Here is a 71,873-nt window from a genome sequence, read left to right as displayed (position 1 = left end):
GTTGGTGATCTTGGGGAAGATATTTAAGTTGCAATTGAGTATTATATCTACCTTGTAGTGTTGGTATATGATATAGTGCCGGGGTCCAGCCCCGGCTGATCCAGGGTATTCGAAGGAGAGACAGCGTAGGCTAGGATCAGGATACAATAGCTTCAATTAGATATTAATTAGAGATATAATGAGTAATAGAATGAGGATAGCTCAGTAGGAAAATTCAGTGAAGAAAAGAGGCTGAAATAAGGATAGCTCAGTGAGGAAATTCAGTGGAGAAAAGAGGCTGAATAATTCAGCCAGAAGGTGAGAGAAAGAACGACATGGGGAGACCAAGTTTTGGTGAACAAGGCCCACACTTTATTTTCCAAAGGAGTTTTTATACCTTAAGTTATGCATAGAGGATAATGGGGGAAGGGGTAGAGTCATGCAGTAAGCCAGGCTTTCTTCCTGCAAACTTATCATATGCAAAAGTTTAGGTGATTTGCATCATCTTCTGGCCCAGAGGCCTGTTAACATTTTAAGATCCTTTCTTCAGAAAACTTATTTTTCTCTAAAGGTGATTAGGCAGGCGCCACCCTCCAAAAGCATTAAAGTTGCATTCCTATAGGGCAAAGGTGTGGTGGACTACAACAAAAAAAGAATTAACTCAAGGGTCCAAGGTTACAAACATTAAAGCTACTACTTACACCAATTATATTAATCAATACACTGCCAGGGACACAGCAGGTAAGGGATATGGAGACTTAGCAGCAAACATTGGCCCAACAAGTGAAAAACCCTTCACCAATACAATTTCTAATCAATCTTTTAACTACTCAAAGGAATCTGTATTTAGACAGTTTAGAACATCTCATGCCTCTCACAGTTGGGAGGCTCTGAGCAATCACATGTGGCCGGAAAAACCTATTCAGGCAGGCTAGAGGACTTCCAAAGGAGTTTGTAGGTTGAAACACGGTCACACCCAGGAATTATTAACTGGAGCTGTAAGTTAACTCTTTTTTCAGAGAGAGGTAGTGGGGGACAGCCCCCCCAACCCCCCGTAAAGTCAGAGGTGTAGGTGAAAGCACAAAGCAGAAAGTAGGCAGACTCTGGTTTTGGGGGTAGATGCTTGAGAATTTCCAGGGGGATTCCTGAGGCTCGATCCTGCCTTTGCGTATGCCGAGCCTCCTTCCTTCTGACCTTTGCCATGGGCGGAGTTCCTCACCCTGGCTCCTGGCAGTGATAGACTTCCAGTTGAGCTATTCCAGATCCTGAAAGATTATGCTGTGAAAGTGCTGCACTCAATATGCAATATGCCAGGAGATGGCTCCCGGCAATATAGCACTTAGGTTTCTCGGTATTTAATAGGCACTCCATAAAAGACAGTTAACGTTGTTATACTTGATTACTAGTTAGTTAGTTTGAGCGGAGAAGGCGATGGCACCCCACTCCAGTATTCTTGCCTGGGAAATCCCATGGACGGAGGAGTCTGGTAGGCTGCAGTCCATGGGGTCATGAAGAGTCAGACAGGACTGAGCGACTTCACTTTCACTTTTCACTTTCATGAATTGGAGAAGGAAATGGCAACCCACTCCAGTGGTCTTGCCTGGAGAATCCCAAGGACGGGGGAGTCTGGTGGGCTGCTGTCTATGGGGTCGCACAGAGTCAGACACGACTGAAGCGACGCAGCAGCAGCAGCAGCAGCAGCAACAGCATACCTCAATAGCACACCAAGTCATCATTTTTTGTTGCAGCATTAGGTAAGTGTAAGCTTCCTAATGGGAGGGACTGGCAATGGGAAAAACTGGGTCTTGCCCTGATGAGCAGGGCCTTACTCAATAAAACTTTAATCCAGTTATTTGCTGATGAGTGGCACTGCATTCCCTCCCTGGTAGTTATTAGGCCTAGGGCCAACTTCAAGGCCAGATTCCCTGGAGATTCCTGAGATGGGAACCTGAGTTCTTATTTCTGGAGCTGAACTTCACGAACAGAACATGCAAACACTCTCAGTTGCATGCAAGTGAATAGGATTTATTTTAAAAGAGAAAAAAGTACAAAGCTCTCAGCACAGACACTCAGTCAGTTCAGTTCAGTTGCTCAGTCATGTCCAAGTCTTTGCAACCCCATAGAATGCAGCATGTTGGGCTTCCCTGTCCATCACCAACTCTTGGAGCTTGTTCAAACTCATGTCCTTTGAGTCAGTGATGCCATCCAACCATCTCATTCTCTGCCATCCCCTTCTCCTCCTGCCCTCAATCTTTCCCAGCATCACGTTCTTTTCCAAGGAATCAGTTCTTTACATCAGGTGGTCAAAGTGTTGGCGTTTCATCTTCAGCGTCAGTCCTTCCAATGAATATTCATGAGTGATTTGCTTTAGGATTGACTGTGGCTTGATCTCCTTGCATAGACAGCATAAACACTGAGAGGGGGTAAATAGTCCCCCAGAAAGACAGGACTTACTGGCACTGATCTGTGCATTTTTGGTTGGCTCCTGTCCTTAAAATCTGTCATTTTTAACCAATCAGTTTAAAGATCACACTTTAACTTAACATCTTTATGGCCCTTGGATAGCAAGAAGATCAAACCAATCTATCTTAAAGGAAATCAGTCCTGAATATTCGTTGGAACGATGGATGCTGAAACTGAAGCTCCAATACTTTGGCCACCTGATGTGAAGAACTGACTCATTAGAAAATACTCTGATGCTAGGAAAGATTGAAAGCAGTAGGAGAAGGGGATGACAGAGAATGAGATGGTTGGATGGCATCACCAACTCAATGGAGTTTGAGCAAGCTCCAGGAGTTGGTGATGGACAGGGAAGCCTGGCATACTGCAGTCCATGGTGTGGCAAAGAGTCACTACTGAGCAACTGAACTGAATGGTTTATATTGATCCTTAGATTACATTGCCACCCTTTATCGTGCCCCCTAGCCATTTAAAAGTAGACCAGATGTAAGGGCTAAAGATGAATGGATCACCAGTTGTTTTTCCCTCAAGCTTATGGAACAGATGTTAATTACTGACCTTTCCTGGATCTGAGTGCTGATAATTTATCAAACAAAGGACACATTTTAGGAATTCGGGACAAAATGTATAGTTTTAGGTTAATGGGGCGAGATGTTTATTGAAAACAGGACCGAGGTCTCAGAGTCCTACCCTGACTACCTAGCAATTTCTACCTCATTCCCAGTCCCTTTGTTGGATCCTCAGGAGGGGAAGCCTGACGTGGGTTTCAGAACTTTCACAACAGTGGGAGAACTTATTGGGTATTTTTGTTCTCCAGTTTGTGGGGCACCCACCTGGCAGTATGGGATTTGATTTTATCACGCTGCTACTATCTCGCTGCAGCTTTGTCTTTGTGCAGCTTCTTCTTGTCTTTGGATATGGTGTATCTTTTTTGGTGGGTTCCAGAGTCCTCCTCTGATGGTTATTGAACAACTAGTTTAATTTTGGTGTTCTCTCAGGTGGAGATAAGTACATGTCCTTCTATTCTGCCATCTTAAACCAGAAGTCTCAATTTATTTTCATTTTGTTCTTTACATCTCTGTGTGTGTATTGCCTAATACTTTCTTTCCTTGCCTAACTTTCTCTTCCTTCTTTTCTTTCTTTAATTTTTTTAAATTTTTATTTTACACTATGTCTCAGCTTTAGAAATTTATATTATGTTTATTCAAAAAGTCAGCATTTATATAAGCTAAATATATAAAGTGAATGCCTATAAAATCTATAGTTTCCAAAAAAAATCTATAAAGAAATTGTGTACTGTAAATAACCATTTATACTACAAAAATGGTTTAAATGTATTAGTGTGTTAATATGAGTATATGTGTAAGAAGAGCCAGGGGAGAGATAGACAGAGATACAGAGAAACAGAAAGACAGAGAGAGAATTTAACTGAGGAAACTTTGATAACATTGTACAAGACTCCTCCTGATTCTGTGTGAAGCAGAGTAATAGGCTTCCTATAATTAGGTCTTCAGGGCTTTATTTCTAGAGTCTCATAAGTTTTTACATATTTCATCTATGAAGCAATTTAAAATTTTGCACATAGGTTTAGAAACATCCTTTAGAACATTTAAATTGTGCCCCAAAGCCTGAAGCATGTTCTTCAGGTATTTGTGGATCTCCAAAATGGGGTCGTATTTCAGCCTGGGCTTCAGGGGCAAGTTGTCCTATTCCTAAAATTTATTACTAAATATTAATTTTCTTTCTATTTTGAAACTAGAGGAATCTAACAATTCTTTATTTGAACTAGAGGAATTTATCCTAGTTATCATACCTGCAACCTGCATATTTCTATAGATGTCGACAAATCAGTGAATTTCCATGGCAAAATGATTACTCATCAGTAGCTGCCTCTTTAGAGGTTCATGAAATGAGGAGTCATGAAAATTGGCTACATGTAAAAAATAAAGATAAAAATATTTATTGTTGCTCCAAACTAGAAAGAGAGTCAGAACCTGGTTTGAAGGTAAGTTATTGTAAAGACAAGAACCCAATCTTATCAACTACAAGCAAGAGTTAGACTGATGGGTTAAATGTGTCAAGTTTGAAATTAAGATGTTTTTCTCACTGAAGAGAGACTAAATATTGGAAATGGAATTTAAAGGTCTAGTCACTGAGAAGTAGTAGGGAAAAATAAAGACTTTTGAGATCACAAGAGCAGTTTAATATGCAAAGGCATTGAGCAAGGAACAGAATGGAATTTGCCCAGTAGTTATGAATTCCTTTGTGTCAGTGTGTAGCTTTTTAGAGTAGCACACAGTATTTGAATACTCTGTTATCATTTTTAGCTCATTAAGGCTCACTGCACAGTAGAGATGGAGAAGGAAATGGCAACTCACTCCAGTATTCTTGCCTGGAGCATCCCATGGACAGAGGAGCCTGGTGGGCTACAGTCCATGGGGTCACAGAGTCGGACATGACTGAGCAACTTCACTCACTCACTCACACAGTAGAGAGGGAACTCTGTGTTTTGTAGCATGAAATTTATAACAAAGAAGTCTTTCCTGGTCCCCTAGCAGCAACTCTGATACCTTTGGCTCAATCAACTGAGAACAAGATGAACTACATGCCAGATACTGTGCTAGGGACTCTTTGTGCAGAGAAAACATGTGAGGAGGAAAACTATGACCAATTTGCTTAAGGAAACCTCATATGTGATGATTTACCAAAGCAGTGAATAGCCAGAAAGAGACCTGACTGAGCATTATCCTGGTGTGTTTGCATGCACTCTTGGTGACTATTTTTAATATTTGGTTTTCTCTTATTAGGTTATAATTGTAAAAATGAGTGAATTTTCTATTTATTTTTTATGTTATAGGCTTGCTAAAAATTTTAACACAGTCTCAGTTAAAAAAAAAAAAATCAGCCATCTTTTTAAGAGAAGGAAGATACTAATGCCTTCCTAAAATCCTATTTTTTTATGGAGTGAATTGAACCTTATGAATGATTTTTCCTATTTGCCACTCAATTTGCTGACATCCAAAGGTTCAGAGTGTGATAAAGGACTGGAGTGTTATATACTGTGATGAAGTGTATTAGAATTTTATGGTAAGATGAACATAATACCCTTTGCCAGAACACTGTGTGTGACGTGATTAAACTTTTCAGCTGTATATACCTGGCCATGGAAAAGACGATGACTGGTTCCAAGATATAAAAAGACTCTAACAAAAGGACGAACCATGAAAGAGTGGCATAAAGGAAACTACTAACAGTGGAAACCATTATTGTGGTAATTGTATAATATATACTATCTCATTTAATCTTATCAACAAATATATGGTTCAGGTGCTATCTTTATTTTCATGCTATAGCTGGGGAAGGTGATGATCAGAAATATGCCCAGGCCACCCTGCTTAGTAAGGGGCAGAGATACCATTTAAACTAAGCCTACCTGCAAGGCCTGTGCTCCTAAGAATATCATGGAATATGTTTGGTAGAATATCATGTAGCATGGAGGCAGCTCATGGAACAAGGGTTTTTGTAGAGATGATTTTTACAGGTGTAGGTATAACCTCCATTATTCAATGAACTTCACGTGTATCTAATGCTCTTTGGGGTCTCAAGTAGTTTACACAGTAACCCAGAAAATCTGAAAAATTCTAACAAAATGTAAATTTTATAAAAAGCTACAAAATGTTAAGAGCTGGGGATAGGAGATGAGTTTATAATGGAGAAATGAAGTTGAGTTTGGAGTGATTCTGAGGTGATTAATTATGTCCAGAAATTGGGAAGGTAGACCTGAGATTCAGAGCAAAGTACCTTTTAAAGATAGATGGACAAAGAATTCTGAAGAGGGACAGCTCTTTGGACTTGTGAATGAAACAAGAATAATAGCTAACATTTATTGAGCTGTAATTTTGTTCCAGGAGTCTTACTAGCTCCTAAAGGTAGTAGCCCATTTAATGGAAAGGAAATGACTGGGGTAGAAGTATAGATTCTAAACCAGATCAGAGGATAGCTTGCAGTTTGATGGAGGGACAGGAGATCCATATGGGCCTGAAAATCCTAATGATACTACTGAAAGTATCTTGAATATTAAATTATGACCATATTTAAAGGACTTGTTAGTCTTTATTAATTCCCATTTAAGGTGTGATACTGAATAAGAAGAGTTTTTAACTGTATGTAGTTGTATCCCATGGCAGTGGATGGTTTGATGTAGTGTGCCATCAGAAAAGTGAAAGGAGAAAGGTTATACATCTCAAAGACAAGAACTCTTTAGTTTAAATGTAATTTATTTTATGGTAGGTATTATAGTCACAAGATTCAAAATGTTTAAAAGGTACTGAATAGCATACAGTAAACAGCCTCCCTTCCATTTCTGTTAATGAACTATTCATTTCCTTTCCTAGGGATAACAAGCTATTCCTGTTTATTTTTCTATAGATATTCTACATAGGGGCAAAAAAATGTTGGTATGTGTGTGTGTGCACGTGTGTGTGTGTGTACAGACACATATAGTGACTCAGACGGTAAAGAGTCTGCCTGCAGTGCAAGGAGACCCAGGTTCAATCTCTGGGTCAAGAAGGTCCCCTGGAGAAGGGAATGGCAACCCACTCCAATATTCTTGTCTGGAAAACCCCATGGACAGAGGAGTCTGGCAGGCTTCAATCCATGGGGTCGCAAAGAGTCAGACACATGAGCTACTAACACACATATATTTAAAATATTTATACACAAATGTTACTGTGCCTTATATACTGTTCTGAACATTTGTATGGCTGTCTAGTAATTAAACCATGTCCTGCTGCTGCTGCTGCTTCTGCTGCTGCTAGTCGCTTCAGTCGTGTCCGACTCTGTGCGACCCCATAGAAGGCAGCCCACCAGGCTCCCCCATCCCTGGGATTCTCCAGGCAAGAACACTGGAGTGGGTTGCCATTTCCTTCTCCAATGCATGAAAGTGAAAAGTGAAAGTGAAGTCGCTGAGTCTTGTCCGACTCTGCGACCCCGTGGACCGCAGCCTACCAGACTCCTTCGTCCATGGGATTTTCCAGGCAAGAGTACTGGAGTGGGTTACCATTGCCTCCTCCGAACCATGTTCTGCTGCTATTGTTGCTAAGTCGCTTCGGTCGTGTCCGACTCTGTGCGACCCCATAGACGGCAGCCCACCAGGCTCCCCCGTCTCTGGGATTCTCCAGGCAATAATACGTGACTCTTCGGCAACTCCGTGGACCATAGCCCAGCAGGCTCCTCTGTCCTTGGGATTTCCCAGGGAAGAATATTGAAGTGGGTTGCCATTTATTTCTCCAGGGGTTCTTGTCGACGACCACTGAGCCACCAGGGAAGTCAGTTCTGAATATTACTTTTCCACTTAATAGTTCCTGACAATCTTTCCATATCAATGCACAAAAAGTCTCTTAAACTTTTTAACAGCAGACCGGTATTTCATTATTTCTATGTCCCCTTCTCATAGCAATTTAATTTGCTTCCACATCTGCTATTACAAATGGTACTTTAATGAATCAGTTTTTAAATAAATTACTTTACATATGCACAGGCATAATTGTGTGGTAATTACCTAGCGGTAAATTCTGTAGTCAAAGGTTATATGCATGCCTTTATGATTCTGTTTAACACTGCCAATTTGTCCTCCACAGAGGATGCACCAATTTATGTGTTCACTGAGAATGTATAAGAGTGCCTGTCTCCTTACCTTTAGAAGGCAAGGTCATTAGAAATGAAACCATGGCTCGTCCCTGTAAGACATCAGTGCAGTGCTACCTAGAGGATAAGTCACAGTGAGCAATATTATTTCTCTGAGCAGAAGTTCTTTAGGAATTTGGTCACTAAGTTTCTTAAACATTCCTTTCAACATATATGGGACTTCCCTGGTGGCTCAGACAATAAAGCGCCTGCCTACAATGCGGGAAACCTGGGTTCAATCCCTGGGTCGGGAAGATCTCCTGGAGAAGGAAATGGCAACCCACTCCAGTATTCTTGCCTGGAAAATCCCATGGATGGAGAAGCCTGGTGGGCTACAGTCCACAGGGTTGCAGAGAGTTGGACAATTTTCTATACATATACATATATATATATATATATATATATAATATATCTCACCCGAAGAGAATTCATATTTTTTGTTGACATTTGCGACATGGATCAAGTAAATAGAACCAAAAATATATAACTTTAGAATTACAGGTCACATTTTTTTATCATAAAAAATGAATTAGATATAATAAAATGGAATAAAAATATCTGATCACTAGGTATACATATCTAGATAACATTTGGATTAAAGACAGAAGGAGAAAAAAATTATCTGGAAACCAGTAACAAGAACCTTTCATAGCAAAATCCAAGTCTATAGTAAAAGTGTTTTAAATGACTCAGAGCTAGAAAGAGGATAAAGATAAAATATTAAGAAATATTTTTTCTTATTTCATGCAATTATAAAATGCCAAATAAGCCTAAAGAAATTTACAAACACAAAAACATACATTAATGAAACAAAATGGAAAGGACAAATCTCTCCAAAAACATTAACATTTTTTTTTTGGAGAAAACTTATAATATGGGAAAACCTCTTGTGAAACTCATGAAAAGAAAAATCAATTAAAAATCACAATTAAAAAGTAGATAGAACTACTCATAAGGGGAGACTACAGAATTATGAAGAATTGTAAACTAATAGATATACTTTTGTCACAGAAATGAATAATTTCCCTTCAAAATATAAAGAATTAAAGTGCTCTCAAATCACCATATTAAACCTATTTTGGTCTGATGTTTCTTTTGAAATATGAGTGTTGTCTATTAAATTACAAGATATTCTAGACTGTGAGTCAAGTTCTCTGCAAATAAACAATTAAGTTTGAACTCCACAGCCATAGGGCTTGGATTCAAGTTCTGGCTCAACCACTTATTTAGCTATGACCTTGACCTTGACCTTAAGCAAATTACTTATTTTCTTCCTTTTTTATAATGAAAATGACTATGCTAATAATAGGAATAATTGCCTAATAGGGTTGCTTCTCAGACTAAATGAGGTAATGTACAAATAAAATAATTAGTAGAGTAAGAAATATTAGTCATTTGGTCCTTGGCTGTATTCATTTATTCAACAAATATTTCTGAACCTCTTATCTCTGTGTCTGTTATATTGTAGGTACTGGTATTGTAGAATTAAATAAGAAAAAGTCCCTGCCTTAATGAATTTTTCATGCTAATGGACAAGTCAGATAATAAGCATAGCAGTGTAACATGGAACAGTGACAAGATCATTAATCTATTGTGTGGGGGTTTGTTGTTGTTTAGTCACTAAGTTATGTCCAACTCTTTGTGACTCCATGGACTGTAGCCCACCAGGCTCTTCTGTCCATGAGATTTTCCAGGCAAGAAGATTGGAGTGAGTTGCCCTTTCCTTCTCCAGTGGTGGTTTGTAGCCAATAAAAATAGTTTATTTTTCATTTACACATAATGCAATAATCGAATTTACTTTAAACTCTAGTTAACTTGTGGTAACAAACATGACCAAAAACTCAGGCTTCAGCAAGGAAGACTTGGGTTTGAATCTTACCTCTGCTCTAAATTTACCTTTAATTAAGTTTACTTAATATTTTTGCTTTGATTTATTTATTGTAAAATGTGGATGATGATACCTCTCTCTCAGAACCTTGATGAGATTCAGTAAATTACATGGCATATTGCTTGTAGCTTGAAATACGTTCTTTTCTCTTCCCTTCCCTCTCTCTATTCTATTTGGCCCACTTTATTTCTTTTCTTCTTTCTTTGGTCTATTCCTTTTTATATGTTCTTTTCTTCCTATGAGTATATGGTACTTCTACATTGGTTCATAGTTGAATATAACCATAGTAGAATACATATTTTATCTTAACACATTCTAATGTATTACAGGTGAAAAAGAAATCATACAATGGAATGGGAAAACCAAACCATTCTGGTGGAATTTTTTCTGAAGGGGCTTTCTGGTTATCCAAGGCTTGAGCTACTCTTTTTTGTGGTAGTCTTAATAATGTATGTGGTCATCCTTCTGGGAAATGGTACCCTTATTCTCATCATCACCTTAGACTCCCACCTTCACACCCCTATGTACTTCTTCCTGGGGAACCTCTCCTTCCTGGACATCTGCTACACCACTGTCTCCATTCCCCCCATGCTGGTGAGCTTCCTCTCAGAAAAAAAGACCATCTCCTTCCCTGGCTGTGCTGTGCAGATGTTCCTTGGCTTGGCTCCTCTGTTTGTAACTTCAATCTGTAAAAAAATCACCTTTGTCATTTTATTTCTTCCTTTTATTTAAAATATTGATTTATTTGGCTCTGTTGGATCTTAGTTGCAGCAAGTGGGATATTGCAGCACATGAACTTTCTAGTTATGGCATGTGGACTCCAGAGCTCACGGTCTCAATAGTTGTAGCACTCAGGCTTACTGGGCTTGGTTGTCCCAGGTATGTGGGATTTTAGTTCCCCAACCAGAGATCGAACCCATGTCCCTTTCACTGCAAGTCAGATTACCAACCATAAAGGAAGTCCCTCTTTCTTCTTGATCTGAGTTGCACACTTCAGATTTTCATCTTAGACTTTAATGTTTATTTTAATGTTACATCTCTTTTCTCTGTAACTGCTATCATATTAGCCTCTGAATTTTAAATTTTATTTAGTTTTGATTATGTTTATTTTAGAATTAAAAAAAACTTTGACATACTAAGTTACTTGGTTTTATTTCTCTTTGATTGCTTTAGCTTTCTAATGCTAACAAAAATCCCATAATAGTTAATTGTTCATTTTTATTTAGATTTTAAAATATTCTTGTTTTTCTATCTTTCCTTTAATTTTTTTTAATCTTGTATTTATTTTCACTATAAGGAAGGCATAAATTTCTCCCCTTATATTTCACAAATGAGGCAGTGAGGAACATTATACAGACTGCTGCTGCTGTTGCTGCTAAGTCGCTTCAGTCTTGTCCGACTCTGTCCAACCACATAGAAGGCAGCCCACCAGGCTCCTCTGTCCATGGGATTCTCCAGGCAAGAACACTGGAGTAGGTTGCCATTTCCTCCTCCAATGCATGAAAGTGAAAAGTCAAAGTGAAGTCGCTCAATCGTGTCCAACTCTTGGTGACCCCTTGGACTGCAGCCTACCAGGCTCCTCTGTCCTTGGGATTTTCCAGGCAAGAGTACTGGAGTGGGGTGCCATTGACTTCTCCAATTATACAGACTACCATAACACAAAGAGAGAAATTGACTCTATTTCTCTTGAGTCCTTTCTATTTCTATCTCTATCTCCTTGAAATGTTGTTTTAACTCTATTAGTAATTTTTTGAGAATGTTCTTTAAGAAATGTGAGTTAACCATTAGTTAATCACTCCCAGATCCTACATATAACTAAAAAAAGGAAAAAAAAAAAAGACCTAACTGACTTCCTCTTGGAATGGTATGCTTTCTGAAACTGTACAGGGAATAAAATGAGCTCCTGGGAGTTTCTTTTCTGAAAAGTTTATATATATATATATATATATATATATATAAAATTTTTTGTGTTATTCTTTTACATTTACTTTCTTCATCATGATGGTCAATGAGAAGCTGCCCCCAAAGATTTTTTTTGGAAAAATGAGATCATGGTTTTTTCACTGGTTTTCAGGTTTTTCAATAGTTGGATTGAATGTTGGTCATTATGCACCCTCCCAGAAAGTGGAAACACCATATGGAAGATTGGTCTTTCTTTGGGAACAGAGACTAGCAATTTTTAAATTTTATTTGACTTTATTAGGCCAGAAAAATGTGCCATTCAGAGGGAGATAGAATACAGAAGTATGAGGGAATAGTTGTTTTTAGAAACTTCTGGTTGTGGCTAATCATTTCTTATTCCTGATCACTATTTAGGCTTCACTGCTAGTCATTTGAGCCTGTTCTTCAGTGTCATCAATGTTGATGTGGTTCTTTTTCCAGTTTGTTTTATGCCATGTGTGGATTATTTTCCCTTTGTTCCCTGAGCTATAGCTGGCTCTGGACTTCTTTCTACTAAGTGAAAATTTGAGGAAGAGTTGACTCATTGGAAAAGACTCTGATGCTGTGAGGGATTGGGGGCAGGAGGAAAAGGGGACGACAGAGGATGAGACGGCTGGATGGCATCACTGACTCGATGGACGTGAGTTTGAGTGAACTCCGGGAGTTGGTGTTGGACAGGGAGACCTGGCGTGCTGCAATTCATGGGGTCGCAAAGAATCGGACACGACTGAGCGACTGAACTGAACTCATAAGGAAATATCAATGCAGAAAAGGAAACAAGAAAACCTTAATTAGACATCTCTTTCTTCCTAACCTCAACCATAAGGAAGACTTTTTATCATCTAACTCTCTTCTTATCCCTGGTCTCCTGTTATATTAATAGAGTTCACTGTGCCTCAGATTAGAATATCTTAAGTGTATTATCACCCTGAGTTCCAAGGGTATAAGATATTGTCAGAGATTGATTGTTTTCCTAGCTTGACTACATGAACTTAGATCTGGTCATTGGAAGTGATCAGGTGTAACCCAAAGTAGTTTCCATCAGCCATGGCCAAACAGTACTGTTTTAGGGTGCTGGTAGTGAAATATGATGCCAATATTTTGTGTGTGTGAAACATCCTGTGGTCTTGGAACGTGATGACCCTAATGGAAACAACCTTGGAATGGTGGCCATATCTTATGATTTGCTCAGAACTAGTCTAATTAATACCAGCTGCTACAGTGTAATTAGTAATTACTCATTTCATGTCAAAAGTGTCCTAGTTTCGATCATCTAATTTATGGGCACATTAAACAGTAGGGCCTATTTGAGACAATGTAAGAATCAGTGTCAGACTTTAATTTTTTGGGCTCCAAAATCACTGCAGATGGTGACTGCAGGCATGATATTAAAGGATACTTACTTCTTGGAAGAAAAGTTAAGACCAACCTAGATAGCATATTCAAAAGCAGAGACATTACTTTGCCAACAAAGGTCCGGCTAGTAAAGGCTATGGTTTTTCCAGTGGTCATGTATGGATGTGAGAGTTGGACTATGAAGAAAGCTGAGCACCGAAGAATTGATGCTTTTGAACTTGGTGTTGGAGAAGACTCTTGAGAGTCCCTTGGACTGCAAGGAGATCCAACCAGTCCATTCTGAAGGAGATCAGCCCTGGGATTTCTTTGGAAGGAATGATGCTGCAGCTAAAACTCCAGTACTTTGCCTACCTCATGCGAAGAGTTGACTCATTGGAAAAGACTCTGATGCTGGGAGGGATTGGGGGCAGGAGGAGAAGGGGACGATAGAGGATGAGATGGCTGGATGGCATCACTGACTCGATGGACATGAGTCTGAGTGAACTCCAGGAGTTGGTGATGGACAGGGAGGCCTGGCATGCTGCGATTCATGGGGTTTCAAAGAGTCGAACATGACTGAGCTAGTGAACTGAACTGAACTGAAGAATCAGATTCCAGGGGAGTGATAGGCATAGCAGATCATAATACTGTGATAGCAGTATCCTGAGGGGAAGGAGGTGGACATATATTCAGCACATGTGAGATACTCCCAGGGACTCTTCAAGTTAATTGGGAAAGTCATTCATCAAATTTGGAGATAGTCCACTAGAAAACATGCTACAAAATAGATTTTGAGTTGTCACTGAAAATTAAGTAATGCCTATCCATAATAATAACTTTATGGATCTATGAACATTCAGGCAGTAATTCACTAGAATAGACATTATTTCTTGCAGCTACTCATTAGGATACTAATACTGTATCATCTGTTTATTTAAAAAGTGTTATTTTCTTCATTATAGAGGGACTGATAACCAACTCATCTAAAATGATATGTAAGCATTAAATAACAAGTAAAAAATATGAGTCCAAAACAAAGAAACTTTGTTTTCCCACTGAAAATGTTAGTTTTTCATCAGAAAATCACTTTAAAAAATAATTAAAATATTTAAAAATACAATTTAAAAGGTTATATAATATTTAGTTATTACTAAATATTGGCTATATTTTCCATGTTGTAAATACATATTTCTAGCCTATGTTATACTCAGTAGTTTCTATCTCCCACTTCTGTGCCCATGTATCCTGCCCCACTCAATACCACTGGTAAGCCATCATTTGTTCTGTTTGTTGTTGTTCAGCTGAGAAGTCACATCCAACTCTTTGTGACCCCATGAACTGCAGCACATCAGGCTTCCTTGTCCTTCACTATCTCCTAGAGTTTGATCAAACTCATGTCCACTGAGCTGGTGATTCCATCCAACCATCTCATCATCTGTTGCCCCATTTTCCTTCCATCCTCAATCTTTCCCAACATCAGGGTAGAGGGGAGATCTAGATCTGTGAGTCTGCTTCTTTTCTGTTACATTTACTACTTTGCTGTATTTTTTAGGTTCGATGTATAAGTGATATCATGTCACTTTTCTTTCTTTTTCTGACTTGTTTCACTTAGCATAATGCCCTCTGAGTCCATCCATATTGCTGCAAAAGGCAAATCTTTTATCTAAGTGTAAGGCCAGATACTACACAAATCCTAGAGGAAAACATAGGCAGAACACTCTTTGACATAAATTGCAGCAATAATTTTTTTGGATATGTATCTTAAAGTAAAGGAAATAAAAGCAGAAATAAAAAAATGGGGCCTACTTAAACATAAAGGCTTTTGCACAGTGAAGGAAACCATCAGCAAAATGAAAAGACCGCTTAGTGAATAGGGGAAGATATTTGTAAATCATATGACTGATAAAGGATTAATATCCAAAATATATAAATGAATCATACAGCTCAACCTCAAAAAAGAAAACAACCTGATTTAAAAATGAGCAGAAGAACTGAATAGATATTCTTCAAGAGAGGAAATGCAGATGGCCAACAGGTACATGAAGAGATACTCAACCTAGCTAATTATCAGGGAAATTCAAATCAAAATCATAATGAGATATCACCTCCCACATGTCAGAATGGCTACCATCAAAAAGAACATAAATAACAAATGTTGATGAGAATGTAGAGAAAAGGGAACCCTTGTACACTGTTAGTGGCAATATAAATTTGTGCAGCCACCATGGAAGACAATATGGAAATTTCTCAAAAAACTAAAAATAGAACTACCATATGAGCTAGCAATTCTACTCCTGGATATACATCCAGAAAACACAAAAACTCTAATTCAAAAAGATATGTGCACCCCAATGTACATAGTGGCACTATTTGCCAAAGCCAAGACTGTATATTGTCATCCTGCTTATTTAACTTATATGCAGAGTACATCACGTTAAATGCTGGGCTGGATGAATCAAAAGCTGGAACAAAGATGCTGGCAGAAATATCAACAACCTTAGATATGTAGATGTTACCACTTTAATGGCAGAAAGCAAAGAGAAACTAAAGAGCTTCCTGATGAAGGTGAAAGACGAGAGTGAAAAAGCTGGCTTAAAACTCAGTATTCAAAAATGAAGATCATGGCATCTGGTCCCATCACTTCATGGCAAATAGATGGGGAAAAGTGGAAATAGTGATAGATTTTATTTTCTTGGGCTCCAAAATCATTGCAGATGGTGACTGCAGCCATGAAATTAAAAGGTGCTTGCTCCTTTGAAGAAAAGTTATGACAAACCTAGACAAGTATAATTATTTTTTAACAAATTAGATTGCTTCTGAATGAGTCAGGATATGAGGAGCTAAGGTTCTAGAGAGAGTTAAACCTACCAAGACATTCTATTTTGAACTGATGGGATGCCAAGTTTCTGAATTAAGGAAGTTAAATGATCTCAACAGGTATAATTCATTTGCCACATGAAGCACTTGCTAATTTTTAGTCTTCCCAGAGTGAGAGTGCTGGCAATTGTGCAAAAGGAGGTTAAATGTGTTCGGATAGGTTTTACTGAGAAGCCTGGTAGGCTACAGTCCATGGGGTCGCAGAGTCAGACACGACTGAGCAACTTTGCTTTCACTTAGGTTTTATCAGTCCCACAGTGGGTATGAGATAAAAATTGAAGTCCATTGGCTCTTGAAAGGGAAATCTCCCTTGTACAAACTCCAAGTTCTCAGTTTGGAACCTAGAGGGATAAATCTAAAGTAGGAGGTGAAACAGATTTTTGGCCAAGTTCTACAAAACCTGAAATCCATCTCTACCTTGTCTCAGTGACTCTTTGGATTAAAGCAGTCTTTCTCAATCTAGGCTTGTATCAAAGGATAAAGGAAATTCTCTTTGTATAAATTAAACATCATCCAGAGATTATATGTTTTTTATGTGTGATAACTGGTAAGATATACGATCAAAAGATGAAAACAGATGATTGAAAGTCTCTCAGGATGATCCAAATATAGAAATTACCAGACCTATTTGAAAATAACCAGTGTTAACATGTACCTTTACATACATTACAAGATGACGAGTTCACTAGAGCATTTGATATTATATTAAAACATCAAGTAGATATTATGGAGCTGAAAAATACAGCCAGAATGAGGAACTAGAGATGGATTTACCACAACTTAGACAAAGTTGAAGAAAGGCTTAGCAAATTGAAAGGTTAATCAGTAGAAATATCCAGACTGATGTATGGAGAAAAAAAGAATGGAAAATACAGAAAGGACTGTAAGAGCTTGTATGGGTCATGTTGGAAAAGACTAGCATGTATAGCTGAACACTGAGGGGGAGAGGAAAAAGGGGAAATGGGGTAGAAAAGAAATTGGCTAATACTGAATGATTTTCTCAAACTTATGGAAGACATCAAGCCTTAAACTCAAGAAGATCTATAATGTTAAGAAGGGTAAATAAAAAGAAAGCCACATTTAAGAATCTCTTTGTAAAATTTTAGAAAACCAATAATACAAATAAATATAAAATTCATTCAAAGTAAATAATAGACATTTTTCCTCAAAGAAGTAGAGCCCAAGAAAACAATCTAGAGCCAAAATCTCACCTTGTGGCCATTTAAAAGTGGAATAAGAATGTTTTATCTTCTATTACTCTGATAACTGAGATAATTGTAGAGATTGCTGAAAATGAATGGGTCACATTACAAGCTCAGAGGCTATTTGGGATGGCATCTCTACAGTTCTATTAATTGGAATGTTTGCTATATAGTTCAAGGGCCATCGGCAGAGGAATGGAATAGGCAAATAGTGCCCTCTAGTTCTGCTTGCACAGATATTTCTCAAGAATCAGGCCTTTTACTTAGCCAAGTGCCTTGAAATAATCACAAAAATTTTACTATTGTTTTTTTTTAGCCTGAATTTCTTAATTGAACTTGGAGAATTACACCCAGGAGAAATGGAAACTTTCTTAACTTCTTTAGGTTTCAGAATGACAAAGTTAAATTGTTAAGGGAGTTGGAAGGTCCCTAAAAGCAGTAGGAGACTTCAGTAGTGAAGTTCTAGGGATTGCCCTTTGGAAGATTTTTGGAGAAAATCATAGGGTATGATTTCGGCAGAACAAATCTTCATATCATTATTTATCTTAAGAAATTATTAAACAGTTTTTAATTAACATGAGCTATGTATGCTGACACAGTGAGTCAGGCAAGATTTGGGTTGATTTTTTTTGCAAACTAGGAACATCCATGTCCTTTTCTAGTGCAATCTTCTGAGTAAAAATACCTCTGCACAACCTGCTTTAATACAGTTTTCATAGAATACTATCAAAATTGCAAGTTTTAGAATCTTTTACTCTTTTGAGCACTACATAAATCTCAAGAAAGACTTTGCTGAAGATCACCTTTAAATATTGAAGCACACTGACCAAAAGTGAAGATGTGCATTCTGTGTGCTGAGGTAAATGGGAACAGGCATTTGCCATCTCCTTCTGTAATCTCAGATTTACAAAATTTATTAATAGGTCTTATCTATGGCAGGAAACCAGAATAAAGATATTTACTTTTAAAAGAAACACTAGTTGGTAGGAAAAATATTGAGATGAAGAAATGAGTTTTGAAGGTGGGATAAAACTTTTGACTATGTGTGTTCCCGAGTTTCTCATTTGCCTAGACAAGTCATTGAACTCCCTCAAGTATATGTCAACTATTTTTTTGCATTTAAAATTTTTTATTGATGTATAGTTGATTTACAATATGTGTCAGTGTCTAGTGTATGGCAAAGTGATTCAGTCAAATATATCCACATATTCTTTTTCATTATGGTTTATTATAGGATTTACATATATTATAGTTCCCTGAATTATCTGTCAATTTTAAAATGAGAAGGTTGGGTTAGGAGTTTAGAGTCTATTCTGGCTCTGACATTTAGAAAGAAAGAGAGGGATTTGTTGAAAAAAAGTTTAATTATCTTAGCATTGTAATCAGAAATCATTTTAGAGAAAGAGAAAATATGAAGTGACTTGGAGTAGGTGAGACCCTGACAAAGATCTCAGATAAGAATGAGGGAATGAGTGGGACTCCATCTGGATGAGAAAAGGAGAAGACTTCATTGTTTTGTTTCGAAAAGTAGACAGAAGAGCAGGTGAAGGGAGAGGGAACACGAGGGCCCAGAGCCAGAAAAAGAAAACTGAGTGCTGGGTGGGGAAAACCCAATGGAGAAACCCTCAGTGGAGTGGAGGTATATTCTGAGGTATGTTAGATATCCACTAATATCTAAAGTGGATATTAGAGACCAGACGTGTCTAACTTTTGCCTTTCTGGAAATGATTGGTAAAGTGTTTCATTTTCATACATGGATTGGAGGTTGAAATGTTAATAAATTTTGAAAAATGTGCTATGTTTTACAAATCTGAGCCAGTGTGGGCCAGCACTGCAGCAGCATAGAGGCAATTATGCTTCAGGAGAGCAGGGAGAACATGAAATCATAAACCACTATTGTGATTCTGAGAAACATTAAAGCGATCATGGAATTGGGGTAATGGAGGGAGAAGTCAAAGAAGTTAATCTAGATCTTGCAAATCTGCACAAGATAGAAGCTATTACCCTTCAGTTGTGTCCAACTCTTTGTGACCCCATAGATCTTAGCCCGTGAGGCTCCTCTGTCCATGGCATTTTCTTGACAAGCATACTGGTGGGGGTTGCCATACACTCCTCCAGGCTTTCTTCTTGTCCCATGAATCAAACTTGTGTCTCTTGCATCGCTTGCAGATTCTTTACTGCTGAGCCACCAGAGAGCCGGTAAAATCACGTTTCAAAGAGGTCAAGTGATTTGCTAAATTTTGCATGCCAGTAAATAGCATGGTTGGTTTCAGAGCCTAAAATCTCACACTCTGATAGTGCTCTAATTCCTTACAGAAGATGACATTTTGGAAAGTTTTTCTTCGTCTTCTAAGAGCACAAGTGATCATTGTCTTTTTCACATCTCACCGAATATCAAATACTTAACACTAAGAGCTAATCTTTTTGTTTCTTAATTCAACTGGTTACTTTAAGATCAGAGAAATTTGTAGATGTATATAACAAGTCAGAGGTCTTCAGGCTTTTATGTTGACACAGAGAACCAAAGTGAAATGCATTTATCTTAACACATATCAAAAACTTGCCATGTTCAAAGCAGCCATGTGTAATTAAAACTCTTAAACATGACAGTACTTTGCTAGTGTTGTGAGGAACAATGTCTTCACAAGCTCAGGGTCCACTGCAGTGGCAATAGGGATTTGCATATCTGGGTATGCTGCTGCTGCTGCTGCTAAGTCACTTCAGTCGTGTCCGACTCTGTGCGACCCCAGAGACTGCAGCCCACCAAGACCCCCCGTCCCTGGGACTCTCCAGACAAGAGTACTGGAGTGGGGTGCCATTGTAGTCAGTGTGATATACTTGAACAACATAACTGTGTACGAAGAATGAAGCTCTGCTTATGATTTATGGCATACAGTTTTGATAACTAATTGAAATATTCAAGAAAGTTAAGATTAGAGCCGGGAAGGAAAGGTACTTCAGGTAGATAATTGCATATTAAAATATATAAAAAATAAATTTGCATGCTAAGAATGTGGACCCACAGAGTGGTTGTTTTAGACCAGAAGGTAGAATTAGAGTGTTGGAAGATGAGATCAGAGAGGTAGGCAATGATGAGAATGTGAGGCTTGTGTAATTTGTGACTGAATTTGTTTGAACTCTATTTTGAAAGACAGTGGTTTTCAAACATACTTCCATATGTAATCAGATGTGACATATATTGTAAATAATTTGCTTCACATTATGAATTACGTACCTTTGTAATAAAGGATGGGTTCAAGATTATTCCATAGTCACAAATGCCTTCTTGAAGACAGATATCACATAGTGTTAGAGTGAGTGGACTCTTGCTGATCTCCTGTTTATATTCCTTAGTGTGTGGCATTTCCATCTGTTTTTTTTTTTTTCCACATAATTTGAAACTTTTGGGGGTGCAACCAAAACCTTTCCTGTTTCAACTTTTACAACCACAAAAAAATGTTTCTTTGCCCAGAAACTTCTTCTGATCTTTAACTTGACCTAGGCCAGTTCATATTTTGATTAAAACAAATCTCAAAATATCTTACTAAGCAATGCCCCTGACATAGGTTAGCATTTGTCTCTGTGTTTGCCTAGTATCTTGGGGCATATGTATACCATGTTATTGTAACTTTTAATTTACTTGAGTGTGTCTTTTATTTGATTTTGATTTGCCTGAGAGAAGAACTTTTATAACCTCACTCTAGATTCTCAGTGCCTTAGAGTATATTCAGTATATGTTGGATGAATGAGTGAATATTGCTAGTAATATTGGAAGGCAACGCTCCCTTTAAAGTTCCTCCAACAAAAACTCCTTGAAAAGTTGGTAGAGTGTAAATTTTAAACATAGGCCATGTATACTTCTATTCACTAATACAGATGAACAAAGAAGAATAAAATGGATAAGACAAATGCAACAGTCATTTCTAATTTTATTTTTCTGGGATTTACTCACTATCCCAAAGTTGAAATCACCATATTTGTGCTGTGCCTGCTGATGTACTTGATCACCTTACTGGGTAATATTATTCTGATCTCGGTTAGTGTCCTGGATTCTCACCTACACACACCCATGTACTTCTTCCTCAGCAACCTGTCATGTCTGGACATCTGGTATACTTCTTCTGCCCTGACTCCAATCCTGGCAAATTTTATTTCAGAGAAAAACACCATCTCATTCTCAGGGTGTGCTGCTCAGATGTACTTCTCTCTGGCCATGGGCTCCACTGAGTGTGTGCCCCTGTCTGTGATGGCGTATGACCGATATGTAGCCATCTGCAAGCCCCTGAGATACCCCGTCATCATGAACAAGAAGATTTGTGTTCCGATTGCAGCTGGCTCGTGGGTGACAGGCTCCTTCACTGCCCTGGTGGGAACTGTGTCTGTTGCAGCCATCACTGTGTGGAAGTGGTGTCATCGATCATTTCACTTGTGAGATTCTGGCCGTCCTGAAACTGGCTTGTGTAGACACTTCCAAGGTTCATTTAATCATGCTGGTGATCAGTGTACTTCTTCTTCCTATGCCAGTGCTCCTCATTTGTATTTCTTATGCATTCATCCTCTCTAGCATCCTAAGAATCAGGTCATTGGATGGTCGAAATAAAGCTTTTTCAACATGTTCAGCCCACCTGAGTGTAGGTTTTATTCTATGGGACAGCTCTCTCCATGTACCTGAAGCCGTCAAATATAGATTCACAGGAAATAGATAAATTTATAGCCTTGGTATATGCTGGCTTAACCCGCATGTTGGATTCTATCATTTATAGTTTACGAAACAGAGAAGTGAAAGTGGCTGTGAAAAAATTGCTGGTTAAGAACTCTCTCTATGCTCTTTCAGTCTCTAGTAGCAAATAATATCTGTAAATATTAAGGGATATTTAGTGCTTTCTATATATATCAGGAGATAATTGGGGTAGACACTCATTTTTAAATGTGATATGTAATTTTCTAAGTCTCTTCTTTGACTAAAGCCTTCCTCAGCGATCAATGCAAAGAAATAGAGGAAAACAATAGAATGGGAAAGACTAGAGGTCTCTTCAAGAAAATTAGAGATACCAAGGGAATATTTCATGCAAAATGGGCTCGATAAAGGACAGAAATGGCATGGACCTAACAGAAGCAGAAGATATTAAGAAGAGGTGGCAAGAACACACAGAAGAACTGTACAAAAAAGAGCTTCACGACTCAGATAATCACAATGGTGTGATCATTCACTAGAGCCAGACATCCTGGAATGTGAAGTCAAGTGGGCCTTAGAAAGCATCACTATGAACAAAGCTAGTGGAGGTGATGGAATTCCAGTTGAGCTATTTCAAATCCTGAAAGATGATGCTGTGAAAGTGCTGCACTCAATATGCCAGCAAATTTGGAAAACTCAGCAGTGGCCACAGGACTGGAAAAGGTCAGTTTTCATTCCAATCCCAAAGAAAGGCAATGCCAAAGAATGCTCAAACTACCGCACAATTGCATTCATCTCACATGCTAGTAAAGTAATGCTCAAAATTCTCCAAGCCAGGCTTCAGCAGTACATGAACTGTGAATTTCCAGATGTTCAAGCTGGTTTTAGAAAAAGCAGAGGAACCAGAGATCAAATTGTCAACATCCGCTGGATCATCAAAAAAGCAAGAGAGTTCCAGAAAAACATCTATTTCTGCTTCATTGACTATGCCAAAGCCTTTGGCTGTGTGGACCATGATAAACTGTGGAAAATTCTGAAAGATATGGGAATACCAGACCACCTGATCTGCCTCTTGAGAAACCTATATGCAGGTCAGGAAGCAACAGTTACAGCTGGACATGGAACAACAGACTGGTTCTAAATAGGAAAAGGAATACGTCGAGGCTGTATATTGTCACCCTGCTTATTTAACTTCTATGCAGAGTACATCATGAGAAAAGCTGGGCTGGAAGAAGCACAAGCTGGAATCAAGATTGGCGCGAGAAATATGAATAACCTCAGATATATAGATGACACCACCCTTATGGCAGAAAGAGCAGAGGAACTAAAAAGCCTCTTGATGAAAGTGAAAGAGGAGAGTGAAAAAGTTGGCTTAAAGCTCAACATTCAGAAAACGAAGATCATGGCATCCGGTCCCATCACTTCATGGCAGATAGATGGGGAAACAGTGGAAACAGTGTCAGACTTTATTTTTGGGGGCTCCAAAATCACTGCAGATGGTGATTGAAGCCATGAAATTAAAAGACGCTTACTCCTTGGAAGCTAAGTTATGACCAACCTAGATAGCATATTGAAAAGCAGAGACATTACTTTGGCAACAAAGGTCCATCTAGTCAAGGCTATGGTTTTTTTAGTGGTCATGTATGGATGTGAGAATTGGACTGTGAAGAAAGCTGAGTGCTGAAGAATTGATGCTTTTGAACTGTGGTGTTGGAGAAGACTCTTGAGAGTCCCTTGGGCTTCAAGGAGATCCATCCTAAAGGAGGTCAGTCCTGGGTGTTCATTGGAGGGACTGATGCTGAAGCTGAAACTCCAATATTTTGGCCACCTCATGCGAAGAGTTGACCCACTGTAAAAGACTCTGAGGCTGGGAGGAATTGGGGCAAGAGGAGAAGGGGACGACAGAGGATGAGATGGCTGGATGGCATCACGGACTCGATGGACATGAGTTTGGGTGAACTCGCGGAGTTGGTGATGGACAGGGAGGTCTGGTGTGCTGCGATTCATGGGGTCGCAAAGAGTCGGACATGACTGAGTGGCTGAACTGAACTGAACTCAACTGAATGTGCTGAGTGTGCTATATCTAGATGATGGAAAAACAGTGAGGTTTCTATATATATGTATCATTTTAATCTTCTGCAGCAAATATGTCTAACAAAACATATAATAAATATTATTTTAAAATATACAATGTTTGACCCTGTTTATAAGAGAGGTCTTTTTAATATGATTAAATTTACTTTAGTGTAATTATTTCTCCCAGCAAACCAAATGCTTGTAAGCAAGCATTTCCTTGAACAATGCTAATTTTTTTTAAAACATTAACTAATCTTTTTTTATTTTTTTCACGTATTTATTTATTTTTGGCTGCACTGGATCTTATTGCTATGCTCAGGCTTTCTCTAGATATAATGCATGGGCTTCTCATTGATGTGGATTCTCTTGTTTTGGAGCATGGGCTGCAGAGCGTGTGGGCTTCAGTAGTTATGGCACACCGGCTTAGTTGCCCCATGGCATGTGGGATATCCCTGGACCAAGGACGGAACCTGTCTCCCCTGCATTGGCAGGTGGATGCTTAACCACAGGCCCAACATGGAAGTCCTAAAAAAAAAAAAATTTTTTTTTGAAAGGGGAATTCCAGCCAGTTTCTACATTTGCAGTAATCACAGTGATTCAACAGTAACAGAGTGAATTTATTCAATGGTCCCATACACTGAGCATCCAATGTCCATGCCTTTAATCCTCATTTGTTGCTGTTGTTCCGTCACTCAGTTGTGTCCGACTCTGTTACCCCAGGCACCGCAGCATGCCAGGCTTCCCTGTCCTTTACTATCTCTCAGAGTCTGCTCAAACTCATGTCCACTGAGTCAGTGATGCCATCCAAGCATCTCATGCTCTGTCACTCCCTTCTCCTCCTGCCCTCAATCTTTCCCAGTATCAGGGTCTTTTCCAATGAGTCAGTTCTTCCCATCAGTTGGCCAAAATGCTTGTTGTCCAAAGGACTCTCATGAGTCTTCTCCAGCACCTCAAATGATCTAGAAAAATAATTAGTATGAAATTATTGCCATTTTAACCATCTCCTGAACGTGCCTTGCTTTATTTTAGAAAACTCATTTCCAGATTTCCTGCTTTTGCTTAGAAGGTAAGAGAGCAGGCTGACCAAGAAATGCATCCTGGCCTAGGTCTCTAGCTAGGAACTGGGGTTTCTTTTGTGGGGTGAGAAGGTGGAGCTCTGCAGAGCCTTTGTGTAATTGTGGCTTTATAGGGTAGTCACGGGTCTAGAACAAGCTTGACTTTTGGCCAAAGCTCCTCATGTTATTTTCAACTATTATAAAAGGAAATGAAAGGGAATAAGATGTAGTGTTCTGGTGCTATACTCTGTTTTTTAAAAGCAGGATGGTTATGCAGAGTCTTTGAGCACAGCACAAAGGTTTTCTTATTTATTTATTTATTTCCTCCTCCTATTTATAGCCAGATCAAATTCTTGAGAAATCTAGGTAAGGGGCCAAAGTTGAGGTTAATTGGTGTGAAATCCAGGAGAACTGGAGGAAGCCAGGAAGATGGAAGAAGTGGATGGGGCTGCAATCAGTAAAACCGGCACCCTCCTCCTGCAGCACACCCCTCTGAAGTGTAACCCACGGCGCTTTGTCTTCAGTCAGTCCCTCCCGCTGGCCCCACGAGGACAGGAGAGCGATCAGCTTTGCCCACTGAGCACAGGGGTGGTTGGCCCAGTTAATCTGCCCTGAGTTAAGAAATTGGGCCTGCAGCCCAGCACACAGGGCACCAGACCCATTCATTCTGCGTGTTTTGGCAAAAGTGGCTGAGGATGACAGTCCAACAAATACCAAAGCTGCTTCTGTTTCCAGACTCATTCCTGAGTGCATTTTCTTTTCAAGTATAATCAGGCTCCCTCCTGATTGCACTTTGTCTCAGATTGCATAATAAACATGCTTTTGTTGAAAAAATTGCTTTGCATTGTCACTTCTGAACTATGTTGATAATATCCTATCTGACATAGCAACAGAGTTTGGTTTTTTGTTTTTATTTTCACTCAAGAAGGGTTCTGTCTTCAAAAGACAGAAGAATGACCTGAGAAGTGTCACTCTTTTGGAGGCCAACGCTAAGGTGAAGGGTATTGCAATATCCAGGGAGAGGATAATTCTAAAAGATGAACTTCAGTAAGATACTTTTGAGCATATTTTCCATGGGGTTTTAGTAGATGAAAAAGATCCAAATATGGAGAAGGAATGTCAGCCCACTCCAGTATTCTTGCCTGGGAAATCTCATGGACAGAGGAGCCTGGTGGCCTACAGTCCATGGCATCACAAAGAGACAGACACAACTGCAACTGAACATCAACAATGCACAATCAGGCAGATTGTGAATTGGGGAAACACTGCTTGATGGAAATGTGGAATAAAATGGAGAGCGAAGTGACCTAGCAATATGGAGCATAGAGTTTTGGAAGAAATTAAAAGTGTATAGAATAATAGTTGCAAATATTCAAACAATAGTCTGTGGCTAAAGGAAAAAAAGAAAAACATCCAAATAAAGAAAAGCAAGTATTTGTAAAAACAGTTAAAGATCAAGCTTCTGAAATTCAGGTGACAATGATGCTGAGAGTTGTAAGCTATGAGGTCTTCATCACAGAAATCTTCTTCCTATCACCAGGGTGTGTATAGAAGGAGAAAAGCCCATGGGGATATTGGCTTACATGAATTGGGGGAATCTTAGATTGATTTTACGGCAGTGCCAATTAGTAGAGGCCCATAATCCACAGGCGGTTTCTCAACAAGACTTGGTTCACATGACTGTTCAGATTGCCTGAGGAATGAGCTGTCTGTCCAGTAGGGAAGTCATCCACCAAGATGTGGCTGTTAGGACCTGTATCGCTGAGGATACACTTCAAGTTAAGATCGCAGACAATGCCGTCTGCAGAGACTTGTTCCCCGTGGACTATGTCATTGCCTGGGGGACAATGAAAACAGGCGGATTTGGTGGATGGCTCTTGAAAGTCTGGTTAATAATGAGTTCTCCAGTGCCAGTGACCTGTGGGCCTTCAGAGTGATGCTGTGGGAGCTAGCTTTTGACTCAGGGCCAAATGCCCTACGTGGACATGGAACCCTTTGACATGGCAGCGGGCCCTAAAAGACGGTTACCGCACTGTCCTGAGGACCTGTTTGCTGTGCTGGCTTGTTGCTGGCCCTTCGATCTGGAAGGGAGAGCCCAGTTCTAGCAGCTGGTCATGTATAGCCACCTCTGCCATGTCCTGATGATTACAGATGAGTCACTAATTGCACCACATGTTCATCTATATATCTTGAAAGAAAAGGATCAAAGAATTTGTGCACCTGCCTTAAAACCACCACAGGTAAATACTATTAATAATCTTGTTTTTTCCTCTTAACAATTTTAAACACTTTTTTCCAACATTTTTTCATTTCATTAATTATTTTGCTATGTTACTTTTGATAACTCCCTAACATACTGTATGGGTCTAACACCAGTAACTTAACCAGAATCCCATTGGGAACATTTTAATTATTTTGAGGTTTTTGACATTTGAAGAATACTACAAAAACATTTTGTCACATAAATGTCTATATGTGTCTTAGTCACTCAGTTGTGTCCAACTCTTTGCAACCCACCAACTGTAGCTTGCCAGGCTCCTCTGTCCAGGGGATTCTCCAGACAAGAACATTGGAATGGGTTGCCATTCCCTTCTCCAGGGGATCTTCCCAACAGGGATTGAACCCAGGTCTCCTGCATTGCAGGCAGATTCCTCACTATCTGAGCCAGCGGGGAAGCCCAAATGTCTCTATAATCCATGATTGTTTAACAAGGCTAATAGGTAGACTAAAATCCTCATTAGTGTGGAAATGGTTTCAGCAACTCAGAGGATGGAGCAAAAACCAAGAGCTTAATAAGACATTGTCTGGACACTCTCCAGGGAGGGAGGGGTGGAAATCCTGGGAAGTGGTTTGCATCAGGAAGATTCCAGACTCCTGTGGGATCGTAGCATAATGGAGGACAGAGACAGCTGTCAAAGCCAGAGGCCTTTTGCTGTGATTCAGCAGGGAGAGCATGAGGTGTGCCCGAGGGGACAGAAAAGACAAAAGAAACCAGAGGAAGAGCAGTCAAGTGCTGAGACATGGTAAAACCTGAGTCTGAGGAGTCAAGAAAAAGCAGGCCAAGATGACTCAGGACCCAGGAAAGGGATGGGTGAAAAGTCACTTCATGTTCTTGTGGAAATCTATTCCAAAAACTGAGTTTTGTATTTTCTATTTGTCCAACTCAAACTATCGGGGGATGTCAAAAAATCTTTAAAAGTTTATATGTATTTAATGAAATTCCATAGAGTGAATGTTTAACATCCAGGCAGAGAGACTGTGTGCACCCTGCTTATCTTTACTACTGGGGACAAATTTCTGGCCTTTAATCCTATTATCTTCAGTTTATAAAATGGACATGACATTTTTCAGGTTTGCTTAAAGTTTAAGTTTTTTGAGCAAAGACTGTGGGCAACTTTGCTTAAAGGCTGTTTGGTTAACAGGGCTTTTCAGGTGGTGCTAGTGGTAAAGAACCCTCCCTGTCAATGCAGGAGACCTAAGAGATGCTGGTTCCATCTCTGGGCCAAGAAGATCCTCTGGAAGAGAGCATAGCAACCCACTCCAGTATTCTTGCCTGGCGAAGCCCATGAACAAAGAAGCCTGGTGGGCTAAGGGCCATAAGGTTGCAAAGAGTTACACATGACTGAAGCGACTTAGCATGCAGCAAGCACAAATGGTTGACACGCCTTAGAAGGGAGAGGTTGGCTACTGCCCTGTAGGGACTAGAGGTTGTCCCCTGTCGATCAGGGCCGTGTACTCACATTCTAGGCTTCTTTCCTCCAAAAGAGACTTTGTTTCTATTCCAGAAGAAAATACAGGATATTTCTTACTGAGGAGGAGAGCAGGAGTTGATGTGTCAGTCATCTATTTAAGCTCTGAGTTTCATAACCTGGAGTTGATGCATAAACCCCACTGCACACACAGGTACATGTGCCTCTACCCTCTCCCGCTTGGGGAACCAGGGCTAAGTGTACTTGGCAACGAAACAGTCTGATCCTTGATCCAGAGACGTCATGATGGGATGGTGTGTGCACAGTTGGCCAGCACGTATGTTTTTATGCATCCATATGCACTTGTATACTGGTATATACACACTACCCAGGTGAACATGCACACTCATAAAGACTCACATAAATAATGTGGTAAGGTAACTCACTAACTCACAAGTAGGGTCTCAGAGCTGTCAGATTTTCAGATAAAATACTGAGAAATGGATCAACAGAAGCAGTGGGATGTCTCAAGATCAGGCTAAAAGGATGGTTACTCCTCTCCAGCTCCCACACCCCACCCATCCCCACCGCATTGCTCACTTTCTCTGTTGAAACAAGCTGCCATGTTTTGCTCAGCCCTATGGAGAGGCCTGGGCTTCCCTGGTGGCATTGGGGGTAACCAACCCGCTTGTCATTGCTAGAGACCTAAGAGATGCCAGTTCAATCCCTGAATCAGAAAGATCCCCTGGAGGAAGGCATGGCAATCCACTCCAGCATTCTTGCCTGGAGAGTCCCATGGACAGAGGGAGCCTGGTATAGGGTCGCAAAGGGTCTGACACAGCTGAAGCGACTTAGCATGTACACACACACATATGGAGAGGACTGGGCTTCCCTGGTGGCTCAGCCGTGAAGAATCCGCCTGCCAATGCAGGAGACTTGGGTTTGATCCTTGGGTTGGGAAAATCTGTTGGAGAAAGAAATAGCAACCCACTCCACTATTCTTGCCTGGAGAATTCCACGGACATAGGTGCCTGGTAGGCTACAGTCCACGGGGTTTCAAAGAGTCTGACACGCCTGAGTGACGACTAAACAGTAAATGGAGAGGCCCACATCACAAGGACAAAGGACAGCCTCCTGCCAACTGCCCCCAAGAACTGAATCCAGCCCCACCTCATGTGTAAGCTTGGAAGCACGTCCTTTTCCATTCAGGCCTTGAAGAGACCACAGCCCCAGTCTGGTGAGACTCAGTATCAGAGAACCAACCTACACTGAACCATTAGAAATGGTGATGTAATAAAGGCTGTGACAAACCTAGACGCCATTTTAGAAAACAGAGACATCACTTTGCCGACAAAGACCCGTCTGGTCAGCGCTATAGTATTTCCAGTAGTCGTGTACGGACGTGAAAGCAGGACCACAAAGTAGGCTGAGCACCGAAGAACTGATGCTTGTTTAACCGTGGTGTTGGAGAAGACTCAGGAGAGTCCCTTCAACAGCAAGGAGATCAAACCAGTCAATCTTGAAGGAAACCAACCCTGAATATTCATTGGAAGGACTGATGCTGAAGCTAAAGCTCCAATACTTGGCCACCTGATGGGAAAAGCTTGAAAAGACACTTGAAAAGACTCTGATTCTGGGAAGGACTGAAGGCATGAAAAGAAGTGGTCGACAGGATGAGATGGTTGGATGGCATCACCGACTCAGTGGACATAAGTTAGAGCAAACTCTGCGAGATGGTGAAGGACAGGGAAGTCTGGCATGCTGCAGTCCATGGGGTCACAGAGTCGGACATGACTGAGTGACTGAACAACAACAAAAAGGCTGTAGTATTAAAACTATGTTTTAGGTTAATTTCCACTAATACGTGCTCTTACCTATCCTGTAAAACTGCTCAGATGCATCCCATATGTGAAATGTTAGTCGCTCAGTCATGTCCGACTTCTTGTGACCCCATGGACTGGGACTTGCCAGGCTCTTCTATCCATGGGATTCTCCAGTCAAGAATACTGGAGTGGGTTGCCATTTCCTTCTCCAGGAGATCTTCCAGAGCCCGGGATTGGACCTGTGGCTCCTGTATTGCAGGCAGACTCTTTATCATGTTAGCCACCAGGGAAGCTCAAGTCTGTTGATTATATAATATTGCCCCTAACACCCTCACCCCGCCCCCAACCCCCCGCCATCCCTCAGCTTCTCATAAAGTGTTAACAGACACAAAAACAAATGGAGGCCCAGTCAGTCTTCTCCATTCAAGGACAACTTAGGTGATCTGATATAGGGGTCTCACACAGGCAACACTGCTTCTCAAGAATTTATTTTCAAGTAATTATAAATTCACCTCTTCCTCCTGATTTGTGATCTAAAATATTTTTCTTCCCATTCCTGATGTAATATGTTCACAGGCAGGAGTGGGGGCAGTCAGGGGGTGTGCAGCTCTGCACGAGCACCTTTGCTCTGGGAAAGGGGACAGGGCTGGGACCACGGGGCTCCCCCAGGAAATCTAGGTGGGTGGGGGATCCTACCCTAAGGTCCAGGGGAAGGGAGTTGTGTCTTCATGAGGTTGCAGGGCTGAGCCACCAGACCCACTGTGATGAGGATGCAGAAAGGACAGCAGGGACAAAAGGGGAAGGTGGCCCCAGAGTGGCAGGAGGCTCACAAGTGAGGGGCCACTGAAGAACCCCAGCAAGCAGGGCCCCACCAGCCCTTCCCAACAGCTCTGTGAGAGCCAGTCTGCACCTCCAGGGAGCCCAGCAGGCCCAGACAGGACTCAGAGACACCACAGTGGGGAGGCTGTGCAGGAGCCTGGCCAGGCTGGGGCCTCTCTCCCAGGGGAAGAGCGGGGAGGAGGTGACAGACAAGGGGCTGTGTTCAGGTCCCCCAGGAATCTGGCATCTGGAAATCTTGAGTCAGAGCAGGAGACACACCCATGCAAGATGAGCCTGAGGCATAAAGGAAGAAGGAAGGAGTGGGTCACACAGCAAGAACACACCTCTGTACCCTTCACTCAGAACTGCTCCAGAGAACCAGAAGTTGGGGAAAAAACACACACATGCCTCTTTTTATATAAAATTACATATTTAATTTGGTCACAAATTCATAAAATTGTATATTTCATAACAGTTTGATAGTTTTTATACTTTTTATAATATTCCACATTTGTCAAAATGTATAAAACTATATATAAAATTATAATATTTGTATATAACATCACATATTTAATGTAGTCACAGTCATAAAATTGCATATTTATATAAAATTGAAAAATGTTTATGTAACTGCCATGTAATTTGGTCACAAATTCATCCAATTGCTTATTTATATAAAATTATAAAATTTGTATATAACATTGCAGATTTAATTTGGCCACAAATTCTTTAAATTGCATGTTTATAGAAAATTGCAAAATTTGTATATAACACTGAATATTCAATTTGGTTCAAAATCATAAAATTGCAAATTTACATAAAATTATTTGTATATGACATTGCATATTTATTAATTTTTTTTATATTTAATGAATTTTAATTATCCAATTTTTAGATGAGATATAGTATTATGGTTGCTTTTTTATTTTTTAATTTAAATTTATTTATTTTAATTAGAGGCTAATTACTTTACAATATTGTATTGGTTTTGCCATACATCAACATGAATCCACCATGGGTGTACACGTGGACATAACATATTAAAATTGGTCACAAATTCATTACTGAGGAGAAACCTGAACAGGCATCCAGTCTTCAAGTAAAACTTTAAATTGTCACATTTGCACTGGCATAAAGCAGTAATGCTTCCCGGATGGCTCAGCAGACAAAGAACTCGCCTGCAGTGCCGGAGACACAGGACACGCAGGTTCGATCCCTGGATCGGGAAGATCCCCTGGAGTAGGAAATGGCAACTCACTCCAGTATTCTTGCCTGGAGAATCCCATGGACAGAGGAGTCTGGCAGGCTTAGTTCACGGGGTCGCAAAGAGTCAGACACGACTGAGCGACTAAGCACCCACCGGGAAGCAACAAAGGAGTCAAGTTTCACGTTTCTTGAAGGTTCTCATTAGTAAAACACACAATAAACGGGTACAAATGAATACACGTGACAAATACTGACAAGGCTGATACTCTAGATGGGCACTCAAGGAAGTCTTCTGAGAAAGGGACAAGTGACCTGACACTTGACTATGTATTTTCTTAAACTGTTTTACAAATGCACATGCTTTTTGTAACATATAGGTGACAGTTTCAAATTTTATTGTATCTTATTTATTTTAGCTGTGCAGACTCTTCACTGCAGCACACAGGCTCCTCTAGCTGTGATGTGCAGGCTCTACAGCACATGGGCTTAGTTGCGGAGCACATGCTTAGTTGTGGTATGTGGGATCTCAGTTCCCCAACCAGAGACTGAACCCAGGCTCCTTGCATTGGGAGTGCAGAGTCTTAACCACTGAACCACCAGGGAAGTCCCAAGAATTCATTTCTATCTCCTTCTGGGGATGAAGGCAGAGTGTCCTGCACAGAAGGAACAGCAAAGACAGGAAACACCTGACTTCCAGGAAAGGGAGGGACATCAGGGCCAGAGGGATGTAGCACCAAGACCACGGGGGTCAGCCCTTCTAAAAACACAAGTGAACTCCACACACTGTATCCATTTGTACCTACATTTTAGGCAATTCCAGTTTTGACCACACCAGTCACATCAACCTTAGGGAAGACAACATACAAGCCTTGAGATGGACTAGACCAAAAACCTCCCTGAGAATTGCTTCTGCCATTAAATTATCCTGCAGTGATTGGAATACTACAGAGAAGGGTTTAGCAGAAGGTAAAAAAAAAAAAAAATTTTTAATTAAAAAAAAAAAACCTAATATAGCAGGCATTTTAGGTCAGTTCTCACAGTATTTAAGAATCAGCATTTCTGTGTCTTTTCTGCAGAACATCAAAGCTTACAGAGGGGCTGAGATCCTTAATCAGCCAATTCAAACACAAAAAGGCAATTCTGGGCTCAGAGCACCAGTATCAAGGGGGGCCCATCTAGTGTGGCGCAAGCCAACACTGAACATAACCCAGGAGCCCGTCCATTCTTCCTCCCAAAAACTATGGCAGATCCCTGTCCTCTCTTCCTTGAGCCCAGATGCAATGAAGGTCATTGATAAGAGCAGACGTGACACAGAAACTATCTGACACTCATATCTAACCCACATCCCACCCTAACCTCCCAGATGAGCAGGAGGAAGCCCGGGGAATGACAGCCCAGTTCACGGTCACCAGACACAGCACGGGGGTGCCACTTCCCCTCCCTCTCTGCTCACTTGTTAACATCTCCCTAGGAAAAATACAAATATTCACCCAACTATAAAGTTGACATGTTTAAAGCCTGGACCCTAAAGAAGTCGCCAGGCAATCCCAAAGTGGTCAAATTCCCCCAGCAGTGGGCTTGCTCTCCTTTATTGTTGTTGTTGTTTTGTAGGTTTTTGTTTGTTTGTTTTTGCCTCATGGCTCGTGGGATCTTACTTTTTTTTTTTGCCTCATGGCTTGTGGGATCTTACTTTCTGACCAGGGATTGAACTCAGGGCTCTCAGCACAGAGTCCTAACCACTGAACAGCTAGGGAATGCCCTCCTTTTGTATTTCTAATTGCTTTGGATTGCCAGTACTCAACCAGGTAGCCCACATAAACCTAGAAATTATATTTGCAAAATGTTTTTCTACACATATAAATATATGCACAAACATAAAAGTACCAAGACATACAAGATGTTTGCACTTTAATCATGTATATTACAAGTTACAGGGCCTCCCTGGTGGCTCAGTCGGTAAGGAGTCTGCCTGCAGTGCAGGAGACCTAGGTTCCATCCCTGGGTAGGGAAGATCCCCTGGAGAAGGAAACGGCAACCCACTGCAGTACTCTTGCCTGGAGAAACCCCATGGACAGAAGAGCCTGGTGGGCGACAGTCCATAGGGTCACAAAGAGTTGGACATGACTCAGTGACTAACATCTTCATTATAAGTTACATCATTAAATGCATACATACTAACATGAATGACAAATTTCAAACAAATACAAATAAAAACTAGAAGTCTATTAGGAGTGTGTCCTGAAATGAAAGATTGACATCCTCAAACAGTCAGGGCACAGCAGAGCCTGTCTCACTTTCTTCATAAACATGTTAATACTTTCCTGAGTTCAGCAGGTGCTCTTGAATTGTCTCTTTTGTCAACCTTTGCAAAAACATTTCCAAGACATCTATCGGGGTGTTGACTGAGGTCCCCTGTCCCTTCTTGGTGACTGGCAGCATTTCACACAAGGCATCCGGAGAGACCCAGGCCTATTCTCTGGTCACAAGGATCTCATTTCATGTGAGGCCCAACTGCATCAAGAGCGAATCACAGAAATCACAAGGAAAAGATAGCTGCAAAGTCACTGAAGAATAGCTTCAGGCCTAGGTTGGGGGAAAGTCACAGAGACAGAGTTGGAACAGGCTTCCACAAAGGCCAAGGACCCTCAATTCAGGCCTAGACTTCAGGATGGGAACCTGAGGAGCTCCCCCTGCTGGTAAGCCTGCTGCTCTGCGCCCCGACCTGCTTCCCAGCAGCAAACAAGCCACACAGGCACTGGGCATTGGACTTCGCCAGCACCCAGAGCAGTTGGGGACAGTCCAGGTCAGCAGAGAGTCCTGCCCCAAGCAGGGGATGAGGGCGCATCTGGAAGAGGAGACTGCTGTCACAGAGGGAGAAGGCATCTGTGAGAGGAGACAGAGGGTGGGACAGCGAGGGGCAACAGACCTCAGAGGAGGGCACCTGTCTTTCTCAGGAGGGTGAGGCCCCCTGGCTGCCACCTCTGCAATGGGGACAAAGCAAAGGCCTGGAGGGAGGAAGGTCTCCGGCCTCACACCCCGCTCGGCCTCACTGCCTGACACTGCGGTACAGCTGGATGGGGACAGACCCTGAGCAAGAATTTAACCCTAAAATGGAGCAAACACCACCTGCCTCATGGGCTGTGCTGCAGATTCAACGCTGTGTGTGTGAAATGCTGTGCACACCACCATCCACAGTACATAAGGAGGGCACCCGACACAAGTTTATATTCTCTAACAGTTACACTGAAAACATGAAACATAACAATACTACTTTTCATGAAATATGGTACTAACTCAAAGTATTCTAAAAAATTTCATTTCAATATGTAATATAGATAGCTAATGGGAAGTGGCTTTATAACACAGAGAGCTCAATCCGGTGCTCTGTGATAACCTAAGGGAGGTGGGATGGGGGCGTTGGAAGGAGGCTCAAGAGGGAGGGGATATATGTGCACCTATGGCTGGTTCAGGTTGCTGTACAGCAGAAACAAGCACAACATTGTGAAGCAATTATCCTCCAATTAAAAGTAAGTTAAGAATTTTTTTCACTGCAATATGTAGTGTTAGCTGCTCAGTTGTGTGTCTGACTCTTTGTGACTTCATCGACTGTAGCCTGTCAGGCTCCTCTGTCCATGAGATTCTCCAGGTAGGAATACTGGAGTGGGTTGCCATTCCCTTCTCCAGGGGATCTTCCTGACCCAGGGACTGAACCCTGTTCTCTTGCATTACAGGCGAATTCTTCACCATCTGAGCCACCAGGGAAGCCCCTCAACATGTAATCAATATACAAAAAAAAACTAACGAGACAAATTACAGTCCTTTTTTCTACCAAGTCCTTGAACTACAGTATCGAGTTATATACTACAGTTCATCAGATTTAGCCACAGTTCAGGCGCTCCTCAGGGCTTCCCAGGTGGTACCAGTGGTAAAGAACCTGCTTGCTAATGCAGGAGATGTAAGATATGGGTTCGATACCTGGGTTGGAATGATCCCTGGAGGAGGGCATGGTAACCCACTCTAGTATTCTTGCCTGGAGAATCCCATGGACTAAGGAGCCTGACAGGCTACAGTCCATGGGGTTGCAAAGAGCCAGACATGATTAAAGAGACTTAGCATGCATGGACAGGGGCTCCACAGCCTCCCTGGGCCAGGAGGTGCCCTGCTGGACAGCACAACCTATCAGATGTCTCAGAGTGGGTCAACCTGGCCCTGAGCAACCAGGGAGGAGGATGGTGGAGGAGGGAAGGACAGGGAGGTGTTAGGGGCCACTGTTAGAGGACAGAGGGGTGCAGGGTGGGAAAAAGAGGAGGGGGCAGGGAGGGAATTAGAGTCCCGATGGTTCAGGGACAAGCCATCCCCTCTCTGAGTTGCCCTAACCGCTATGGAGACAGAAATTAGGACACTGTCCCTCCTCCCTCTACTCCTGATCCCCTACCCAGGAAAAAAACACTCACTTGCAGTGGCGTCTGTTGGAACCAGCAGCCATCTTCTCCTCTGAGATCCTTCAGGTGCTGCTGGTTTCTGTAAAACACAATGGAGAGCAGCCTTGGTCTTAACCGGGGGTCCTAGGTTACAGAACTGAGCCTAGTAAACCTTGTTCTGAAATTCTGGCAGATGCAGCCGTAAGCAAAACAAAACCAATGCAGGATCTTTGAAGGGAGCGGACAGAAGAGTCATTATTTTATATACGATTGTATTCTTATAAAACTCTAATGGTTCAACAATAATACGTAAATGTGAGTGTGTGGATGGTGAATGTTAAAAATTATGACAATAAATTCTATAATGAATTATGAGTTGGATAAACTCATAAGGTTATAGAACATTGTAATACAAAGATACAGCCTCAACAAGAAATGAGCAATTTACCAAAGGAAAACACACATGGAGTTGAGGTATTATAAAACTCTTAACTTAAAATGCTAACTCTTTTCATAAGAAAAATATAGAATAGCTAAAAGATCTCAATTCCTCCTAGATTAATTTATAAATTAAGGTAAAACTCAAAAACCTCAAAACTATTGAAATGATATGACCCCAAATTGTAAACGTCTCTGTGTGTGTGTGTGTGTGTGTATGTATACATATATAATATACGTATGTTTAGTCACTCAGTCATGTCTGACTCTTTGCGACCCCATGGGCTGTAGCCTGCTGGGCTCCTCTGTCCATGGGGATTCTCCAGGCAAGAATACTGGAGTGGGTTGCCATGCCCTCCTCATACATACATATATATATATGTACACACACATACACATAGTGAAAATACTTCTATATGTTGACAAAGAAATTTTACTTCAAGTAGATTCAACTTAACAATACTTTTGAAATAAATGTGAAATTCCCACTATGATGAGGAATGGCTTAAAAGTATGTAACAGTCACATAGAAAATTATTATGTAGCTCTGACTCCATCACTGGGTCAGTCATGGGAGGAGTGATTACCCTTCGCCTGCCCTGTTCTAGACGAGGGATGTGGTGACAAGACAGATGAGAAGTAGCATCAGAGCTGCCAGTGGACCAGAACAGGGGGTGGGCTCCCTTCCCCTCCATGCCCTGGTCTCTCTCCAGAGCAGGGGGTGGGCTCCCTTCCCTCCATGCCCCGGTCTCCCTCCATCACCACCTCCCCAGAGAAGAGGAGACCTGACCCACTGCCTCTCCCTGTCTCTACCACAGTCCCAAGCAAGCAGAAGGGCCAGAGCCCCACACTCACCAACAGGCAGTCTGCTTGCTGCATCTCGGGACTGGGCGTTGTTTCCTGCAGCTTCTTTTTCTGCCAAGGGACCAGAATGGAAAGTCAATCTCCATTGGTCAGCCTGTTGTTGTGTGCATGGTCCAGAGCCCCAGACCTTCCTGGGGGACATAAGTGCCAGAAAAGGGCCTTGAAAAAGCAAGGCACTGACCCAGGAGTCACAAACCCACAAACCCCTACAGCTTCTGAGGGGACGCAGTAGGTTCTGCCTTCCCACCTACACCTGTGCTGTGCCCAAGTGGGCATAGACTCAGCACATCTGGGCTCTGCTGATGGCACCCAGACTCTGGTGTGATGCTAAGGGGAACTGAGCACCCCTGCCTGACACCCCCCACGCCCCAGGGCTACAGAGTGAGGGTGTCTCAAACAGTAAGGACAGGGCCAGCGCTGCCAACCAGCCTTAGGACAGCTCTCAGCAGGCCAGTCTCCCTTCTACATTCAGCCTAGAGCCCCCAGGCCAGTTGAGAGACTCAGGGACAACAGCATAGGACACACCGGGGACCGTGTCCACCCTGGGCTTTGTTGTGATGCAGTTACTGAGGGTCTGAGGCCACCAGATGCTGGAGAAACCGATCACCTTGTGCCAGCACTCATTAAAGAGACCTAGAAGAGAAGAGACATCCACTGAGTGGTGGGGAGGGCACTCTTGCCGCACCTCCCTTCCTAGGGACAGGGTGCAGGGTGGGGGCTCAGACACTGAACAAACAACCCCGGGCCTGTGACTGCAAGTGGGATATTCTGAATCTGGAGAACCCTCAGGGAGGAGAAGAGAAGGGAGAAAATGAAGTAAAATGAAACCCATGTAAAATCTCTGTGCAGTGCTACTGAACCACCCTCTTCTCCTGCCTCCTCCCACCAGACTCAGCCAGGGGGAAGAGGGGACCGTCAGCTGAGTTGGGGGCCCAATGTGATCAGTTTTGTAGGACCAGGTGAGGTGGGAGGAGGAGGGGTTTCCTGGGGAACAAGATCAGAGACAAGCCAGGAGGAACAGGAGGATTGGGGAGATGGAGGAGGGAGCCAGCACCTCCTTCCCTTCTAGAACCTCACCTGTAAAGTAGCACCATACACATCCGATTAGGACAGCGGCAATTACACATACAATTTTAATCACCAGCCTTGAAGGGCCTGATGAGGGAGAGGGAGTGATGGGTAGTCTCTGGCTCATGGTTGCTAGCTCTCCAGGAACTGGGGCCTCCCCATGGGTCAGGGTACTTGATTCTTGGTCCACACACTTGATGTTGCTCCAGGGGGTACATTTCATGACCATGACCTTCCCATCAGGGCACCTGGGTACAGACACAGGGGGACCCATCAGGGACAGCTGGCTGGATGAGGAGAAAGAGGGGGCAGCCTCCCGTCCTGGGTCCCCTGACAAGACAGTGGAGGGGAGACAGGCTCTTGCTGTCTGCAGGGGAGGGTCCCCTCACTCCCCATCCCTGGGCGGGAGAACGATCCAGGATTGTGTACTGCGGCTCCCGGGCTCCTACTGAGTGTTCAGAGCTGCCCTTCAGGAGCTGGGCTTCCTCTGCAAGGCCCGCCTGGCTTCTCTGGGCTGCACGGGAAGCTCTGTGCGGGGTGGGGGGGGCCTCATCCAGGTCAAGAGTCACAAGTTTGACTCATCCTCCAGTTAAATTGGAATATAAGGCCCTCTCATCCACCTGTTGACTCTTCCTACCAATCTCAGCCAACACTGGAGCATCAGAGGATAGTGAATTACTATTGGCCACCGAGTCCCCAAATAGGAAAGATTCAGGTGCTACTGGGGAACAAGGGGCTGGGTGTGAGGCCTGTCGAGTTGGCTCCGGTTTTATAGGAACCTTGAAGGAGCGCACTCATGGTCTCCTCATGACTTCTGTCTGCTGTCAGCACTTCGGTCTTTCTAGGCCCCTCCCGAGGAGACGTGGGAAGGGGCCACCGGGAAAGCCGTGCAGGACAAACAGTGGTGGTAGGGAGCACTGCTGCAGGCTCAGGAGACCCCACAGGCACAAGGGAGCTCTGGGAGGTGGGAGGGGCTTCACGGAAGCAGGAAAGAGAAATGGGTACAAGGAAACTCGGGTCTCCTGTGGGTTGGAAGCCCCCCTAGGCTCCTGTGTCTCACCCGGTGCTGCATTTTTGACAGAATTCAGGTGCATCTTCTCCACGGAAAGTGCCAGGTTTGCACTGACACTCAGTGTCCTTGGTCGGGGTGCAGCCATTTTTTTCTTCTTCTCCTAGAGACCAAAGATAAGGTTTTGAGGGTGTGTTTCCCTCATATGTCTCTCAACCCTTCTTCACCACCCAGATCTCCATCCACTCAGTTGAAGAAGTAATTCGGAGGGCTTGCTGGGTGGTCCAGTGGCTAAGAATCCGCCTGTTAAATTAAAGCAGGGGACACAGGTTCCATCCCTGGTCTGGGAAGACCCCACATGTTGCGGGGCAGCTAAGCCCGTGTGCCACAACTACTGATCCTGTGCTCTAGGGCCTGTGCACCACGATGAGAAGCAACAAGGAGCAGCCCCCCTCACCACAACTAGAGAAAGCCCTTGTTCCGCAACAAAGACCCAGAACAGCCAAAAATAAATGAATTAATCTTTTTTTTTTCTTAAATAATTTTGGGGTCATTTTCTGTAGCAACACACATACAGCATCCATAGAACAGCCACTGTTCACCTGTCACCAACAGAGGCATACAAAAGGCACTGTGCATCATTACAGATTGCATCAGGGTTGGGAAGAAAAATGTTTTAGATCACAAATGAGGAGCAAGAAGTGGGCTGGGGTGAGGTGTAATCTGAGATGCTGTGGATGGAGAGGAAACCTTGGGTGATGTCCCAACGGGTGATGCCTGCTGGAGAGGCAGAGGGACCTCAGGTCATGAAGGCTGAGAGAGGCTGAGACCCCAGAGCAGAGGGCATGGCGCTTGCAGGAGCCTGGCCCAGGATCAGACACATCACACAGCTCAAACCCAGCCCTGCCCCACTCCCCCAGGCCTTCTGCACTCTTACCATCCAGCCCCCTCCATCAAGGGACACGTTATTCTCCTCTTTCCAGCTGATGTTCTGAAAGACTTCCCTACCAGTTGGCATGCGTTATGCAAATAACTTCTGTTTTCATTATTCTACTGACCTAAGACAGGATGAAGACTTAGCTGGGCTGGAAATCAGGTCTCTGACTCCTCGTCCCATTTAAATCCCATCTCGTCACCCAGCACTCTAACTGCAGGCATGGGGGACCACAGGCTCTGTACCTGATTTGCAAGTCGTGCAAGGTAAGCAAGAAGGGAGGGTGTTTGAATGACTGGTGTAGTCTATCCCATCGGTGCATGGGGCACAACCTCCAATGGCTTCTTCCATATAGAATCCTGGGAAGGAAGGGAAAAACTGGTGAGAAAATCCCCGCAGGATTCCCTGAGGCTGGCAGTGTGGCTGCGGAGGCCTCTTTTGGCCATCTGTGGAATCCACAAGGGGAACTCTCCTCAACCGGGCTCTCATCTTTTGATTCTTCATCTACCACATACCCTAGACCAGCACTGCCAACAGAAATATATTACAAGCCACACATCCAAGTCACACTCATAGCTGGCACATTAAACAGTAAAAAGAAAGGTCAGGGGCTTCCCTGGTGGCTCAGTGGTAAAGAATCTGCCTGCCTATGCAGAATACATGGGCTCGATCCCTGGTCTGGGAAGATCCCACCTGCTGCAGAGCAGCTAAGCCCATGTGTCACAAATACTGAGCCTGCACTCTACAGCTCAGGAGCCACAACTACTGAGCACACAGGCTGCAACTACTGCAGCCCATGCACCCGAGAGCCTGTGCTCTGCAGCAGGAGAAGCCCCCCAGGGAGAAGCTCAAGTACCGCAACTGGAGAGCAGGCCCCACTCTCCACAACTAGAGAGAGCCCGTGCAGCAACAAAGCCTCAGCACAGCCAAAAATAAATACACAGACATGAAGACAAGGGTTGGAGACCAGTCTTAGAATCTACCTGGTGGACATAAGTTCTGCTGGGGGCTCCGTTCCAGTGGGGCTGATGACTGCTGGTGAATTTCATCCTTCCTTACAGACATGGCTGAAGCAGGTTTGACCTATGGAGACAAAGCAGGGACAGGCATGAGTGGCTTCCACACTCTCACCCCTTCTAGGATCCACCCCCCATTTCCTTGACCACTACCTGCAAATGAAACAGAACTGGGACCTTTCTTCCCAGCTCTGAACTCTCATTCATATTTGTTCTTTGGCCTTTTGTGCCAGCAAGTAACGTACATTTAATTTTCCCCTGTATTCCTTCCTCTTAAAATATGTTTATTCCAGAAAGTATGTGCTCAGATACGTCCAACTCTTTGCAACCCCATGGACTGTAGCCCATCAGGCTCCTCTGTCCATGGGATTCTCCCAGCAGGAATTTTGGAGTGAGCTGCCATTTCCTCCTCCAGGGGATCTTCCCGACCCAGGGATCAAACTTCAGTCTCTTGCATCTCCTGTGTTGGCAGGCTGGTTCTTTACCACTAGCACCACCTGGGAAGCCCAGAAAGTATGGGCAAGGAAAATTTTTTTTATAAGAATACAGAAACCATAGAGATCCCCTTGATTAGAGAAAACATCCATTATTTTGTGTCTTGACTTCTATTTGACCATATGTGTGAATACTCTCAGGCTCTCTCTTTCTTTCTCACATGTGCGTGCACACACACACACACACACATTTTCACAAATGAGGGTTCTGTCATGCATACAATTTTTCATAATCAGGATATAGAATCACATACTGAGTAATGGATTTGTGGCTTTAATCCAACAAGCGGTCCCCAAAAGGAAGCTGTCAGTGTTCCACAAAATACCAGAATCACATGGAGAAAGAAGAAATAGCAATACAGGGCTTTTAGCCAAGTCTCTGTGCTAAAACAGAGAAGGCAATGGCACCCCACTCCAGTACTCCTGCCTGGAAAATCCCATGGATGGAGGAGCCTGGTGGGCTGCAGTCCATGGGGTCGCTAACAGTCAGACACGACTGAGCGACTTCACTTTCACTTTTCGCTTTCATGCATTGGAGAAGGAAATGGCAACCCATTCCAGTGTTCTTGCCTGGAGAACCCTAGGGACCGGGGAGCCTGATGGGCTGCCGTCTATGGGGTCGCACAGAGTCGGACACGACTGAAGCGACTTAGCAGCAGCAGTTAGCAGCTGTGCTAAAAATGACACAATGGGGCCAGTCTGAAATCACTGGAGCCTGAGGCTTCCACCAGGATTAATGTGTTGATGATAGTGTTCTGATGTTCAGGATTGTATTGTCATTTGGGGGAAGACTGTCCTCATTTGTGGGAAATATATATTCAAGTGTCCAGTCATGGGATCTGTCATGTCAGCAGCTATGTTTCAGATGATACAGGAAACAAAGGGTTTTGTATAGTTTTGTAACTTAATCTGGGAGTGATTTAAAGTAGAAAGTGACATGAAGAGGAAAAAAAAGAAAGAAAAACAAAGTTGAAGTGGAAACAGCTTATGTTGAGCCCAGTTCAACTGCCTGGATCTAAACAAGATAAAATGCCACCTGTTAAGTATTTGGGGACAGCTAAGCTCATATGTGTCCCCTAATCATCCCTTCCCCAGTCTGGGCCTCCTCCGAGTCACCCCAAATTGGTGGACTCTCCTTTCCCGGCCCTCACAATCCTATGCCTTCCTTTCTTCCCTGGTTCTCCTCTCACAGACTCTCTCCCTCATTGTTTTGTTACGAACAGTTTCAAACATCCAACAAAGTTCTAAGATTCATTCACTAAACTCTTACATGCTCAGCACCTAAGTTCTGTAACTTAGGTGTATCACATATTTCTTTCTCTATCCATCCCCCTCTGGCCATTCTAAGTGTCTTATTTTTATGATGAAATTCATATCTGCAACTCTTAATACATCGACATTATGTCAGTAACTCGAGCTCAATATTTCTTTACAGTTTACTTCAATGTTAAGATTTCCAAAGAAAGACATGCACAATCTTAAGGGTACCATTCAAAGAGTTTTCTTTTTTTTTTTTTTTTTTTTTTTTTAATGCATACACTTGGGAAATCCAAACCCTCTATCTAGATCATGGAAATTAGCTTGCTTCAACACATTCCCTCATGGCCCTTCCTCAGTTATTCTAGTCTCTAATGTGACTCCAAGAGGGAGTGGCCTTCATCATATGGAGGAAGGTCCTTTCTACCCTGATAAAATGAGACTTTTTTCTGACAGTAAAGAATCTGCCTGCAATGCAGGAGACCCAGGTTCAATCCCTGCGTCAGGAAGATGCCCTGGAGAAGGGAATGGCAATCCACTCCAGTATTCTTGCCTAGAGAATTCCATGGACAGATGAGCCTGGCAGGCTACAGTCCATGGGGTTGCAAATTGTTGGGACACGATTGAGCAACTAACACTTTCCCCTTTTCATTACAGGGGGTTAAGTGTCAGTTCAAATTCTTTTTCTGCATCTGTTAAGCTGTTCATACAGCTTTTCTCCTTTACACTGGTTTGTGTGTGTGTGTTTTAAATTTTTAATTAGAGGATAGTTACTTTATGTGATGGTTTCTGCCATAGTTTTTAAAGATCTAGAATTTAGTTAACTATTTGCTTTGTAAAGGAATTTTGCCTCTGTTTTTAGGAAGGGTATTTAAAAGTATTTTTTCTTCTTTTCAAATGTTTCTGTTAGGTTTAGGTATTAGGGTTATGTTGGCCTTAGAAGAACTAGTGAAGAACTCCTGTTGTCCGAAAAAATTTGTGTAAAGATTTTTGTTAGCTCTTTTATTGTCTGAATTTTTGTGCCCTCCCCTATGTCCTAACCTGGGGTCTCCTGGTTATCCACTCCCAGTCTCAGCAATCTCATGGATCCTTGAAACACTCTACTGGAATGGAAGAATCAAAACTATGACACTATGGTGCCCCATCTTTACTTCTTAGACTGGGAAAGTGTTAAAGTTCAGTGTGCAAGTGCGTGCGTGCGTTAGTCGCTCAGTGTCTCCGACTCTTTGCAATCCCATGGACTGTAGCCCGCCAGGCTTCTCTGTCTGTGGAATTCTCCAGGCAAGAGTACTGGAGTGGATTGCCATTCCCTTCTCCATAGGAACTTCCCAACCCAGGGATCGAACCCTGGTCTCCTGCATCACAGGCAGATCCTTTACTGTTTGAGCTCAGTGTGCAAGGGTGCAGGGAAATAGGGCACCGTTGTGGATTCCTGGTGTGACTTAAAATGGTCCAGTCTTCTTTGGGAGAACAGTTTGTCATTATCTAGGCAAAAGTGTAAAATCATCTAATCCACTGACCCAGCAATTCCACTTCTAAGGAGTTACCCAACAGACAATGCACATGGCTACACTGGATACTTGACATGGCACCCAGACCCATTCATCAAGTAGTGTTCAACATGAGTCCTACCTATTACAAACCGATACTTTAAAAACGAATTCTAGACTTCTTGTGAATACAAAATGCTATTTCTTTCCAGATTTTTGGTACTAATTTGTTCAATGAAAGATGCATATTTTCACGATTTCTGTAACTTTGTTAGACCCTTAATTTTTTTTTTCCTTTGACCCTCTAAGCAGCTTTGAAAAGAGCCTCAAACAATGCAAGAAAGCGGTGCCAAGTGTGCACATTTTTCCCCATGGTGAGTTTCTTAAAAATGCACACTCAGGGACGGGAAAGCCTGGTGGGCTGCCGTCTATGGGGTCGCACAGAGTTGGACAGGAGTGAAGCGACTTAGCAGCAGCAGCAGCAGCGCTGAACCACACCCAGAGCCTCCAACTCCCCTCTGAAAGAAAGTGGTGAGAATCTGACCCAAGCTGAGTTGATTGGTGGTTTCTATTCATAAAGTGTAAGGAGCTGGAAGCAATTTTGAAGTTGTTCTCCTTTCAGAGAAAAGGAAATGTTAAGGGTGCTTAAGGCAAGTGGAGGGGGGAAGATGGAGCCTACACTTAATGATTTACAAAGGACAGGTTTTAGAAGATACATGCAGTGCAAAATAGCAAAAGAGAGAGAAAAGAGTGAGGAGGGTCGGCAGAGGGAAAAGGGAAGGGAAAGGAAAGAAATGACGATCTGATGCTCGCTGGGCCTGGAGCCAATCCAGAGGTCAGGTTCTCCAAGGAGCCAGATCTTCCAGGCAGCAAGTAGACGCCAGGGATCCGTACTCTAGCGCCCCCCACCAACACGCCGCGTATTGGACTTGGCCGGGCGGGTCCTGCCAGGATTTGCCCAGCCAGGCGCGCCCGGGCCTTTTCCGGGCCACCAAGAGCGCCTTTTGGAGCCAGGACTCGCGGCGGGAACTCACCAACAGCAAGACACCCAAGACGGTGAAGATGAGAGCCCAGGGGCCCCGGAGTCGAGGCCTGGGGCCCTGGGTGCACCCTGCCCGGGAGCTCGAGGCGGCCGCTGCCCTCTGTCCCCGCTGCACGGTGCGGTCGGGGAGCGTTCGCTGTCCAGGTTGCCGCGGGGTGACAGCCTCCAGAGCCATCAGAAATGAAAGTGTGTTTCGTGGGGCGCGAGATTACCCCTGCGAGCTGCGCGGAGGGGAGCTCTGCTGTTTAATCTGAGCGTGCCTCTACTTTTATACCACCCCGCCCTGGGATCGCGTCACCCGCGGTAGCGAATGAGCCAGTGCTTGCTTCCAACCAATCACGCGTGGCTCAGGAGAGGAGCCCGGGCTTTACCAAAAGGGGCATTTCCGCCAGCGAACAGCATGTGACCCGGTTTTTCATTCAGCGCCAGGCAGGTCCGTGCCTTTGGGAGGCGGGGGCAGGGCACCTCCCACGTGCCGGAGAGACTCAGAATCTGCGTTCCAGCCAGGTCCTAATGCCCCACGGGTTGAAAAAAGGAATGAACCACCTGTCTTCTAACTACTGCCTTCTGCCCACTCCCAGCTTCTGCTCCTCCCCGCCCCGCCCTTCATTGACCAGGGCCCCAAGGAGGCCAGAGAACATGGACAGCCAAGAAGGAGATCCAAGAGGTGCCCTGTACTGTACTGTAGGGGAGTGATGGGTCAACTAAGAAATCTTGAATTGTTAGAAAAATGAGTAGGTTGCCAGACTCACTTGCACTTTCTGAGATTTAAGTACTTAGGAAATGAGACAGACCTGGTGAACCTTTTTGCCCTGGGCCTATCTCATATAAATAGTGTTAATAATCACTTTACTACAGAATTATAAGTAAGTATTTATTTAAAGGCAAAGAATTGTTGTTTAGTTGCTAAGTCATGGCCAACTCTTTTGCGAGCCCATGGACTGTGGCCCGCCAGGCTCCTCTGTCCATGGGATTTCCCATGTAAGAATACTGGAGTGGGTTGCCATTCACTTCTCCAGGGGATCTTCCCGACCCAAGGATGGAACTCAAGTCTCCTGCGTTGGCAGGTGGATTCTTTACCACTGAGTCACCAGGGAAGCCCCCAAAGGCAAAGGATACACACCATATTTTCCTGTTGTGAACTCTACTTTTCAAAGATCTGAAGTATCATTAACACGGTTTATAAGTTTACTTTTGTCACTTTTATTTTATAAACCTGAAGTTCTACCCAACAGAACATTTTGGAGTCTGGTGAATAACTCCCCGCCCCAATATAAGTGGCATCCAGGAGAAAGAAGGTGGCCTGGCTGTGACTATGTAGTTGAAACACTTTATTTGAAGATGAATACATCCACCAAGTCCTATTTTATGTTAACAACTCTGAATGTCTCTGATTTCACAAACTGGGCTCACCATTCACATTGAGGCAATGCAGCACTTCCTATCATCAGGCTCAGGGAAGGGTCCAGGTCACCCTGGACTGTCCCATCTCCCTAGTTTGCCAGGATCAACAAGTTACCAAATCAGGATTTCCCTGGTGCTTCAGTGGTTAATAATCTGCCTTCCAATGCAGGGATCTCCAGTTTGACCCCTGATGCTGCTAAGTCGCTTCAGTCGTGTCCAACTCTGTGCGACCCCATAGATGGCAGCCCACTAGGCTCCCCCGTCCCTTGGATTCTCCAGGCAAGAACACTGGAGTGGGTTGCCATTTCCTTCTCCAGTGCATGAAAGTGAAAACTGAAAGTGAAGTCGCTCAGTCGTGTCCAACTCTTTGCGACCCCATGGACTGCAGCCTACCAGGCTCCTCCGTCCATGGGATTTTCTAGGCAAGAGTACTGGAGCGGGGTGCCATCGCCTTCCCCGAAAATCCCACATGCCTCAAGCTACTGAGCTGGCACACCCCCAACTACTGAGTCCTGCCCTCCACAACTAGAGAGTGCATGCACTACAAGGAAAGAAACCCACAGGATGGAAGGAAGATCCCCCCTGCTGAAACAAAGACCCAAGGCAGACAAATCAATACATACTGGCATTTAAATAAAATCTATTTTTAAAAAGGTAGCATACTGCCTTTGATGGTACCTAAAAAGGTAGCATTCACTCCTCAGGGTTCCCAGTATCTTCTTCTACTCTTCCTCTCACCTCCCAGAGGGTCTCTGATATGTGTGAGCTCTTCCCATGGACTCCATACTGCTGTTCCCGAGCCCAAGTCTGTCCCCCATACTTCACTGGTGCTGGGCTCTCTATCCTACGAGGGTGTGAGTACTTACGACAGCAAGGCAAGTACAAATAGTTTGCTTTTTAAAAAAAGGTTCCGTCAAAGTCTGTTACAGCACCTTTCAGATTTAGTCATGCAACATAAAAGAGAAAGGAACCCTTATTATGAAAACCTCTTCCACTGAAAGGAATAATCTACTCACAGGTGAGCCTGGTTCCAAAAGGAGTTAAATCCCTCTCTGCCTTTGCTTTCTGGACAGGAAGCACCACAGGCCTGCTTCCTGTCAGAATGTCGCAGACTGGAAACAAGGGTATTTGTCTTGGGCTGCTGGGCAGCCCTGGGAGGTGTTCTCGAAGTTGACCCCCTCAGAAGCCTGGTGGGGGCCCAGGGTGGGGAAGAGCTTTTGTATGTGTTGTTTGTCACAGCAGTGCCCCCCGCCAGACCCTGTATTGGATTGTTTTTTTCTTTTTTTTAATTGTGGACCAGAATACCAACATGTCCACTAAGAGCTCTGAGTTCTGATCATCCAGAGTCAATAAATCCCTGTGTGACTTGAGGAAAGTTTGGGGTTTTGTTTGGAAAAATTTTTTTAATTAATTAATTTATTTCTGGCTGTGCCAGGTCTTCATTGCTGCGCACTGGCTGTTCTCTAGTTGCGGAGAGCAGGGGCTGCTCTCTGGTCCTGGTGGGCAGGCTTCTTATTGCCGAGGCTTCTCTGGTTGTGGAGTACAGGCTCTAGAGCGCAGGCTTCAGAAGTTGTGGTGCAGAAGCTTAGTTGCCTCAAAGCATATGGAATCTTCTCGGAGCAGGGATCGAATCCCTGTCCCTGCTTTGCCAAGCAGACTCTTAACCCCTGGACCACCAGGGAAGTCGGAGAAAGATTTTTGTTTGTTTCATTTTATTTTTTGGCTGCCTTATGGCATGTGGGAACTTAGCTCCATGAACAGGGAGCAAACTTGTGCCCCTGCAGTGGAAGCACAGAGTCCTAACCACTGGACACCGGGGAATCCCCGTGTTTTGTTTTTAATTTAAAAATTAAAAAAAAAAAAATGTACACTTTGTCCCCTGACCCCTGAGGCCTGAGGCAGGTCTTTTGGTAACAGTCCAACTAGGGGAGAGGGGAGTCTAAGCTGGTCCTGGGGAGGGGAGCTGCCAGAGAGAACCCAAGGCAGATTGGATGCAACTGATGACTCGGGCGGGTGGAGGTCCTGTGAACCCCCAGCCTCATCACCTACCATGACACTGAGAACCAAGAGGAAGCAAGAGACATTTTAACCAGCCCCCCAAAACCCTCCCCTGTCCCGGTGCTAAAGCCTGCAGCCATGCACTCTCTTGAGTCTGTTAACTCTCAGTTTACATCCAGTCCTTTTTCCTTTTCTTTTTGCCTTTTGATCCTCTTCACCCATTTCTCCCACCCCACCCTGCTGCCTCCTACTTCTGGCAGCTATCAATTTGTTCCCTGTATCTCTGAGCTTGATTTTTCTTTAAGATTTCACATATAATAGAGATTATATTGTAGTTGCTTTCTCTGTCCTGTTTATTTCACTTAGCATAATGCCCTCAAGGCCCATCCATGTTGTCACAGATGTGTCTTCTTCAATGTCCTCTTTTCAATATGCATATCTTTCACCTCCTTGGTTAAATCTATTCCTAGAAATTTTATTCTTTTTGATGCAACTGTAAATGACATTATTTCCTTAATTTCTCTTTCTGCTGGTTTATTATTAACATAAAGAAATACAATAGGTTTTTTCATGCTGATTTTGTATCCTGTAGCTTTATTGAATTCATTTATTCTAAGAGTTTTTGATGGAGTCTTGAGGGTTTTCTATATATAATATCATGTATCTGAGAATAGTGACAGTTTTACTTCTTGTTTCCTATTTGGATGCCTCTTTTCCTTGCCTAATTCCTCTGGCTAGGACTTGCAGTACTATGTGGATAAAAGTTGTCAGTGGGGCATCCTTGTCTTTTTCCTGATCTTAGGGGAAAAGTTTTCAGATTTCCTGTGAATTATGCCACTCAGAGCACTTCCAGATAAGGAAGACACCTCTAGATCAGCAAAGGGTACTTCTTATTGCCCTTTTGTTACAATCAAAAAATGTCAAACAAGATTCAAATACCACTAGGCTTCTCTCAGAGCTCTCTTGTGAAGGAGTTATGCTTTCAAAAGCCCAGTCACATGTGGGATCCTCCCCTTTTGAGGAAGGACACAAGAAGACACCAGAATGCATGCGCTTTGGAGGGAGAAGTCATTGTAACCGCCATTACTCTTTCTCCTGGGGAAGTTGAGAATGGTATGGGTGACGTCATGTGTCACCCCATCACCTTTTTGGGGCATCTTTTCATGGGCGATTTCTCCCTGTCCTTAGCTGCAGTCAAGAGCCAAACAGGACAGTGCTGGAGAGAGATTGCTCATAGGAACCTTTATGTATTATCTGAGTGTTGCCATAATGGTATGTTTATTTTCTATAACCGTTAGTGTTAGTTGCAATCTTGCTCAACTCTTTGCGACCCTATGGACTATAGCCTGCAAGGCTCCTCTGTCTATGGGATTTCCCAGTCAAGAATACTGGAGTGGGTTGCCTTTCCCTCCTCCAGGGGATCTTCCTGACGCAGGCATTGAACCCAGGTCTCCTGCATTGCAGACAGATTTTTTACCATCTAAGCCACCAGGGAAGCCAGGAAATGCAGGTCCCTGCTTTCCGCTACAGACCAGGGCATACAGGATGGGGGTGAGCTTTGTCTGGACCACTTCCCTTCCACGGGGTCTTCCCTCCCTACGGTGATGACATTCCCCCTCTGAGGATCTCATGCTCCCTCTGAAGGTGTGAACACTCTGCCAGGGTCTGCCCTCATTCACCTGCAGAATTCTGAAGAGCTCTGTACAGACCTGCCCCTGTCCCGGCCCAAACATAAAACCCTCTGACTTCTCAACTCCAGTCCTGGGCCTGACTTTTCTCCATCATGGGGCAGAACAAGTACATGGAATCAATTGTGAGCAACCCTGACATCATAGCTCCCCCAATCTCCAGACCGAAATGAACAAACTGTTGGTAAGAACCAAAACAGTGCGTGGGTATTTGTGTGTGTGTGTGTGTGTGTGTGTGTAGAAAAAAATACCACTCTAGGTTAACCCAGATATTCTATTTCTTCTAGGAAGCCTCATGTTCTAGTAAGAAGATGATCAAGAATCTAATATAATCTATTTTCAAATATATTCACAAGTTCTTGGCTCTCAGGATGCTGGTGATTGAGGTTTTTGGGAGAAAGGGTGGTTGAAGGGCTCCAACATAACAACAGATACATGCCATCTTGGGAATGCACTTCTCTTCTCACGGTTATCTTCCTGTCAGAGACAGCCCCACAGGAGATGTAGTGTCCATGTTGGGGTGGGGAGATTGGGGAAAAAGTGAAATGTCAGGAAAAAAGGTACAGAGCTGGAGGATGGGAGTTTCCTACTGTGAGCTGTCACAGGACATCTGGTGCTAGTTTGGAGGAAAGTGGGGATAAATGAGCAGGAGCAGACTGTGGAGCAGAGGACAGATGGCACTGGAGGACTGTGGGGGATTAAAACAGCAGGTTGTGCTCCCATGGCTTCAGGGTGAGGCAGAGGGGCCAATGGGCAGGGGCAGAAGGGCAGCCCCTGGGAGTGGATACAGCTCTGTACTCAGCACCTTGGCTTTGGGAAGGGGACAGAAACCTGACTGTGGAGCCTCCCAGCAACTCAAAAGGGAGAACAGCTAGGCCCTAAGGTCCATGAGAGGAAAAAAAAAAAAAACAAAAACGGGTCTCTGTGAGGTTGCAGGGCTGAGTCACCAGGCCTACTGAGAAGGATACAGAAAGGCCAGTGGGGACAGAAAGAGAAGGTGGCCCCGGAGTGGCAGGAGGCTCACAAGTGAGGGGCCACAGAAGGACCCCAGCAAGCAAGATACCTTCCTGACAGCTGTCACAGCCAGTCTGCACCTCCAGGAGCCTAGCAGGCCCAGGTGCAACCCAGAGACACCACTGGGGCAGGCTGTGGGGAGTCAGGCCCGGCTGGGGCCCCTTTCCCAGGGGAAGGGCAGGGAGGAGATGGACGGAGGAGAGGCTGAATTCCAGCCTCCAAGAAACCTGGTGCCTGGAAATCTTGAGTCAGAGCAGGAGACACACCCATGCAGGCATAAAGAGGGGAAGGAAGGAGTGAATCACCCAGCAAGAACATACACCCCTGCCCCTGTGCCACTCACAGCTTCTCCAGAGGAGACTGCAAGGAGGGGGAGGAAAGTACACACATGCTTCTTTTTATATAAAGTTATGTATTTAGGTCATGGATTCATGAATACATGAGTCTCTTCTAGCTAGTGGATAATTAGCTATTTCTTGTATTGTTTGATAATATCAACAAACTCTTCAAAGGGATCTCCAATTGTTTCCCTTTCTAGGAGAAGAGATAAACCAGGGACTCGGTGCTTTCTTTAGGAAATGCACATGCAGAGGCTATCTGTCCTGTGTTCTTTTCCTTTCTTCTACAGGTCAATTGCACAGTTAAACACATGTAGTGTGGATTTTTCACTTCAGCTATTTGACTTTTCAGCCCTACAATTTTGTGTTGATTCCTTTTCATAGTTTCTATTTTTACAGACCATTCCCTGCAGTAATCCGCACTCCTTAAGTATCTGCTCCAGCTTTGATAACTGTATGCAGCTGAGTAGCCATCACCCAGTCAAGACACAGAACACTCCCAGCACCCCACACAGTCTCTTCTGCCCCAGTAGTCCTTTCCCACCCACCCCATCAGGACAGGCACTCCATCCCAGGATATATGTGACTCAAATGAGGACTATATATGAGGGCACTTAGGAAAACGGAAGTAATAGTTATTCAACAAGTGCGGAGATGCTTTGCACCGTTATCAGTAGTCTAAATAAGGAAATGAAAGCATGCGATAGTCTCCAGGGAAGGTGAAAAGATAAAATTAAGTACCAATTTTGATTTTTTGAAACCATCTCAAAACAGGAGGCTGCATCCACAATGATAAGAATTTCTACATGAAACTAGGATCCAACCTCATTCTTTTCTTAAAACTTAATTTAGGACTTCCCTGGGAGCACAATGGATAAGAATCTGCCTGCCAATGCAGGGGACACAGGCTCGATCTCTGGTGCAGGAAGATCTCATATGCTGTGGAACGACTAAGCCCATGCACCACAACTACTGAGCCAGAGCTCTAGAGCCCTCGAACTGCAACTAATGAGCCCAAGTGCTGGAACTACTGAGGCTGCGTGCCCGGTGCCCATGCTCCCTAATAAGAGAAGCCACTGCAATGAGAAACCTGGGCACTGCACTGAAGAGCAGCCCCTGCTCACTGCAACTAGAACAAGCCCGCGTGCGGCAATGAAGACCTACCGCAGCCAAAAATATAAATAAATAAATGGATCATATGAAATTTTTTTTCACAGTTAAGAAAATAAAACAAAGAAAGACCCACAGCATCAGATCAAAGCTACTGAATTCTAGGAACCAAAGCTGGATGCACCTGTGCCCAAGTGTGTGTGTAGCTGGGTTACAGTAAAAATACACTTGTATATTTACAAATACAAAATATGCTTCGTGGGTTGACTCAGATTCTACTCTTCTAGAAAGTCACCTACTAACGTCATCAGAAAACATATATGGTTTTATTTTCAAATATATTCAATGTAATAATTTTGAAAAAAATCAGAAATGTTTAGTTTTAGGAGGATTATTACTAAATATTATAACCACCACACAGTGGAATACATGCAGCCTTTGTTCAATCATTCAACAACCATAGGAGCACCCGCTCTGTGCTGCCTTCTTTAGGTTTCAGGAATATATTGACAGCTAGTGAAAACAAGACAGGTGATAAATAACATAACATCTCTTAGAGCAACCAGTCTACCACAGCTGGCTCCCTTCCCCTCCATGAACCTGATCTCCCTCCTTCACCACTTCCTCTTGGGGCAGAAGATCGAACCAGAACAGCCTTTTCCAGTTTCTACTGCAGTCCTGGGCAAGCAGAAGGGCCAGGGCCCCACGAGGTCCATCACACGCTCATCAGCATGGACTCTGTTGTTTTTCTAGCTTTAGTTTCATTACTTTCTGTTCTAATCTGTACTACTTCCTTCCTCTGTTTACCTTTAGTATGTTCTTCATTTTCTAGTGTCTCACTGTATAGTATTAGGTTATTGATTTGAGATTTTTCTTCTTCCTGAATGCAGTCATTTATAGGCATAAATTTCTTTCTAAGTTTTCAGCTGCTTTAGCTATATCCCATAAGTGTTGGTATACGGTATCTTCAGTTTCATTCATCTTAAAAGATTTTACAATTTCTTTTTTGATATCTTCTTTGACTAATTGGTTATTTGAAAGTGTGTTGTTTAAATTTGATCATAGCTGTGAAGTTCCCCAATTCCTTCCTGTTCGTGATTTCTAATTTCATTCCATTGTGGTGGGAGGGTATGTGTTCTATTATGCCTCTCCTTTTAAATATATTGATATTTGTTTTATGAGCTAGTATATGGTTTATTCTGGAGAATGTTCCATGCACACTTGAGAAGAATGTATTTTGTTATTGACTGGAGTATTCAATAGATGTCCGTTGGTCTAATTGTTTTATAATGTTGTTCAAGTCGACTATTTTCCCGTTGATCTTCTTTCGGTTTATTATGAATCCTTACAGATTAAGGAAATTACATTTCTAAGTGTGATTTGTGTTCTGAGTACTTTTTTTCTAGTTTGTTTTTATCTTTGTCATGATTTCTTCCCTTTGGCTTTCTTCTTAATTTTTATATAGCTTTGGGCAAGTTTTATAATTTGTTTTCATACTGAAGAAGTTCTTCCCCTCTCCAAAGTGGTAAGACATTTTTTCTCATATTTTTGCAGTACTCTTCTGGTTTCATATATTACAATTAATTCATTGATCCACCTACTTTTAATTATCCAATAAGAAGAGCATAAGGAAGAAACATCATTCTTTTTCAGAAGGCATCCTAGTTGCTGTATCATCATTATTGAAGAGTGAATTTTTTATCATTAATAGGAAGTGTCATCACCATAACACATTATTAAGGAAAGGTTTTAAAGGTTGGGTTTTTTTAAGAGCATCTTAATTATTAATAAATATGAATTACATGAGAGAGACAGATCCTGCAAGGAAGACTGAGGTCATCTGAAGGAGGAGAGCCCGGGAGGTGAAGGTCAAGCCTAGGGACATGGGGTCCCGGGTTGTGACAGCTCTTCCACGTCTTCAGCTCAGTTCCAGATCACAGAGCCCCTTCCTGTGGGTCACTGTTTGACTCGCTACAGGTCGGACCCATTTTTCCTCTTGTTTTCCCGCCAGGGCCCAATGGCATGAGCTTTGTTTGAAGGCTCTTCCCTCATCACTGTATTTTTTCTGTGCCTCTTTGTGTCTCTTAATGACTAGGAGCTCCTTGAGAACCAGAATTAGGACTTCCTTCTCTAAGTTCTAGAGGCCCAGGTGGTGCTGTTCAATAGAGTAATCACCAGGTCCTTATGGGAATGGAGCACTTCAAACAACTTCTCTGAATCAAGATGTGTTGCAAATGAAAAATACATTCTGAATTTCAAAGACAGTATTTAAGAAAAAAAGTCCAGCAATGTTTTATATTGATTGTTGTTGTTTAGTCACTAAGTCATGTCCAACTGTTTGCGACCCCATGGACTGTAGCCTGCCAGGATCCTCTATCCATGGGATTCTCCAGGCAAGAATACTGGAGTGGGTAGCCACTGCCTTCTCCAGGGGATCAGGGGATCATTCCCTTCTCAGGGGATTTTCCCGACCCAGGGGTGAAACCTGGGTCTCCCGTGTGGCAGACAGATTCTTTACCATCTGAGCCACCAGGGAAACTCCTGAGCTTCCCTGTACCCCATTTTCTCCCCTCTTCCTATAGAGCCCCAACCGCCCCCAGGCTTTCCCATGCTGGTGGGGTCTTCTGGGGCTGCAGAGGCCCCTCCTTATCCGACTGTGTGGCCCCACACTGCCCCTTGCAGTGTCCATCCCCACACCTCTTCAACACATTTCCCCTTAGGCCAAGCTAGCTTCTCCACTGGGCACAGCAGGCTGCAGGTTAGAGCCCATGATCCCATCAGTGGCCCACGAAAAATTTTTCGGTATATTTGTAGAATCTAGAGAAATGGTACAGATGAACCTATTGCAGGGCAGGAGGAGAGACACAAATGTATAGGACACACATCTGGACACGGGATGGGGGTGGAGGTGGGGGAGGGAGGGATGGGATGAACTGGGAGATTGGGATTGACATATATACACCGCCACGTGTAAAATAAATAACTAGTGGGAACCTGCTGCATAGCACAGGGAATTCACCTTCATTCTCTGTGATGACCTAGAGGATTGGGGAGGTCCAAGAGGGAGGGCTATGTGTATACATATAGCTGATTCATTTCATTGTACAGCAGAAAATAATACAATATTGTAAAGCAATTATACTCCAATTTTTAAAAAAAATCTTGAAATCATACAAAACTATTTGCATAGAGTTCAGTCTCAGTTATATTCATCTTTATACCTATTGAGTCCTAAATATAATCTTTAATTGTTTTTGTAAGCAAGAAGGGGCCTAGAAAGACCAAAGGTGCTGACAGCAGACAGAAGTCATAATGAGGCCACGAGTGTGCTCCTTCAAGGTTCCCATAAAACCCTGAGCCAACTTGACTGGCCTCACACCCAGCCCTGTTCCCCAGTAGCACCTGAATCTTTCCTATTTAGGGACTTGAAGGTCAATAGTAATTCGCTGTCCTCTGACACTCCAGTGTTGGCTGAGGTTGGCAGGAAGAGTCAACAGGTGGAGGACGAGAGGGCCTCGTATTTAAAGCTTGACTGAAGCATGAAGCTCAGCTTGTGCCCACACCCTTGTGACCCTTGACCTAGATGAGGCCTCCCCTCACAGGACTCCTCCTGCAGCCCAGGGAGGCCAGGGTGGGCCTTGCAGAGGCCCTGCAAGGACAGCTCTGAACACTCAGCAGGAGCCCGGGGGCTGCAGGGCACAAGCCTGGATCCTTTTCCCGCCCAATGAGGGGGAGTGAAGGGATCATGACCTGCAGACAGCAGGAGCCTGTCCCCTCTCCTCTGTCTTGTCAGAAGACCTGGGACAGGAGGTTGCCCCTTCCTTCTCCTCATCCAGCCAGCTGTCCCTGATGGGTCCTCTACGTCATCCCTGTGTCTGTACCCAGGTGCCCTGAGGAAGCTCATGGCCATGGCCTATACCCCCTGGAGCAATGTCAAGTGTGTGGACCAAGAATCAGGTACCCTGGCCCATGAGGAGACTCCCTCTCCCTCCTCAAGCAGTTCACACACACATACACACACTCACACACACACTTTTACAAATAAGCATTATACATAGTGCAAACAAACAAAAAATCAGATTACAGGATCAAATGTTAAGGAACTATCCTCAGGTTTTAAAAGACATTGATCTTTTGTGTATTAACTATAGGGTTTGTTTTGTGAAGCCCAAGAATACTGAAGTGGGTAGCCTGTCCATTCTCCAGGGGAACCTCCCAACCCAGGAATTGAATCGGAGTCTCCTGCATTGCAGGGGAGTCTTTACCAGCTGAGCTACCCAGGAAGCCCCACATATGACAACTTATATCTATAACAGTCTATTTTAAGTTGATAACAAGTGTGACCCCATTCTAAAGCTCATCATTTTTAGTCTCCTACGCCCAACATTGTACATTTTTGATGTCACTTTTCACATCTTTTCATCTTAAATATTCCTTTGTTAATTATTGTAATCATAGTTATTTTTACTGCTTTTGTCTTTAAGCTTCATATTAGCTTTATAAGTAATCAAACCAGTACTGTTACTAAATATTTACCTTCCAGTGAAATTTATTCTTTCTTATCTGTTCTTGTTATTATTTAATGGCTTTTATTTTCAGCTTAAAAAAATTCTTTTAACATCTGTTTTAAGGCCAGTTTAGTGATTAACTCCTTTAGCTTTTGTTTGGTAACCATAACCATAATGTGCTCAGTCATGTCCGACTTTTTGGAGCCCACCAGGCTCCTCTGCCCGTGGAATTTTCCAGGCGAGAATACTGGAGTGAGTTGCCATGTCCTCCTCCAGAGGATCTTCCCCACCCAGGGATGGAACCTGCATCTCCCGAGTCTCCTGAATTGGCAGGCGAGTTCTTTACCACTCTTGACCATTCTTTAGGGCCAGCTGTCTGGAAAACTGTTTCTCTCTCTTCGATTAATGAATAATCACTTTGCCATGTAGAGTATTACTGGTTAGAGGTTTTTTTCCTTTTAGCATTTTGAATATATTGTGCCACTTCCTTCTGACTTGCAATTTTTGTGCTGAAAAGTCTGTTGATAGCCTTATGGGGGTTCCCTTGTATGTAACAAGTTGTTTTTCTCTTGCTGTTTTTAATATTCTCTCCATTATCTTTAACTTTTGACATTTTAATTATAATGTGTCTTAGTAAGGATCTCTTTAAGGCAGCAGCAGCAGTAGCAGCAATGATCTCTTTAAGGCCCTTATTTGGAACTTTCTGAGCTTCCTGTATCTAGATGTCTGATTCCTTCCCCACATTAGGTAAGTTTTCAGCCATTATTTAATCAAATAAGTTTTCTGCCCCTTTCTAGTTCTCCTTTGGAGCCCTATAATGCAGTATTGCCCTATAATGTCCTTTAATGTTGTCCCATAAGTTCCTGAAGCTATCTTCACTTGATTTCATTCTTTTTCTTCTCTGATGTTCTGATTGGGCAAGTTCCACTGCTTTGTCTTTTTTTAAAACATTTTGAAAAATATATATTTGTCTATTTGGTTGCATCAGGTCTTAGTTTTGTCACGTGGCTCTTTTGTTGCAGTGCATGGACTCTCAGGTTGTGGTGTGTGAGCTCAGTAGTCGCAGCGTGTGCTTAGTTGCACCGTGGCATATGGGACCTCAGTTCCCTGACCAGGGATTGAACCTACATCTTCTGCATTGCTTTCTGGTAGCTCAGCTGGTAAAGAATCCACTTGCAGTGCAGGGGACCTCAGTTCAATTCCTGGGTCGGGAAGATCTGCTAGAGAAGGGATAGGCTACCCACTCCAGTAATCTTGGGCTTTCCTGATGGCTCATCTGGTAAAGGATCCGCCTGCAATGCAGGAGACCTGGGTTTGATCCTTGGGTTGAGAGAAACCCCTGGAGAAGGGAACGGCTATCCATTCCAGCATTCTGGCCTGGAGAATTTCATGGACTGTATAGTCCAGTTCAGTTCAGTCGCTCAGTTGTGTCCAACTCTTTGCGATCCCATGTACTGCAACACGCCAGGCCTCCCTGTCCATCACCAACTCCCGTTCACTCAAACTCATGTCCATGGAGTCAGTGATGCCATCCGGCCATCTCATCCCCTTCTCCTCCTGCCCCCAATACCTCCCAGCATCAGAGTCTTTTCCAATGAGTCAAATCTTCGCATGAGGTGGCCAAAGACCTGGAGATTCAGCTTTAGCATCAGTCCTTCCAAAGAACACCCAGGACTGATCTCCTTCAGAATGGACTGGTTGGATCTCCTTGCAGTCCATGGGACTCTTAAGAGTCTTCTCCGACACCACAGTTCGAAGGCATCAATTCTCTGGCGCTCAACTTTCTTCACAGTCCAACTCTCACATCCGTACATGACCACTGGAAAAACCATAGCCTTGACTAGACGGACTTTGTTGGCTAAGTAATGTCTCCGCTTTTCAATATGCTACCTAGGTTGGTCATAACTTTCCTTCCAAGGAGTGTCTTTTAATTTCATGGCTGCAATCACCATCTGCAGTGATTTTGGAGCCCCAAAAAATAAAGTCTGACACTGTTTCCCCATCTATTTCCCATGAAGTGATGGGACCAGATGCCATGATCTTCGCTTTCTGAATGTTGAGCTTTAAGCCAACTTTTTCACTCTCCTCTTTCACTTTCATCAAGAGGCTTCTTAGTTCCTCTTCACTTTCTGCCATAAGGGTGGTGTCATCTGCATATCTGAGGTTATTGATGTTTCTCCCGGCAATCTTGATTCCAGCTTGTGCTTCTTCCAGCCCAGGGTTTCTCATGATGTACTCTGCATAGAAGTTAAATAAGCAGGGTGACAATATACAGCCGTGACGTACTCCTTTTCCTATTTGGAACCAGTCTGTTGTTCCATGTCCAGTTCTAACTGTTGCTTCCTGACCTGCATACAGTTTCTCAAGAGGCAGGTCAGGTGGTCTGGTAGTCCCAACTCTTTCAGAATTTTCCACAGTTTATCGTGATCCACAGAGTCCAAGGGGTCGCACATAGTCAGACAGGACTGAGTGAATTTCACTTTCACTTTCCCCTGCACTGTAAGCTGGAGTCTTAACCACTGGGCCACCAGGGAAGTTTCCACTGCTTTGTCTTTGAGATGACTGATCCTTTCTTTACTTTACCTAGTCTGCTGCTGAACCCTTCTATTGTTTTTCAGGTCAGTTATTGTATGTTTCAGCTCTGTGGCTTCTATTTGACAGTTTCTTATATTTCCCATCTCTTTGTTGAAGTTCTCACTGTGTTCATCCATTCTTCTCCCCAGTTCAGCAAGCTTCTTTATGACCATTACTTTGAACTCTTTATCAACTAAATTATTTATCTCCATTTCATTAAGGCTTCTTCCTAAGGCTTTATCTCATTTAGTGACTTGGAACAGGTTTCTCTGTTTCTTCATTTTGCTTGACTCTCTGTGTTTCTTTCTATACAGTAGATGAAACCCCCTCTCTCCCAGTCTTGAAGGAGTTGCCTTGTGTAAGAAATGAATTTTTCATTCAGCCTGCTCTTAGTCATGTCTCAAACTCTTGGGATTGTTGAAGCAGCCTACTATATTTTTTAAGAGTTCCCAGTAGTTGAGCACATGCCAAGACCTGTCCTATTGCAACGGAGCAGGACACTATGGTCCTTGCCCCTCCCCCCACTATGTCCTTTGCCTGCCTCTTGTCTATGGAAAACTTCAGTCCAAGAATAAGTTTCATCAAAGAAGTGAGAAATGCAGAAACTAAAGAAAATAATCAAAGGAGACCAAACAATAATAATGTAGTCATTAAGCTTAGTCAAGGATCTTTCTTTCTTTCTCAAGGGCTACAGATAATATTCTGAGCCATATCCTGTGAGCTGTCTTTTTTTTTTTTTTTAATTAATTTAATTGGAGGCTAACTACAATATTGTAGTGGTTTTTGCCATACATTGACATGAATCAGCCGTGGGTGTACATGTGTTCCTCATCCTGAACCCCCTCTCACCTCCTTCCCCATCCCATCTCTCGGGGTCATCCCAGTGCACCGGCCCTGAGCACCCTGTCTCATGCATCGAACCGAGACTGGAGATCTAGTTAACTATGATAATATACATGTTTCAATGCTATTCTCTCAAATCATCCCACCCTCATCTTCTCCCACAGAGTCCAAAAGTCTGTTCTTTATATCTGTGTCTCTTTTGCTGTCTCCCATACAGGTTATCGTTACCATCTTTCTAAATTCCGTATACATGTATTAGTATACTGTACTGGTGTTTTTCTTTCTGACTTACTTCACTCTGTATAATAGGCTCCAGTTTCATCCACCTCATTAGAACTGATTCAAATGCACTCTTTTTAATAGCTGAGTAAGATTCCATTGTGTATATGTACCACAGCTTTCTTATCCATTCATCTGCTGATGGACATCTAGGTTGCTTCCGTGACCTAGCTATTGTAAACAGTGCTGCGATGAACATTCGAGTACACATGTTTATTTCAATTCTGGTTTCCTTGGTGTGTATGCCCAGCAGTGGGTTGCTGGGTCATATGGCAGTTCGATTTCCAGTTTTTAAAGGAATCTCCACCCTGTTCTCCATAGTGGCTGTACTAGTTTGCATTCCCACCAACAGTGTAAGAGGGTTCCCTTTTCTCCACACCCTCTCCAGCATTTACTGTTTGTGGACTTTTTGATAGCAGCCATTGTGATCCGTGTGAGATGGTATCTCACTGTGGTTTTGATTTGCATTTCTCTGATAATGAGTGATGTTGAGCATCTTCATGGTGAGCTGTCTTACAGATACTGAAACCCCAAGTGGGGAAGTTAACTACATGATGACCAGACTGTACCCAGGATATGAGCTGCCACAATTCCAAGAACTGGCCTCAGAGAAATGGAAACAAATGGACCCTGGAACTGGACCTAAAACAATTAAGATGATGTTGGTCAGACCACCGATGATCAATTTGAAGATGACTATCAGAGCTGACTCTGCTGTTTCTGTATGTGGCTCCCTCCTAACTTCTGTCTATAAAAGCTCTTGCCCACAGGTTGCCGGTGGGGGCGGGGAGTCGGCCTTCAGAGAGATGTTCACCACTCTCGCCCCCCAGTTGTCCGCATCTGAAATAAAGCAAACTTTCCTTACCACCAACCTGGACTGTTTATTGGCTTTTGGGCAGAGAGCAGCCAGACCCACACACACACTTGCAGTAACACTATCCCAAAGAGGAAGATCTCAGTGCCTAGATTCAGGTTGACTGGAAGTCAGCCACATACACACACAAAGAAATTTACAGGCCAATATTCTTGATGAACACAAATGCAAAAGTCATCAACAAAATATTAGAAAGCTGAATTCAACAATACATTAAAAGGACCATACAACATAATCAGTGGGATTTATTCTAAGGATGCAAACTATGGTTCAAAATTTACAAATAAAAAAAAAAAATCACAGTCAATGTGATATACCACATTAGTAAAATGAAGAACAAAAGTCATATGATCATCTCAATGGGTACAAAAAAAGCATTTGACAAATTCAATATTGATTTATGATAAAACTCTCAACAAAGCAGACATAGAGTAAATACACCTCAACAAATAAAACCCTATGTGACAAGGCCACAGCAAACACCATATTCCATAGTGAAAAGCTGAAATGATCTCCTCTAAGATCAGGAACAAGATAAAGACACTCACTTTTGTCATCTTTATTTAACATAGTATTAGAAGTCCCAGCCAGAGCGATTAGGTAAGAAAAAGAAATAAAAAGCATTCAACTTGGAAAGGAGGAACTAAAAGTGTCCCATTTTGCAGGTGACATGATATTATGTATAGAAAATGCTAAACACTCCATTGAAAAAAAACCTCTTAAGACTAATAAATGAAGCCAGTATAGTTACAGGATATAAACATCAATATGAAAACATATGGTGCATTTCTTTACATGAATAACAAACCAGCAGAAAGAGAAATAAGAAAACAATCTAATTTACAATGGCATCAAAAAAATAAAATTCCTATGAAGAAGTTGAATAAATTTAGCCAAGGAGGTCAAAGACCTGTACATTGAAAACTGCACAAATAAATGGAAAAATAGTCCATGCTTATGGATTTGAATAATCAATATTTGTAAATGTCCATATACCCATAGAAATCTATAGATTCGATGCAATTTTTATCAAAATTTCAATGGCACTTTTCACAGAAATAGGACAAAGAATTAAACTTTTTACAGAACCATAAAAGACTCTGAAGAGCCAAAGTAATTTTTTAGAAAAGATGAGGAAGGCTGGTGGCATCTTGCTTCTTGCTTTCAAACTATGCAAGTGAAAGTGTTAGTCGCTCAGCTGTGTCCAGCTTTGCGATCCCATGGACTGTAGCCAGCCAGGCTCCCCTGTCCATGGAATTTTCCAGGCAAGAATAATGGAGTGGGTACCCATTCCCTTCTCCAAGGGATCTTCCCAACCCAGGGATCAACTCTGGGTCTCCCCCACTGCAGGCAGATTCTTTACCATCTGAGTCACCAGGGAAGCCCTGTATTGGAAAGGGAGAGTCTTAACCACTGGACCACCAGGGAAGTTCCTTAATGAAGGATTTTTGCGTGTATAATAGATGTTAGTCAGTATTTTTTTTTTTTTGGTAATGTCATTGTAAGTTTTAGATACCAGGGTTGTGCTGGCTTTATAAAACAGTGAAGAACTGTTGCCTGTTCATATTTTCTGAAAGAATTTGTATAAGACTGATATTATTTTTTCTATGAATATTTATAGAATTCCTCAATGAAACTACATGGGCCTGCAGTTTTCATTGCTGTAAGATTTTAAGTGATGAATTCTAATTCATAAAAAGATATAGGATTAATCAGATTTTCTTTTCATCTTGTATCTGTTTTGCTAAGTAGTATTCTCAAGGACTTTGTCCATTTTATTCAAGTTGTCAAATTTATTTGACATTAAATTATTCCTAAGTTCCCCTTATTGTCCTTTCTATGGCTGCAGAGTTTGTTATAATAGCTTATCGTTAATTGTTGATATTGGTATTTTTTGTTTTTTTGGCCTTTTTTCTTTTAAAATTTGGTTTGTTAATTTTGTTAATCATTTCAGAGAATCAACACTTGGTTTGTCAATTCCTTTCATTATTTGTATTCTATTTCATTGATTTCTACTCATATTATTATTTTTTCCCTATTCTTCTGAGTTTAATTTACACTTATTTTATGGTGATTTAAAAATGTGAATCTTCAGGTCGCTTTTTTTTCTTTACTTTAAAAAAATTTTACTCCCCACTTCTCCCAACCCCCTATTCTTTTTAATAGAACATCTTTAATTGGAAGAGCTTCCCAGGTGGCACCAGTGGTAAAGAACCCACCTGCCAATGCAAGAGACTTAAAGAGATGTGGGTTCAGTCCCTGGGTCGGGAAGATTCCCAGGGGGAGGACACAACAACCCACTCCATTCTTGCCTGGAGAATCCCTTGGACAGAGGAGCATGGCGAGCTACAGTCCATAGGGTTACAAAGGCTAGGACACAACTGAAGTGACTTAGCATGCACTCACACTTTAATTCCGAGAAGGTGATGGCACCCCACTCCAGTACTCTTGCCTGGAAAATCCCATGGACGGAGGAGCCTGGTAGGCTGCAGTCCATGGGGTCACTAAAGAGTCGGACACGACTGAGTGACTTCACTTTCACTTTTCACTTTCATGCATTGGAGAAGGAAATGGCAACCCACTCCAGGGTTCTTGCCTGGAGAATCCCAGGGATGGGGGAGCCTGGTGGGCTGCCGTCTATGGAGTCGCACAGAGTCGGACATGACTGAAGCGACTTAGCAGCAGCAGCAGCGGTAGCACACTTTAATTGAAAACTGCAGTTTAAGCACTGTGTTAGCAGCTTTTCACAAGTTTCCACTTAGTATGTATTCATTACTATTTGTTTTTAAATTCAAAAAAAATATTCTTTTGATTTCATCTAAGAACCATAATGATTTGAAGGATGTCGCTTAATATTCAAATTTTAGAGTCCTTTTCTAGAGATCATTCTTGACTAGCAATGTAATTTCATTAAAGTCAGAGAATAGAGTTTATATGATTTCATTGCTTTTAAACTTATTTAGACTTTTTAAATTGTCTAGAATGTGGTCTATCTTAGTGGAAGTACCACATTTCATCAAAAAAGAATGAGTCTTCATTAGATGTTGCAAGCGTGCTCTCTGAATGTCAATTAAATCAAGATGGTTGATTTTTCTTTTTCTTTTTTTTTTAATTTGGTCTCTCTGTGCAGTTTTGAGGATGTTAGTTCCTCAACCAATGAACCTGTTGTGCCCTCCATAAGACAGCAGAGTCCTAACCACTGAACGGTCAGGGGAATTCCCGTTATGGTTAACAGCGTTACTTTTGCTGTTGTTTAGTGGCTAAGTTGTGAGAGACTCTAAGACCCCCTGGACTGTAGCCTGCCAGGCTCCTCTATGGGATATTCCAGCAAGCATGCTGGAGTGGGTTGCCATTTCCTCCTCCAGAGGATCTTCCCCAGCCTAGGGATCTAACCTGTGTCTCCTGCATTGGCAGACAGATTCTTTACCGCTGAACCACTGGGGAAGCCCGATAATGTTACTACCCTTTTTCATTTTCATTAAAGGGTGATATGATAGTCCTTTGATTTCATCCATTTTTGCTTTATGTATTTTTAAAGCTCTTTTATTAGGCACAATATATTTATGGTTAAGATGTCTTCCTGATGAATTGACACTTGTAACACTACAAATATACGTTTAAAAAATCTTTGGTAACATCAGATGAAAACTTGAAATAGTCTTCTATGGACCTGGGCAATCCTTCAGCATTGACATTCAGTTATCTCTATTCTGTCCCCAGCTTGCCGGTCACATTTCCCACCACCCAGATCAATACCCTCCATGCCCCTCAGAGCAGGACACAACACTAACATTAGTGCAGGCATCTTAGAACCCACACCACCCACGCATTCAGGGGGAGTCCTGTCTGCAGCCTGCTGAGTAGCCCTGTGCAGGGGCTGTGGGGCACCGGGGACAAGGCGAGGTCCTTGCTTTCCTCAGGGCAGTTCTGGCCACAGGAACCTGAGGCAGAGACAGCGATTCCCGTAAAGTCACCAAGGTGAAAAGAGCCTGGAAGGGCTGCAAGGCAGATGTGACAAGACTCCCAGTGGCAGAGAACAGGTGTGGACATGGAGGGAAAAGTCCCACAGTGCCAGGATCACAGACAAGAACGAAGTCAAAGTAACGGGAGTCGGGGGGGGGGGGGGGGGTGGGGCTGGGATGGACGAGGAGCAGGCTTCCTGGTGTGTAATGTCCATTTCGGGCTGTTTGAGAGACAAACACTGGGGTGCACCAGGTGCGGTGGAGATGTGAGACTTTGCCACTCACAGACTTGTGGTGTGTGTGTGTGGAGAGTGGGTTGGGGGTGTGAGAGAGAGAGAGAGAGAGGAGGGAGACAGGAGGCCTGCGGTGGAGCAGCAGCGTGGGACAAAAGAGAGAGGGAAACGAGAGAACTTCCCTGGCGGTCCAGTGGTTAGGGTGCCGCACTTTCACTGCGGGGGTCAAGGCTGGATCCTAGGTTGGGAACTAAGATTCCTGCAGCCTTTGAGCCTTGGCCAATTGAAAGAAAGGAACTGAGAACGGAGGATGGGTCGTGGAAGTGTCTTCAGTTCGGCTCAGCAATTTGTCCACAGCTACCAAGCTGGTGAAGTTAGAGCTGAGTCCCGAGTGGGGATTTCCTTTCGTGCTTCTTACCACTTACTTCCCGCAAGTGATGCAATACTGTTAGCTGGGTTTGCAGAGACTAGTTGGACCTTGCTGTGTTCCCATGTGACTTCCAGGAGCTGATGTAACTGTTTTAGGGTCGAGCTTGATTTTCACTATCCCTTGATAGGTCACCCAAAACAACACTACTCTTTCCTCCCTGGGGACAAATGGGCCCTAAAAGCTGCACCGTTTCGTTTTTTTGTTTGTTTTGTTTTGGTTTTTTTTGAACAAAAGATTCTTTAAATTCTATAGTGCTTTACAATTTTCAAGCGATTCACACACAGGATTTCATATAATCTCACAATAACTCTTCTTTTCCCCTCATCCCTATCTTGCCCCTCCCTGCTTCCCTCTCCTCACTGGTAACCACCAGGTTTTCTCTGTATCCCTGAGTCTGCTTCTTTTTTGTGTGTTACTCACTAGTTTGTTGTAATTTTTCTATTGCACGTGCAAGTGTAAGTAACGTGTAAGTAACATCATACAGGGTTTCTCTTTTACTCTAAACCTCATCAGCTGTGACAAAGCCATAGTGTCAGACTTGTTCTCAAGGTCTTCCTGTGCTCTGAGACCTGTTTCTTCTAAGATTTGTGTGGCTGTGGGGTTGTTTTTACAAGTAAAAAGACAGCTAGGTTAACAGTAGACCCTTCCGCCTGGAGTTCAGGGCAGCCATTAAATAGTTTTTTCAGGATGCATGCCACACCTGCTTCAGACTCAAAACAGAAATCAAAAGAACATCTTCAGACCCTTTCCTCCTAAACTAGACAGAGCCCCTGAGGCTAGTCGCCTGATTACTGGGGATTTACCCTGTAAGCCCTGTGGGTTGCTGCGGAAGAAAGTGGAAGGAATTTGCAAAATGACTGACAGCAGCCCAGAAGGGGTGCTGAATGCAAGAGAGGGTGGGAAAGCTACTTTTCTGTACAAATCGAGGGGAAGAATAGATGCGATGAGCATATTCTAGAATCTCAACAAAAAAGGGGAGGGGAGAGGAAAAAGAAGAAGGGACACGGGAGGGAGGAGAGGGGAAGGAAGGGGAGCGGAGAAGCTTGCAAAAGAGTTTTCCATTCTTTTTCCTTTGGAATTTACTTCTGGGACAGCCAGACAAGCCTAGGACCGGGACGGAGAACACAGGCTCTTCTCCCTCTGGGCCCGGGTCGGTCCCGCCAGGCCCTGAACCTGCTCCTTCCCCGCATGCAGCCCACGGTAGATCTCGCTCGGACATGCCCCGGCCGCAGCTGACCCGGGCATGCACACCGCCGGGTCTTTTCCCGCCGCCATTTACCGGCCACCCGGCGCGCGTTCCGGAGTGGTACCCGCGGTGGTACTCACCCACAACACGACACCCATGACGAAGACGAGGTACCCGAACCGAAGTTTGGGGCCACCGGGGCGCCCTGCACCGGCGCTCGAGGAGGCCGGTGCCTTCCGTCCCCGCTGCCGCTTGCGGTCGGGCAGCGTTCGCTGTCGAGGTCCCCGCAGGTTGATGGCAGGCACAGTCATGAGGAATCTTCACGGTCGTCCGTGGAACTTGGAAACCCGCCTCTGATGGCCAGACGTCGGAGCTCCTCTGTATGCCGCCGCGGAGCTCCTCTGTATGCCGCCGCGGAGCTCCTCTGTATACCGCCGCTCCCGCGCACTGTACTCACGCTTTCAGAGAAAGCAGGCAGAGGTGGCCCCGCCTTGTCTTACTCAGGATGTGCCGGAAAAATAAGAATCTCCGTCTCTCTCTCTAGACGGCGAGTTGAACGCAGCCTGTGCGTGCTCAGTCGCTCAGTCGTGTTCCACACTTTGCTGACCCCATGGACTGCGGCCCACCAGCCTTCTCTGTCCATGGGCTTTCCTAGACAAGAATACTGGAGTAGGTTGCCATTTCCTCCTCCAGGGATCTTCCCGATCCAGGGATGGAACTCTCCTGTCCTGCATCTCTTGCATTGGCAGACGGATTCTTTACCAGGGAGCCACCTGGGAAGGCCGAAGCACGCAGAGTTGGCATTAAAGGTTCTTCTTGAACCGGATCCCTTCTCAGGGGCAACGACCCTCCTGAGCTACCTCTGGTCCTCTGACTACCGCTCTCAGCTTCTGCTCCTCCCAGGCTCATTGACAGTGTGGGTGCAAGGGAGGGGTATCACTGTCTCCAGAGTCACATGGCAGCTCTGTCCCAGGGGAAAGTTGTTGAATCAGAGGTTTGCTCTTAGCATCTTAGTAGCCAGGTGCCTGACTGGAGTAGATACTCAATGAACAGGTGGGTGGACAGAATGAAGGTCACAGAGACGGCCATGGGTGGGTCTGAATTCAGGTCACAAATAGGCTTCGGATGTCCTCCATCACTACCTGTGCGTTGCAGTAATGCCAGGGTCAACGTCTGCCTTTCACACGCAGGACTTCATAGGATCTCCTCTCGACCCTACTGCTCTTGCAGTCAGGCAAGCTAGAGGAATCCACTCCATTCAGCCTTTCTTGGAAATTTTTCTTCCCCGTAGATTCTTTAAAGCCTTTGGGAAACAGAACTGCTGGACGCTAATTGGCATATGAAACCAAACGGGCCAGGAGGAGGAGGTCCCCACGTGGGTCAGGCGCGTCCAGCTGTCCCGAAACATCTGCGCTCTGCTGGACTTAGGTTGTGGGGAGTCCAGTATTGGGTAAGCGGCTCAAGCCTAGGTCCTACAAGGCTAGGGCGACTGTGGGCTGGGGACTGGGCAGGGGAGACACGAACCGGGAGCCTCCAGCTCCACCCTTTTGTATCCGTTTTGTGAGGCCGGTGTGGTAGGAATTAAAATTCCTTTTTCCTCCATATGTTTATCCAGCGGTTCCAATACCATTTATTGAAAACACTTTCTTTTCCCATTGAATAATATTTCTGCCTTTGTTGAAATTCAATTGACCATCTATATGTTCCATTTCTGGACTCTATATTGTGTTCCATGGGTCTATTCATTTTCTGTCCTGTGCCAATACCACGTTACTTGATTGTGTGTGTGTGTGTGCTCAGTCGTGGTCCACTCTTAGCGACCCCATGGACTGGAGTCCGCCAGACTCCTCTGGCTGTGGAATTTCCCAGGCAAGAATACGGGAGTGGGTTGCCATTTGCTTCTCTAAAAGATTTTCTGACACAGGGATGGAGCCGCGTCTCCTGCTGCTCCTGCACTGGCAGGCGGATTCTTCACCAGTAAGCCTCCTGGGAAGCCTGTTGCCTTGATTACCATAGCTTTATAGTGAGTGTTGAAATCAGGTAGTTTAAGTCCTCCAATTGTTCTCTTTTTCCTCTGAAATTGTTTGCGTTTCGATATGTTTTATATAAAATAATTTAAAAAGTCCTGCTGGGATTTTAATCCATATTGCATTGAAAGTGATGATTGACAAGAATTAACATTTTAACAATATTGAGTCTTGCAATCAATGAGATGGTTTTATATTAGACCTTTCTTACTTAATCTTGACAACATTTGGTAAGCTTTCTGTGTACAGATTGTATACATCTTTTTTAAATGCATTCCCAAATGTTTTTGATGTTACTTTCAGTGCAATGGTTGAGATGATTGGTTTTTCTTTTCAGTCCATGGGTCCCAAAGAGTGGGACGTGACTGACTGAGCATGTTTTAGACAGCTTATAATTTCAGCTTGCTTTTTTCCAGTTGGAGAATCTTAGCCTTATAAATGACATGTTTATTCTAGTTACATTCATTGTTGTAGCTTTATTCGGAATATATGATTTGCCACAATTTTTTCATTTTGCCTTTGTTTTTTTAACAATATTTTCACTGGGTATAAATGAGTAATGAGTCAACAGGTTTCTTTCACCACTTTAATTCTTAGCTCCATTGTTTACGTCAGGTCATTCATTGGTCTTTTGAATGCAAAAAAAAATTTTTTTATGCACA

The 71,873-nt window shown here is 43.2% G+C and overlaps 2 protein-coding genes and 1 pseudogene across 2 annotated transcripts; 1 reads left to right on the top strand and 2 right to left on the bottom strand.

Annotated features, from left to right (window-relative positions):
* Positions 1-21,262: 21,262 nt before the first annotated feature.
* On the top strand, positions 21,263-22,218 carry LOC129651049 (olfactory receptor 13F1-like; annotated as a pseudogene).
* A 16,230-nt stretch (positions 22,219-38,448) lies between these two features.
* Positions 38,449-41,149, bottom strand: LOC129651047 (tumor necrosis factor receptor superfamily member 10B-like). The gene is made up of 4 exons (XM_055579775.1): positions 41,113-41,149; positions 40,562-40,673; positions 39,511-39,749; positions 38,449-39,066 (listed from the first exon to the last, which is right to left on the bottom strand). Exons 1-4 carry the CDS (start codon positions 41,147-41,149, stop codon positions 38,876-38,878), a joined length of 579 nt encoding a protein of 192 aa, XP_055435750.1. The 3' UTR covers positions 38,449-38,875.
* Positions 41,150-41,186: 37 nt separating this feature from the next.
* On the bottom strand, positions 41,187-69,563 carry LOC129651046 (tumor necrosis factor receptor superfamily member 10D-like). The gene is made up of 4 exons (XM_055579774.1): positions 69,325-69,563; positions 42,428-42,527; positions 41,690-41,803; positions 41,187-41,290 (listed from the first exon to the last, which is right to left on the bottom strand). The coding sequence occupies exons 1-4, from the start codon at positions 69,493-69,495 to the stop codon at positions 41,187-41,189; spliced, it is 489 nt and encodes a 162-aa protein (XP_055435749.1). The 5' UTR covers positions 69,496-69,563.
* Positions 69,564-71,873: the final 2,310 nt, after the last annotated feature.

The sequence above is a fragment of the Bubalus kerabau genome, chromosome 4 (genome assembly GCF_029407905.1).
Source record: "Bubalus kerabau isolate K-KA32 ecotype Philippines breed swamp buffalo chromosome 4, PCC_UOA_SB_1v2, whole genome shotgun sequence".
Lineage (NCBI taxonomy): Eukaryota > Metazoa > Chordata > Mammalia > Artiodactyla > Bovidae > Bubalus > Bubalus kerabau.
The sequence above is the reverse complement of the archived record's forward strand: the minus strand, read 5'-3'. Positions and strand labels throughout refer to the sequence as shown.

Bases quoted from the DNA above. Each gene is read 5' to 3' on its own strand.
- LOC129651047 (XM_055579775.1), bottom strand. From the start codon at position 41,149: ATGCACAGTGCCTTTTGTATGCCTCTGTTGGTGACAG. The intron at 40,674-41,112 runs GTGAACAGTGGC...TTTGGTCTCTAG, and splicing joins TATGCCTCTGTTGGTGACAG to GAGAAGAAGAAAAAAATGGC. The intron at 39,067-39,510 runs GTGAGGTTCTAG...CTTCTCTTCTAG, and splicing joins TGTATGGTGCTACTTTACAG to GTCTCTTTAATGAGTGCTGG.
- LOC129651046 (XM_055579774.1), bottom strand. From the start codon at position 69,495: ATGACTGTGCCTGCCATCAACCTGCGGGGACCTCGACAGCGAACGCTG. The intron at 42,528-69,324 runs GTGAGTACCACC...TTGTCTCCATAG, and splicing joins TCATGGGTGTCGTGTTGTGG to GTCAAACCTGCTTCAGCCAT. The intron at 41,804-42,427 runs GTAGATTCTAAG...CTTCCTTCCCAG, and splicing joins GCAGAACTTATGTCCACCAG to GATTCTATATGGAAGAAGCC.